The sequence below is a fragment of the Melanerpes formicivorus genome, unplaced genomic scaffold, assembly GCF_026170545.1.
Source record: "Melanerpes formicivorus ecotype bairdi unplaced genomic scaffold, bMelFor1.0.p_v2 SCAF_89, whole genome shotgun sequence".
Taxonomy (NCBI): domain Eukaryota; kingdom Metazoa; phylum Chordata; class Aves; order Piciformes; family Picidae; genus Melanerpes; species Melanerpes formicivorus.
In genome coordinates this window covers 512,154-581,463 of record NW_027142441.1, presented here as the reverse complement: position 1 = coordinate 581,463, position 69,310 = coordinate 512,154, and the positions used below count along the sequence as shown (strand labels likewise).

The 69,310-nt window shown below is 56.0% G+C and overlaps 2 protein-coding genes across 2 annotated transcripts in view; both read right to left on the bottom strand.

The window, feature by feature from the left end:
• Positions 1 to 13,982, bottom strand: part of NPC1 (NPC intracellular cholesterol transporter 1) — a 51,951-nt gene extending 37,969 nt beyond the window's left edge. The window contains exon 1 of the mRNA XM_068165470.1: positions 13,770 to 13,982. Coding sequence (XP_068021571.1) covers positions 13,770 to 13,853 — 84 coding nt within the window. The 5' untranslated portion in view covers positions 13,854 to 13,982. The remainder of the gene's footprint in view (positions 1 to 13,769) is intronic.
• A 12,290-nt stretch (positions 13,983 to 26,272) lies between these two features.
• ANKRD29 (ankyrin repeat domain 29) lies at positions 26,273 to 67,726 on the bottom strand. Its single transcript, XM_068165479.1, has 10 exons — positions 67,706 to 67,726; positions 59,003 to 59,113; positions 56,299 to 56,397; positions 52,311 to 52,409; positions 48,371 to 48,469; positions 44,693 to 44,791; positions 38,230 to 38,328; positions 35,373 to 35,468; positions 32,225 to 32,323; positions 26,273 to 27,998 (listed from the first exon to the last, which is right to left on the bottom strand). The coding sequence occupies exons 1-10, from the start codon at positions 67,724 to 67,726 to the stop codon at positions 27,915 to 27,917; spliced, it is 906 nt and encodes a 301-aa protein (XP_068021580.1). The 3' UTR covers positions 26,273 to 27,914.
• Positions 67,727 to 69,310: the final 1,584 nt, after the last annotated feature.

Below are 69,310 nucleotides of genomic sequence, written 5' to 3'. Positions count from 1 at the left end.
TCCAACCCCCCTGCCATGGGCAGGGACACCCCACACTAGATCAGCCTGGCCACAGCCTCATCCAGCCTGGGCTTAAACACCTCCAGGGACAGGGCCTCAACCACCTCCCTGGACAACCCATTCCAGGGCTTCACCACTCTCATGGGGAAGAACTTCCTCCCCACCTCCAGCTTCATTCCATTCCCCCTAGTCCTATCACTGCCTGAGATCCTGAGCAGTCCCTCCCCAGCCTTCCTGTAGGCCCCCTTCAGATCCTGGAAGGCCACAATGAGGTCACCTGGGAGCCTTCTCTTCTCCAGCCTGAACAGCCCCAACTCCTTCAGTCTGTCCTCACAGGAGAGGTGCTCCAGCCCTCTGCTCCTCCTCCTGGCCCTGCTCTGGACACCTTCCAGCCCCTCCAGATCCCTCTTGTCATAGGGGCTCCAGAACTGGAGGCAGGACTCCAGGTGGGGTCTCCCCAGAGCTGAGTAGAGGGGGAGAATCACCTCCCTTGCCCTGCTAGCCACACTTCTCCTGCTGCAGCCCTCAGCTGCTGTGGAAGGTGTGTGCCATCATTGCAGGAGGGATTTACAGCCCAGAATGGGTAGCTCCCTGCTAGCTTTGAACACCACTGTGCACTCCACCAAGCACCTGCTAACAGCAACACATTGGTTTGAGCCTGCATGTCACCACTGGCCCCCAGCTCAGCTCACCCTCCATGCCCAGCCTAGGAGGAGGAAGTGCACTGCCTGTACTTAACAGACTATTACTTAAGAACAGCCTAAATCAATACTTGAAAAGCATCTCCAAATATAAGGTGATGTAGAACAGGTGATCATGCAAGACAATGCACACAGGAGTGGCTGGAGAGCAGCCTGCAGGAAGAGAAGGCCTTGGGGGTGTCAGCTGGTGACAAACTCCCCAGGAGCCAGCACTGGTCCCTGGCAGCCCAGAGCCAGCTGAGTGCTGAGCTGCAGCCAGAGCAGGGAGAGCAGCAGCACAGGGAGGGGATTCTGCCCCTCTGCTCTGCTCTGCTCAGCCCCCACCTGCAGCACTGCCTCCAGCTCTGGGGCCCCCAGCACAAGAAGGACCTGGAGCTGCTGGAGAGGCTCCAGAGGAGGCCATGAAGATGCTCAGGCTGGAGAACCTCCCCTGTGGGGACAGGCTGGGAGGGTTGGGGTTGTTCAGCCTGGAGAAAAGAAGGCTCTGAGGAGACACACTGTGATACTGTGAGACCTCAGAGCAGCCTTCCAGTACCTGAAAGGCTCCAGGAGAGCTGGGGAGGAACTTGTGACAAGGGCTGGGAGTGACAGGATGAGGGGCAACAGATTGAAGGCGGAAGAGGGAAGACTGAGACTGGAGATGAGGAAGAAATTGTTTACAGTGATGGTGGTGAGACACTGGCACAGGTTGCCCAGGGAGGCTGTGGCTGCCTCCTCCCTGGAGGTGTTCAAGGCCAGGCTGGATGAGGCCTTGAGCAAGCTGTGCTGGTGGGAGGTGTCCCTGCCTATGGCAGGGGGTTGGCACTGGATGAGCTTTGAGATTCCCTTCCAACCCAACCCTTTCCATGACCAGTAGGTCAAGCTGTTACCTTACAGCACCCCAGGCCCTGTGCATGCCCAGCAGGGCACTGCTTCCAGGCACGATTTCAGTTCCTCCTGCCACCTTTTAATCCTCCTTACAAAGCTGGTGACAGATTGAAAGCAGCAGCATAAAGAGGATGCTGAAACAGCACTGCACAGCTCTGCACCTGCCACAGGACACCATGGATAGTCACAGCCCCAGAGGATGCTCTCCATCACCATTGTCAAGCCTAGCTGTGCTTAGGGTGCTGGGGAAAGAGGGAACCACCTTAAAGTCTCATTTTAAAGATATTCTGATTTCAGGCCTATGGAAAATTCAGAAACCAGTGCTTTATGTACAGAGAGGAACAGAGTAGAATTAACCAGCTTGGAAAAGACCTCTGAGATCATCCAGTCCAACCTATCACCCAGCACCATCTGATCAACTCAACCATGGCACCAAGTGCCTCAGCCAGGCTCTTCCTAAATACCTCCAGGGATGGGGACTCCACCACCTCCCTGGGCAGCACATCCCAATGGCCAACAGCTCTCTCAGGGAAGAACTTTCTCCTCACCTCCAGCCTAAACCTCCCCTGGCACAGCTTGAGACTGTGTCCTCTTGTTCTGGTGCTGCTTGCCTGGGAGAAGAGACCAACCCCCACCTGGCTCCAACCTCCCTTCAGGTAGCTGTAGAGAGCAATGAGGCCTCCCCTGAGCCTCCTCTTCTCCAGGCTAAGCAACCCCAGCTCCCTCAGCCTCTCCTCACAGGGCTGTGCTCCAGACCCCTCCCCAGCTTTCTTGCCCTTCTCTGGACACCTTCAAGTCTCTCAATGTCCTTCTTGAACTGAGGAGCCCAGAACTGGACACAGGACTCAAGGTGTGGCCTCAGCAGTGCTGAGCACAGGGCACAAGGACTTCCCTGCTCCTGCTGGCCACACTCTTCCTGATGCAGGCCAGGATGCCCTTGGCCTTATTGGCCCCCTGGGCACACTGCTGGCTCATGTTCAGCTGCTGTCACCCACTACCGCCAGGTTCCTCTCTGCCTGGCTGCTCTCAGCCACTCTGCCCCCAGCCTGTAGCTCTGCCTGGGGTTGCTGTGGCCAATGGGCAGAACCTGGCACTTGGATGTGTTCAATCTCCTGCCCCTGGCCTCTGCCCATCTGTCCAGCCTGGCAAGGTCCCTCTGCAGAGCTCTCCTAGCCTCTAACAGATCAACTGCTGCCCCCAGCTTGCTGTCATCTGCAAAACCTAGTTTGGCCTCCTATCAACCAGTACAAGGCAGGCAAGTGCAAAAGGCCAGTGGCACCTTGCAAGCCTGGTGGTTTTGTTCAGTGGCAGTGACTGAGCTATCTGAACTGCTCAACCAACATACTTGGCCTGCAAGATTGAAACCTTCCATGCAGTAAGTTACTCACAGCAAAAGCTTTGAGACAGCTCCAAGGTGAATTCCTCTGCAGCTGGCCTGCCAGCAGAGAGCAGGCTGCACAAACACTGCCTCCCCCCTCTGCCAGCTCTTTGTATGGTACAGTTAGGGAGATAACTGAGCCATGTTTATCTCCTCAGCAACCTTGACCTAGCCTCTGCAGGAACACCATATGCTTACCCTGCACAGACAAACTGCTGTGCTTTGTGCTTGCCCATGAATGATGTTGTTTACAGACCAGAGGGGCCCCTGAAAGGCTGCATTCAGAGTGCCCAAGAGCTGCCCAGAATGAGAATGCCTCCACAAGATCCATCCCTGTGCTGAACACCACGGAGAGGGCTTCAAAAGAGCATCAGCAATTGTTGTTTGTTCTTTAAACCAGGGGCAATAACCATTTTCCCCTCTTCCCTTCAACTCAACCCAGGGGACAGAGCCCAGGGCATTTCTGAGAAGGGCTTGGAGCGATAGGATGAAGGGCAATGGCTTTGAGCTGGAAGAAGGGAAATGGAGACTGGAGAGTAGGAAGAAATTGTTGACAGTGAGGGTGGTGAGGGCTGGAGAACAGCATTTGGGGTGGCAGTGCTTTGTCACAGCTACCTTCCTCTGAGCAGGCCACCTGAACCTGCACTCTAGAACCTACTTTACTGCTGGAGAGGGAACAGTGCTCAGCATAAAGTTTCTTTTAGAGAGGGTTATGACACAGCACAGGTGATCATGCAAGACAATGCACACAGGAGTGGCTGGAGAGCAGCCTGCAGGAGAAGGCCTTGGGGGTGTCAGTTGGTGACAAACTCCCCAGGAGCCAGCACTGGTCCCTGGCAGCCCAGAGCCAGCTGAGTGCTGAGCTGCAGCCAGAGCAGGGAGAGCAGCAGCACAGGGAGGGGATTCTGCCCCTCTGCTCTGCTCTGCTCAGACCCCACCTGCAGCACTGCCTCCAGCTCTGGGGCCCCCAGCACAAGAAGGACCTGGAGCTGCTGGAGAGGCTCCAGAGGAGGCCACAGAGATGATCAGAGAGCTGAGAACCTCCCCTGTGGGGCCAGGCTGGGAGAGGTCAGCCTGGAGAAGAGAAGGCTCTGGGAAGACCTTCGAGCAGCCTTGCAGTACCTTAAGGGGCTCCAGGAGAGCTGGGGAGGGACTTTTGGGCTTGTAGGGATAGGATGAGGGGCAACAGATTGAAGGTGGAAGAGGGGAGGTTGAGACTGGAGATTAGGAAGAAATTCTTTGCAGTGAGGGTGGTGAGACTCTGGCACAGGCTGCCCAGGGAGCCTGTGGCTGCCTCCTGCCTGGAGGTGTTCCAGGCCAGGCTGGATGAGGCCTTGAGCAAGCTGTGCTGGTGGGAGGTGTCCCTGCCCATGGCAGGGGGCTGGGATGATCCTTGAAGTCCCTTCCAACCCAATCTAGGCTCTGATTCTATGAAAGTCCCTCACTATACAGCAGGTCCTAAAGCCACTTGAAGCATCACTCACCCACCCAGCTCACCCTTTCCTTTCTCTGCTCCAGCCTTTCTTGCAGCCGAACCTACAGCCAGCTGCTAAGCACCAGCAGATTCTCACAGCCAAGCTGGAGAGCAGCCTTTGAGACTGCGCTGAGTGTCTGCCACCAGCACAAAGCAGTTTCCCACAGCTTGGGGACTAGTGACACAAACTCCACTGCAAGTTGGTTCCTGCATCAAATGGAGGCTGTGCAGCCCCCAGTTCTGAGAGCAAACACCCTGCTAGAGGGGAAAGAAGGCAGCTCCATGTCTGTGTCAGAGGTGACTTCAGCATCTCTTGAAGCAGCAGCACAGACTCACTGCCACCCTTGCCAAAGGGCAAAGAGCTGCTTGTGCTGCCTGGGAGAACAGGATTGAGGAGGTTTCACTTCCAGGCTGGTTCCATAGTCTAGAAGAGACTTCAGGGGGCTTCTCTTCCAGGCTGGCTTCCACACTTAGTCCAGATGAGACTTCAGGGGGGCTTCTCTTCCAGGCTGGCTTCCAAGCTTAGTCCAGACTAGACTTCAGGGGGTTCTCTCTTCCAGGCTGGCTTCCATGCTTAGTCCAGACTAGACTTCAGGGGGCTTCTCTTCCAGGCTGGCTTCCATGCTCAGTCCAGACTAGACTTCAGGGATTTCCACTTCCAGGCTGGCTTCCAAGCTTAGTCCAGACCAGACTTCAGGGGGCTTCTCTCCCAGGCTGGCTTCCACACTTAGTCCAGACTAGACTTCAGGGGGTTTCCACTTCCAGGCTGGCTTCCATGCTTAGTCCAGACTAGACTTCAGGGGGCTTCTCTCCCAGGCTGGCTTCCACACTTAGTCCAGACTAGACTTCAGGGGGTTTCACTTCCAGGCTGGCTTCCATGCTTAGTCCAGACTAGACTTCAGGGGTTTTCACTTCCAGGCTGGCTTCCATGCTTAGTCCAGACTAGACTTCAGGGGGTTTCCACTTCCAGGCTGGCTTCCATGCTTAGTCCAGACTAGACTTCAGGGGGTTTCACTTCCAGGCTGGCTTCCATGCTTAGTCCAGACTAGACTTCAGGGGGTTTCCCCTTCCAGGCTGGATTCCAAGCTTAGTCCAGACTGGTTTGCAATCACACTTTCTATGAACACCTTCTGTAAAGCACTTTTTGTGCCTCACTAAGCCTTAATTTTTAACCCCCACAAAATTATCAGCCTAACTCTTTCCAGAGAAGCTCAGCTCCTTCCAGACTGGAAAATGTGGTCACAAAACACTTGAAGACACTTCTTACATAGAACCCCCCCCCCCAAGCTCACTCAGTTGCCTGATAGTGCTCTTGTTTTAAGAGTGCTGTCTGTATCTGAAGGCAACACATCCCTGCTTATGCCCACAGACACAAAACACGAGCTGTATTGTGTCTATAAATTTACCTGCAAAGCCTTTTGCCTGGTCATGCATCAAAACCCCCCCCGACCACACAAGAACAGGCCAGATGAGGAGCTAGCTTACACTTCTATCTGGATAAAGAAGTCAGGACCCTATTACTGAAGTTCCACCCAACAAAAACCCCAGTGGAAAAAGCAACATAGCATCACAGAATCATTGAGGTTGCAAGAGACCTCCAAGATCATCAAGTCCAACCTTCTGCCAAACACTATGATCCAAAGTGCCACAGTTACTCAGTTTTTGAACACCTCCAGGGATGGGGACTCCACCACCTCCCTGGGCAGCCCCCTGACCACTCTTGCAGCAATGATATTTTCCCTTATCTCCAACCTAAACCTCCCTTGTGAAACTTGAGGCTATTTCCCCTTGTCTTGTCATTACTTGAGTGAAGAGGCCAACAAGAGCCTCACTGCAAACCTCCCCTCAGGTAGCTGTAGAAAGCAATGGAGGCCTCCTCCCAGCCTCCTCTTCAGGCTAAACAATCCCAGCTCACTCAGGCTCTCCTCACCAGCCCTGTTCTCCAAACCCCTCACCAACTTCACTGTCCCTGTTTACCCTCTTTAGAACAGCTGGACACAGCACTCGCCCTCAGCTCCCCTCCCAGGAGGGCACTTGGAGCTAGAACTTCAAGCCTAGAGTACTGCTTCAGTAGTAACACTGCACCTTCAGAGACAATGATGAGCAGAGGGCTGGAGCACCTCTCCTGTGAGGACAGACTGAAGGAGTTGGGGTTGTTCAGTCTGGAGAAGAGAAGGCTCCCAGGTGACCTCATTGTGGCCTTCCAGGATCTGAAGGGGGCTCCAAGGAGGCTGGGGAGGGACTGCTCAGGATCTCAGGCAGTGCTAGGACTAGGGGGAATGGAATGAAGCTGGAGGTGGGGAGATTCAGGCTGGATGTGAGGAGGAATTTCTTCCCCATGAGAGTGGTGAAGCCCTGGAATGGGTTGTCCAGGGAGGTGGTTGGGGCCCTGTCCCTGGAGGTGTTTAAGGCCAGGCTGGATGAGGCTGTGGCCAGGCTGATCTAGTGTGGGGTGTCCCTGCCCATGGCAGGGGGGTTGGAACTGGATGATCCCTGACTGATACTATGCTACAATCTAAGATTGGATGTTTATACCACAGCCTAGCAGGGTCTCAGCAACAGAAGCCTGCCTGTGTTCCCTGAACCTGATCCTTGATTTACAGTGGTTGAACCAAATCCACCAAGTTAGTTGAAGCCAGCAGGTAAAAGTCACCAGCACAGCTCTCAGCCATTAACAAGCCTACAGCATGCTCATCACTGAGTCAGCCACAAGCCATGGGAGGGGTGCTGGACTCCTCAGGTTCAGGCAGCATCCAGGGATACTACCAGTAACTGAGTAACTACTCCTTTACCACTGATAAGATCCAGCAGGAGGCTCTTCTCTAAACCCCCTTCCAGTAAAAGCTAGATTAAGTCAGGGCAAGATGAGTACTTTGCTCCTTCCATTCTTTAAGAGCATTCCTGCCCTGCTAGGAAGAGATAGGGATGAGTAAGTGTGGTTGCAAATAGGTCAGTGAACAAAGCCACTGCTTGAAGAGTCAGACTTTCAAGTCACCTGTGATCTGGGTGAGCAATCACCCTTCTCAGATGGGTGAAAGCCCTCCCAGCCCCACCTAGCAGAGACAAAGATATGCTGAACCCAACAAGGCAATGTGCCCCAGACCTCATGGGGTTGGGGCTTTGGTTGGGTTTAAAAACAAAACATGGAGCTCTCAGAAGTGATTTTAAAATGGGACTTTCCTGAAGAACTTTACAAAGCAACTGCAAGATCACCTTAGGTTAAGGCTGCTCCCTCCTGCCCCCACCTTGGTTTAGAAACCAACTGGAACTACCTAACAGCAACCTTCAGACCATGCCCAGAGTTCGGACCTGGAGGGGGAATCTCAGCTCAGGACTCCAGGAGCCCTTAGAGAACTTGAGTAAAGCCTTCAACACCTGAGCAAAGCCTTCCACCACATCCTGGTCTCCAGGCTGGTGACACATGGGTGTGATGGGTGACCACCAGATGGATACAGAACTGGCTTGCTGGCTGCACCCACAGAGTGGCTGTCCATGGCTCCATGTCCCAGGGGAGGCCAGGGACAAGCAGAGTCCCTCAGGGATCAGTCCTGGCACCAGGCTTGTTCAACATCCCTGTGGGTGCCATGGACAGTGGCACTGAGTGCACCCTCAGCAGGTTTGCTGATGACACCAAGCTGTGTGGTGCAGCAGACAGCTGGAGGGAAGGGATCCATCCAGAGGGACCTGGACAGGCTGCAGAGCTGGGCACAAGCCAACCTCAGGAGGTTCAACAAGACCAAGGGCAGGGTCCTGCAGCTGGGTGGAGGCAACCCCAGGCACAAATGCAGGCTGAGCAGGGACTGGCTGGAAAGCAGCCCTGAGGAGAGAGCCTTGGGGGTGCTGGGGGAGGAGAAGCTCAGCAGGAGCTCTCAGTGTGCACTTGCAGCCCAGAAAGCCAAGCAGATCCTGGGCTGCAGCAGGAGAAGAGTGGCCAGCAGGGCAAGGGAGGTGATTCTCCCCCTCTGCTCAGCTCTGGGGAGACCCCACCTGGAGTCCTGCCTCCAGTTCTGGAGCCCCTATGACAAGAGGGATCTGGAGGGGCTGGAAGGTGTCCAGAGCAGGGCCAGGAGGATGAGCAGAGGGCTGGAGCACCTCTCCTGTGAGGACAGACTGAAGGAGTTGGGGCTGTTCAGGCTGGAGAAGAGAAGGCTCCCAGGTGACCTCATTGTGGCCTTCCAGGATCTGCAGGGGGCTCCAAGAAGGCTGGGGAGGGACTGCTGAGGATCTCAGGCAGTGCTAGGACTAGGGGGAATGGAATGAAGCTGGAGGTGGGGAGATTGAGGCTGGAGGGGAGGAGGAAGTTCTTCCCCATGAGAGTGGTGAAGCCCTGGAATGGGTTGTCCAGGGAGGTGGTTGGGGCCCTGTCCCTGGAGGTGTTTAAGCCCAGGCTGGATGAGGCTGTGGGCAGCCTGATCTAGTGTGGGGTGTCCCTGCCCATGGCAGGGGGGTTGGAACTGGATGATCCTTGTGGTCCCTTCCACCCCTGACTGATACTATGATACCTTGCACATGATCAAGTAGGGACATTTCACTACCATTAACATGCTGCCAAGGCTCCCTTACAGCTTTCTGGCTCCCAGGCATCATCCCTTGGGATACAACTAACAATCCAGCAAACACCTCTACTGCAGCCTATGTTTCCCTACCAGCACATGGCAACAGACCAGCTCCCCTCAGTGCTTCCAGCAACGTCAGCCATCACCAACAATGAGCATGGAGCTGTGAAGCAAACAATGATGACACTGTGCACAGACACAGCAGCTGTTTGTAGCCTTGCAAATACCAGATGACAAGTGGGCATTGTTTGGCTCTCCAAATTAAGATTACCAACGCAGGGAAAAGGCATCAGACACAGCCACTTCCCCTTCCTCCATCGAGGATGGGACATCTGGGATCTTGCAGGGCAGGCAACCAGCACACACTTTGCCTCCCCTCCCTTCATGTGCAGCCCACCTGGCACTTCAGAGCTGCTGCTGCCCAGAAGGCTGAGAGATGGAGCTCTAGGGAATCCCATTGCCACCTTGCCCTCAGTAAATGGCAGGACTGGTTTGTGGGAACAGCTGACCAGGACAAGTTTGCAGAGCTGCACAGAAGTTGCACATCACCCCACAGCCCTCCCAGGGAGGGAGGGGAGGTCCATGAACTGAAGGTTTGATTCTCACTTTGCCTCTTCCAGTAACTCCTTTGGAGACAGTCAGTTCCGAGTCAAGCTGCCAAGGCCCTGTTGCTCATAGGTAAGGGACTGCTCCCTTTCAGGCAGAAAAATCATCAGCTACCCTGGGTGGGGCAAGCCAAGCCCCAGTCCTGGAGTTACCCAAGCACACTGTGTGTGTGACAGGGAAGTCAAGCTCAAGCAGCAGGAGAAAGTTGCCACGATGGTGATGGTTCAGTGTCTGAGGGTGCTAGCTGACAACCAGACACTTACTGCATGCTGTGCCAGGAAGGACAGGGCCCCAGCTGGCAGCTGGCTGCAGCTTAGGCCATCTGCACCCAAAGGCTTCTGATCACCTGCAAAGGGCTGGGAATAACACTGCACAGACTGCTTTGCCTACTGCCTAGTAAAGCACTGCTCAGTTCCACCAACCCTTCCCTTCACTCACCTCTCCCATCCTGACAGGGCTTCCTCCCTTTCCAGCCAGAAAGGCTATGAACAAGTCACTCCTGATTTTCCAGCAAGCAGCTTCAGTGGTTCCTGCCTTGTTCTGAAGCTATGCTGCCATCCTTGCCAAGCCAGCTGCTCCACAGGCATTTCAGAACCTGGTGCTCAAGGTCAGGTTGGCAGCTTGGCAGGTCTAAGGCTGAGCAGCTCCTGCCGTCAACACCTTCCCACAGGATCTCAGAAACCAAACATCCCACAGCCTGGGATCCCAGCTGCTGATAGGAACCCTCTGCCCAGCCTTGCTTAGCCACCAGTGTGACACCTTGTGTGCCCTTAAGCACACAAGATGCCATCCAAGAGATCAGGATGTTCACAAGAGAATAAAAAGTTCCAAGCCTTCACCTTCCTGTCAGGCCACATCCAGAAATGGGACTAAAGCAGCCATGTGGGTCTCAGATGGTGTTAATGGGTAGTTAATTATCATTAGTTAGCTGGCACAAGTCTCATACTATGCACCAGAGAGAAAGATACAACTTCTATGGGCTGAACTCTTCAAGTTTAATGTGCAAGTGTTACATAGGGGAAGGACTTCACCCTGGAAAGCCACTCCAGCCCACTGGCTTCTTGCCACAGGAGACAGACAAGATACAGCACTCTGGTTTATACACAGCACAGCCAGGAACACATCCCACTGCCAGTGTCCTTGAGGGGAAGAGCAGCCCCAGCTCCACAATGCTTCTCTTCCACAAACATCCAACGCTGCACAGGCTCAGCAGGACCAGCTCCTCTTTCAAAGCTAGCAGGGCTCACCTGGGGGAGTGTTGGGCTGCAGGGAGGCCTCAATGGCCAAAACAATCACATTTTGCCTGCTTACATTACAGAACTGAAACCTGCAGTTGGAGTCAGCTGTGCCCTGTTGACCATTCATGGACCACAAAGCCACTAAGTCTTAATCCCCTAAATCTTAAGGGAACTTGTTTCAAGCTCCTCTAGCTCAGTATCCTCCTGTCACCTAAAGGACAGCATCCTGTCTTTTCCTTGCCAGCCTAGGACATGCCTCCTTGCTACAAGAGAGTGTATCTCTCCACAAGCATTGCATAAAGGAGTGTTGGTAAGGTGTGACATCCACTACCTACCCACCTGGAGATCATGAGTCACTGCTAAGCCACCAGCTTCCCCAGGGGTAATAGAGGAATGAATTTCTAGCTCTCTTGAAGCTCTTTAAATGTTGTTTGAAGAGGACAGGAGGAGAACCACAGCACACAGACACACACACACTCATGACAAACTTGAGTTTAAAAAGGGCCAAGCATAGAACTTGACCTACAAAGTATGCTTCCAAGTCAGTTAGAAAGGGAAAGAGCCCCAGCACCAAGGCTTACAAAACACTTCTTGTTTCTCTGGAGGAATGTGGAATATCTCACTGCTATCTTAAAGGCTGGGAGACTGGGGCTGGTTTAGTCTGGAGGAGAGAAGTCTGAGAGGACATCTGATCAATGTTTAGAAATATCTGAAGGGTGGGGGGCAAGAAGGGGCCAGGCTCTGCTCAGAGGTGTCCTGTGGTCAGACACAGGGTAATGGGGACAAACTGGAACTCAGGAAGCTCCAGCTCAACACGAGGAGAAACTTCTCTGGTGTGAGGGTGCTGGAGCCCTGGAGCAGGCTGCCCAGAGAGGTTGTGGAGTCTCCTTCTCTGGAGACTTTCAAGCCCCATCTGGATGTGCTCCTGTGTGACCTGCCCTGGCTGATCTGGCAGGTGGTAGGACTAAACCCTTCAGAGGTCCCTTCCAAGCCCTACCACTCTGCGATCCCGGGCTCCAGCCCAAACCAAGCGGGACCCTGCGATCGCGGGCTCCAGCCCAAACCAAGCGGGACCCTGCGATCGCGGGCTCCAGCCCAAACCAAGCGGGACCCTGCGATCGCGGGCTCCAGCCCAAACCAAGCGGGACCCTGCGATCGCGGGCTCCAGCCCAAACCAAGCGGGACCCTGCGATCGCGGGCTCCAGCCCAAACCAAGCGGGACCCTGCGATCCCGGGCTCCAGCCCAAACCAAGCGGGACCCTGCGATCGCGGGCTCCAGCCCAAACCAAGCGGGACCCTGCGATCCCGGGCTGCAGCCCAAACCAAGCGGGACCCTGCGATCGCGGGCTCCAGCCCAAACCAAGCGGGACCCTGCGATCGCGGGCTCCAGCCCAAACCAAGCGGGACCCTGCGATCGCGGGCTCCAGCCCAAACCAAGCGGGACCCTGCGATCGCGGGCTCCAGCCCAAACCAAGCGGGACCCTGCGATCGCGGGCTCCAGCCCAAACCAAGCGGGACCCTGCGATCGCGGGCTCCAGCCCAAACCAAGCGGGACCCTGCGATCGCGGGCTCCAGCCCAAACCAAGCGGGACCCTGCGATCGCGGGCTCCAGCCCAAACCAAGCGGGACCCTGCGATCGCGGGCTCCAGCCCAAACCAAGCGGGACCCTGCGATCGCGGGCTGCAGCCCAAACCAAGCGGGACCCTGCGATCCCGGGCTGCAGCCCAAACCAAGCGGGACCCTGCGATCGCGGGCTCCAGCCCAAACCAAGCGGGACCCTGCGATCGCGGGCTCCAGCCCAAACCAAGCGGGACCCTGCGATCGCGGGCTCCAGCCCAAACCAAGCGGGACCCTGCGATCGCGGGCTCCAGCCCAAACCAAGCGGGACCCTGCGATCGCGGGCTCCAGCCCAAACCAAGCGGGACCCTGCGATCGCGGGCTCCAGCCCAAACCAAGCGGGACCCTGCGATCGCGGGCTCCAGCCCAAACCAAGCGGGACCCTGCGATCGCGGGCTCCAGCCCAAACCAAGCGGGACCCTGCGATCGCGGGCTCCAGCCCAAACCAAGCGGGACCCTGCGATCGCGGGCTCCAGCCCAAACCAAGCGGGACCCTGCGATCGCGGGCTCCAGCCCAAACCAAGCGGGACCCTGCGATCGCGGGCTCCAGCCCAAACCAAGCGGGACCCTGCGATCCCGGGCTGCAGCCCAAACCAACCAGAAGGTTATACTTCCTCCCCCCCGCCCCCACCGAAGTTTCACAGTATCACCAAGGTTGGAAGAGACCTCAAAGATCATCAAGTCCAAACAGTCCAACTTATTGTAGCCTTTAAAAAGAAAGCTGCACTCTTAACAGGGGCACATCGGTGAGCAGCAGACTTCACCACGCACACCACCGCCTCGGGCAGCTGTCACCCAGCACCAGCAGCAGAGACACAGAAGCCTCTGGCCGAGCATGTGACCGGGGGCCGCTCACATGCGAGGGGCATTGCATAACCGGGCACAGCACGGGACCGGGCAGAGGCTGCGGGCAGCTGACCCCAGCACGGCCGCAGGTGCTCGGGGCCGGGCTCGCTGTCTCCCAAGGGCTGTGCCGCACACCTGCCTCCCTCCGGCCCCCAGCCGTCCCGCCCGGCGCCTCCTCCAGGGCATGCGGGCACGGTTAGCGAGAGCCCCGCCGGGCACAAGGGGAGGACGGCGCGGGGCCCCGCTCGGGCTTCGCGCTGCCCCGAGCTCAGCGGCCTAAGCCGACCCGCCCCCGTCCCGCCAGACCCCGCCGGGAGACCACCGGCCCGGGCAGCGCCTCCCCAGCCGCGCCGAGCCCTGGGGCAGCACCTGCGACACCCCCTCCCCACGGCGGCCACCCGCCGCTCCCTCCCGTCCCGACGCGCCGGGGCTCGGTCTGCCCGGCGCGGCACAGCCACCGCGCAGCGCCCGCCGAGAGCGACTCACCCGCGCTGGCGACAGAAGCAGCAGCAGGAGGAGAACGAGCAGGCCGAGGCCGCCCTGCCCGGGGCTGCCTTGCAGGCTCCCCATGGCGGCACGGGCAGGGGCGCGGAGAGCGCTGAGCCCTCGGCCGCAGCACCGAGAGGCGGTGAAAGGACAGCAGCAGGAAGAGCAGACGAGAGGCGGCCGAGGAGCAGCGGCGGCCGCGCAGGTCCGGAAGAGACGCTCCGCCCAGCCGCTCCGCCGCCCGCCCCTTCCAGCAGCGGCGGGGGGGGGCCGCGCCCGTGCGCCGCCAGCCGCCACCGCCGCCCGCCCCCGGCACCGCCTCCCTCCGCAGCGGGGCGGGGCGGGGCCGCGCCTCACGCCGCGGGCGGGCCGCCGCTCGGGGGCGGCGGGCGTGGAGCCGGGGCGGCAGCGGGGACGGTGCGGGCGGGACGGTGCTGGAGCCAAATTGTGCCCCGGGCGGAGGCGCAGTCCCGGCGGCCGTGTGCCGCCTCGGCAGCGAGAAGAGCGCAGTTCACAAGTGTCAAAGTCACTGCTCGAATCCCGGCTTTGACCAAAGCGCCTTAGTTTTCCCTTCAGAGCTCCTAACTCGCTGTTCCCCAGCGTGACCCGGGCAATCCCGAGCGGCTGCAAGGAACCGCAGCCTGCGCTGGGCTGCCCGGCAGGAACGGCTCTCCCGGGGTCTCCGAGGAGCAGCCTGAGAGGGGATCTGATCAATGCTCAGCAAGAGGCAAAGGCAGGCATCTGGGGCCAGAGTCTTGGCAGCGGTGCCCGGTGACAGGACAAGGGGCAGCATGCACAGACTGGAGCCCAGCTGCCACCTGAACAGGAGGAGAAACTTCTTTGGTGTGAGAGTGCTGGAGTCCTGGAGCAGGCTGCCCAGAGAGGTTGTGGAGTCTCCTTGTCTGAAGGGGTTTCAAAGCCACCTGGACTTTGTGATCCTGGGCAAGCTGCTGTGGGTGATCTGCTTTGGCAGGGGCTGGACTGGAGGATCTGCAGGGGTTGGACTGGAGGATCTGCAGAGGGACATCTGGAGGTGTCCCTCTCGCAGCCCCACCGCGCCGGGATCCTGTGTGTTGGGGCAGGTGAGCTGTGCCAGCAGAGGTGCTCTTGCCAGGCTGGCACTGGATGGCCTGCCCCATGCTGCAATCGGCAGTTTGGGAAGTGCTGGTTGCACTCTGCCTCTCCAGCTGGGATCTGTCTGTTTGGGGTCAGTTCGTGTGGGAGCTGGCTGGGAGGAGGCACTCCAAGAGCAGGATGCGACTGGCTCCCATGCAGCCTCTCTGTTTCCCCACAGCTGCATTGCCTCGGCGGGAGAACAGCTCCCGTTGGGCACCGGGATGAAGTGTGCCGTTCAGCTGGCATTGCCATCTGCTGACAAACACGGGGGCTGGTCTTGCTGCCACTGCTCGGCCAGGCACCTCCAGAGGGGCACATCTGATGTTCTCCTGAAAGCAGAATCCGATGGATCAGGAGGGCTCAGAGAGCTCTCTGGTCCTGTTTCGAATAGCTTCAGAGATGGAGATGCCACAGCCTGTTTGGGCAAACTGTTCCACTCTGTCCACTTAGAGGAAAATGCTGTTTTAGAATAGAATATAGAATAGAATAAACCAGGTTGGAAGAGACCTTCAATATCATCACGTCCAACCTATCACCCAACACCACCTAATCAACTAACCCATGTAACCAAGCACCCTGTCAAGTCTCCTCCTGAACACCTCCAGTGATGGCGACTCCACCACCTCCCCGGGCAGCCCATTCCAATGGGCAATCGCTCTCTCTGTGTAAAACTTCCTCCTGACCTCCAGCCTGAACTTCCCCTGGCGCAGCCTGAGACTGTGTCCTCTTGTTCTGGTGCTGGCTGCCTGGGAGAAGAGACCAACCTCTGCCTGTTTACAACCCCCCTTCAGGTAGTTGTAGAGAGCAATAAGGTCGCCCCTGAGTCTCCTCCTCTCCAGGCTAAGCAGCCCCAGCTCCCTCAGCCTCTCCTCACAGGGCTGTGTTCCAAGCCCCTCACTAACTTCGTTGCCCTTCTCTGGACTCGTTCCAGCAAGTCAACCTCCTTCTTAAACTGAGGAGCCCAGAACTGGACACAGTACTCGAGGTGTGTCCTAACCAGTGCTGTGTACAGGGGCAGAATGACCTCCCTGCTCCTGCTGGCCACACTGTTCTTAATGCAGGCCAGGATGCCATTGGCCCTCTTGGTTGCCTGGGCACACTGCAGGCTCATGTTCATCCTACCATCAACCAGCACCCCCAGGTCCCTCTCTGCCTGGCTGCTCTCCAGCCACTCTGACCCCAGCCTGTAGCACTGCATGGGGTTGTTGTGGCCAATGTGCAGAACCCGGCACTTGGATGCATTTTCCTCTGTCTAGGGAGATTTCCCCATGCTCCAGCTTCAATCTGTTGCCTTTTGTGCTGTCATTGTATCTGACTGAGAAGAGTGTGACTCTCCCTTCTCCAAACCCCCTGCACTCCTTTGGTAGCTTGGAGAAGATGTGCCCAGGGCCAGCTTTCTGCTTCAGGCACAATAGTCTTTCATATCTTTACCAATGATTTGGATGCAGGGATCAATGCACCCTCGGTGAGTCTGCAGATGACACAAAGTTGGGTGGGGGTGTTGATCGGCTTGAAGGTAGGAGCACTACACAGGGACCTGCACAGCCTGGATTGGAGGCCTGGGGTCAGTGGTATGAGGCCAAGTGTTCTCCTGCTTGCCTGGGAGAAGAGACCAACCCCCACCTGGCTACAACCTCCCTTCAGGGAGTTGCAGAGAGCAAGAAGGTCTCCCCTGAGCCTCCTCTTCTCCAGGCTAAGCAACCCCAGCTCCCTCAGCCTCTCCTCACAGGGCTGTGCTCCAGACCCCTCCCCAGCTTTGTTGCCCTTCTCTGGACACCTTCCAGCAACTCAACACCTTTCTCAACTGAATGCTCCGGGCTTGGGACAGAGTGGCTGGAAACTGCCCAGTAGAAAAGGATCTGGGGATCCTGGCTGGAAGCAGTGCCCAGGTGGGCAAGAAGGCCACCAGCAGCCTGGCCTGGAGCAGCAATGGTGTGGGCAGCAGGAGCAGGGCAGGGATTATCCTCCTGTGCTGGGCACTGGGGAGGCCACAGCTTGAGTGCTGGGTTCAGTTTTGGTCCTTTCACTCCCAGAAGGACCTTGAGAGGCTGGAGCAGGTCCAGAGAAGGGCAACCAAGGTGGGGAAGGGTCTGGGGAAGAGGTCTGGGGAGGAGCAGCTGAGGGAGCTGGGGGTGTTGAGTGTGGAGAAGAGGAGGCTGAGGGAGACCTCATTGCTCTCTGCAGCTCCCTGAGAGGAGGCTGCAGTGAGGTGGGGGTTGGGCTCTGCTCCCAAGTGCTAGGACAAGAGGAAATGACCTCAAGTTACACCAGGGGAGGTTTAAGTTGGATATCAGAAGAAACTTCTTCCTTGAAAGGGTTCTCACACACAGGGATAGGCTCCCCATCCCTGGGGGTGTCTAAAGATGAATAGATGTGGTGCTGAGGGATATGGTTTAGCACCAGACTTGGTGGAGACCTGCTTTAGAATCCATGCTTGTAAGCACAGCTCATGTGCTCCAGCAGCCCCAGACACCGTGGTGGCAGCAAATTGTACTTGCACTGTGTGCCAGAGGCTGGCTTTTTGTTCTGGGGAGCCCAAACCTGGACACAGTACTCCAGATGCGGTCTTGCAAGTCCCAAAGAGGGTGGAGCAGCACCAACCCTTGACCTATTGGCTGCTGCCTTGCTGGTCCAGCCTGCTGACTCAAGGTTCAGCACCTTGCTCACCCAGCCACTCTCTCCTTTCCTGCCAAACTACTTTCCATCTACTTGCTGCCCAGCTGCTACTTTCCCATGGGATTGTTCCATCCCAGCTGCAGGACTTGGCATCTGGCAAGTGCTAGACAAAGCCAGAGCAGTTAACTTCACCCTGTGTTTTAATTGTCATGTCATAAGTAAACCTGTTCAGCACTCAGCAGTCATTTGAAAGCAGGGGACTGAGTTGCCACAGTTCCTAGGCACTCCACGTGGGCACAGGGTGCTGTGGGCATTGCTTCCATAGCTGCAGGCTAAAGGGATGCAAGGACCCTGTGCCTGTGTGTTCTGGCTGGACCAGAGCTGCTTCTGCTCACTGCTTCCCTTCCCAGCTCAGCCTCTGCTCAGGCCCAGCACTTTCTGCAGCTCAGGGCAGGTTTGCACAGCCAGGGGCTGCTGCCAGCAGGGAGAACATGCTGGGGAGAGTGAGCACCAAGGGCTGGGCTGCAGCCCAAGGGCACTGCCACAGCTGCAGGGAGTCAGAGGTGGCAGCTGTGGGGAGGAGCAGACAGGGCAGGTGACCCTAAACTGCCCACCAAGGGATTGCAGCCCATGGATGTCTTGTTCCTTACAAAGCTGAGGGACCCCCAGGGCCAGGCCTCTTCTTCAGTGGCTGCTGCCTGAGCAGGACTGTGTCCATGTTGCCTTTGTCCCCAGCCTGTGTGATGCTGAATGCAGCTCCAGAATGCAGCTGCTGAATTGGTTCCTGTCTGTTTCTGAGTCCCCTCTGGGCCTTTTGAGGCAGCACCAGTGGTGACAGTGACATCATTGCCACCAGGGTCTGGGTTCAGTGTGAGTTTTGTCTCCATTTGTGTCTGTTTCATTTTATTATCTCCATCCCAGCTGGTTCAGTTTCTGTCCCACCCCATCAGTCTCTCCCCCTCGTTCCCTTTGTCTTCCCTTTGGGAAGGCAGAGGCTTTCCTGGAGAGCCTCTGGCACTTGTTCAGTTGTCAGCCCAGCCCTGTCCCTTGCCCAAGTGCTTGTGAAAAAGGTGAAGGGCAGCAAACCTGGCTGCACAGAACTGGCATTTCCTTTCTGAATGAATTACACAGAGAAGTGCTGTAAGGATCACAGCTGAGAGAGAAACCATTTATAGTGCTGCATCCCTCCCCTGGCACAACTCCAGGCCATTCCCTCTCCTTCCATCACCTGAGACTAGGGAGCAGAGCCCAACCCCCACCTCCCTGCAGCCTCCTCTCAGGGAGCTGCAGAGAGCAATGAGGTCTCCCTCAGCCTCCTCTTCTCCACACTCAACACCCCCAGCTCCCTCAGCTGCTCCTCCCCAGCCCTCTTCCCCAGACCCTTCCCCATCTTGGTTGCCCTTCTCTGGACCTGCTCCAGCCTCTCAATATCCTTCATGGACTGAGAGGCCCCAACACTGAACCCAGGACTCAAGCTGTGGCCTCCCCAGTGCCCAGCACAGGAGGACAATCCCTGCCCTGCTCCTGCTGCCCACACCATTGCTGCTCCAGGCCAGGCTGCTGGTGGTCTTGGCCTCTTGAGCACACTGATGGTTCCTCAAGAGCTCCATGTATTTGGGACCTCTGAGGCTGCATCAGTACCATGCCACTGGTGGGGTGCCCCTTCTCTATACCTCAGAGGTGTTTGTGCTCATTCTCATCCTACAGTGGCTTGGTGCTAGCGTAGAGAGCAATGAGGTCTCCTTCAGCCTCCTCCACACTCAACACCCCCAGCTCCCTCAGTTGCTCCTCCCCTGCCCTGTTCTCCAGACTCTTCCCCAGCTTTGTTGCCCTTCTCTGAACACTCTCCTGCACCCCACTGTCTTCCCCAGACCTGAACCCAGTATTCGAGGTGCAAGCTGACCAGTGCTGAGTACAGGGCACAATCCCTGCCCTGCTCGTGTTGGACACACCATTGCTGCTCCAGGCCAGGCTGCTGGTTGCTGCTTGGCTATTTGAGCACACAGGGCTCAATTCCTTGCACACCCCAGTGGAATGCAGTCCGTGATCCCTTTGCAGCAACATCACCTCAGCTGCCTCTTGCTGTTTGTCCTCCCACATTTCTCACAGCCTTTGTTGTTTCCATTGCAGCAGCACCCAGAGGCACTTGGAAGAAGTGGGAGCAGTGTTAAGCCACACCCTTCACAAGCCCATGGTACATTGGGGTGTTCCTCTTGGGCACCTTGCAATCTGTGTAAGACAAGCTCCAACAGGTGAGGGAGAAGCTTCTCACACCTCTGTGGTTTGTTGTTTTGGGTTTGTTTTTGTAGAGCTCCCACAAACCACTCTTGCACCATTGCCCAGAGAGCCAAGCAGAGCCTGGGCTGCAGCAAGAGAAGTGTGGCCAGCAGGGCCAGGGAGGGGATTCTGCCCCTCTGCTCCACTCTGCTGAGACCACAGCTGCAGCTCTGGGGCCAGCTCTGGAGCCTCTGTGCCAGGAAGGATGTGGAGGGGCTGGAAGGTGTCCAGAGAAGGGCCAGGAGGAGGAGCAGAGGGCTGGAGCTGCTCTGCTCTGGAGACAGCCTGAGAGAGTTGGGGTTGTGCAGGCTGGAGAGGAGAAGGCTCCCAGGAGACCTCATTGTGGCCTTCCAGGATCTGCAGGGGGCTGCAAGAAAGCTGGGGAGGGACTTTTGAGGGTGTCAGGGAGGGATAGGACAGGGGGGAATGGAGCAAAACTAGAAGTGGGGAGATTGAGATTGGCTGTGAGGAAGAAGTTGTTGCCCATGAGGGTGGTGAGAGCCTGGCACAGGTTGCCCAGGGAGGTGGTGGAAGCCTCCTGCCTGGAGGTGTTTGCAGCCAGGCTGGATGTGGCTGTGAGCAACCTGCTGTGGTGTGAGGTGTCCCTGCCCATGGCAGGGGGTTGGGACTGGCTGAGCCTTGAGGCCCCTTCCAGCCCTGACAGCTCTGTGATTCTGTGATTCCCAGACTGTTTTTCCAGCTAAACCAGAGCACTCCTCCTCCTAACCAGAGGTGGTGTTCCCTGTTGGGTGGTGTAAGCAAATCCTGCTCCTCAGCTCCCATCTGCCAGCCTTCCTCCCCTGTGCAGGCCTGCTCACCTCTTAATTGAACCTTAGTTCTTTGGTCAGATGCTCTTGGCTTCAGGCTCAGAATGTGGGATCAGATCACAGCAAGGAGGCTTGCAGAGATAGGATGAGGGGGAGTGGATTGAAGCTGGAAGAGGGGAGATTGAGACTGGAGATTAGGAAGAAATTCTTTGCAGTGAGGGTGGTGAGACTCTGGCACAGGCTGCCCAGGGAGGCTGTGGCTGCCTCCTCCCTGGAGGTGTTCAAGGCCAGGCTGGATGAGGCCTTGAGCAAGCTGGGCTGGTGGGAGGTGTCCCTGCCCATGGCAGGGGGTTGGAACTGGATGAGCTTTAAGGTCCCTTCCAACCCAACCCATTCTAGGATGCTCTCATCTGGGCAGGTCCCAACCTTTCCAGTGCAATTTCTTCTTCCATCAGGTGGTGCCTATTTGATGGCAGTGTGTGACCCAAGAGCTGCACAGCCAGATGCCAATCAGTCTGCAGGCAAACACTGGAGAAATACAGCTTGTGGTTGCAGCAGGGCATGGAGACACCCTGCACTTGTGGCTGAAAGCAAATAGGTGCAGTCTGCATCCTGCCAGGCCCTGGGCAGGAGCACTGAATGCTAACAACTGTTCACTGCTAACACCAAGTTTAACTTCACCCCTCCTGGGGTGGGCATTGCAGGGCCTTTAACACTGGCACAGCTCAAAAGCTGTGATTCTGAATCTGCCAGGCTGTGCAGCCTAGAGGCTTGGAGCTTTCTACTGCCTGGAGTGACTGACAAGTCACAAGCTGGGGTCAGAGTGGCTGAGAGCAGCCAGGCAGAGAGGGACCTGGGGCTACTGGTTGATAGTAGGCTGAACATGAGCCAGCAGGAGGGCAAGAAGGCCAAGGGCATCCTGGCCTGCATCAGGAAGAGTGTGGCCAGCAGGAGCAGGGAAGTCATTGTGCCCTGTGCTGTTAAAGAGCACAGGGCCCAGCACTGCTCCCTGGGGCACACCACTGGGGCCTGGCTGCCAGCTGGCTGTGGCACCATTCACCACCACTCTCTGGGCTCAGCCTCCAGCCAGTTCCTAACCCAGCTCAGAGAGCTGCTGTCCCAGCCAGGGGCTGACAGCTTGGCCAGGAGTTTGCTGTGGGGGATGGTGTCAAAGGCCTTGCTGAGGCCCAGGTAGACTCCGTCCACAGCCTGCCCCACAGCCACCATTGCCTCCTCCTGGAAGGCATTTTGGAGCTTCCAAATGCCAGAGTGTGTGCAGAGCAAGGGGGAAGCCTTGCAGAGCAGGCACAGAGCTGTGCCAAGAGCTCCTGTCAGTGTTCAGTGACTCACTCCAGCCCCAGGGGAGAGCAAGCTTCCGGTCTGGAACACCAAACAAACCGCAGCAGTGTTTACCCAGCACGTTACAGACAGCAGCAGCTACATCAACACTGAGCCTTTGTTAAGGGTTCTTGGTGGAAAGGTTAAGTGCATGGGGAGAGATGGTACTGCGACTTTCCAACCCAGCCCCAGGCTGAGTAAGCACCTGCTGGGTGCATGGAACACACAACGAAGCCCTTGAGTCCTGTGTCCAGTTCTGGGCCCCACAGTTCAAGAAGGACATTGAGAGACTTGAAGGTGTCCAGAGAAGGGCAAGAAAGCTGGGGAGGGGTCTGGAGCACAGCCCTGTGAGGAGAGGCTGAGGGAGCTGGGGTTGCTTAGCCTGGAGAAGAGGAGGCTCAGGGGAGACCTTCTTGCTCTCTCCAACTCCCTGAAGGGAGGTTGTAGCCAGGTGGGGGTTGGTCTCTTCTCCCAGGCAAGCAGCAGCAGAACAAGAGGACACAGTCTCAATCTGTGCCAGGGGAGGTTTAGGCTGGATGTCGGGAAGAAATTCTTCCCAGACAGAGAGACTGGCCAGTGGGATGTGCTGCCCAGGGAGGTGGTGGAGTCCCCATCCCTGGAGGTGTTTAGGAAGAGCCTGGATGAGGCCCTTGGTGCCATGGTTGAGTTGATCAGATGGTGCTGGGTGATAGGTTGGACTGGATGATCTTGAAGTTCTTTTCCAACCTTGTTGATTCTATGATTCAGCCTTCCCTCCAGAGGCTCCAAGATCAAATGGATGTTCCCAATGGGAAGGTTTCCTTGCCTAAAATTCCCATGCTGGCTGAGCAGTGTCTTTGCTGAAGTTAGATTCAACTTCAGCCTGAATGACACAGAGAAAGGCCTCACTGCCAGCTCTCCACCACAGCCCTTCCACCACAGCCTGTGTGCTCCATCAGCACTGATGAGAGTGAGGAAGGAGATTATAGAATCATGGAAGGGACCTCTGGAGATTATGAAGTCCAAACCCCTGCTAAAGCAGCATCACCTAGGACAGGTCACACAGGAAGACATCCAGAAGGAGACTCCACCACCTCTCTGGGCAGCCTGCTCCAGGGCTCTGCCACCCTCACAGTAAAGAATTTTCTTGTCAAGTTGAGGTGGAACCTCCTGGGGTCCAGTTTGTATCCATTGCCCTTGTCCTATTCCAGGACACTACTGCAAAGAGCCTGGCCCCTTCTTCTTGACACTCACCCTTCAGATGTTCATGAACCTTGTCAAAGTCCCTCTCCAGCTCTCCTGGAGCCCCTTCAGGTACTGGAAGGCTGCTCTGAGGTCTTCCTGGAGCCTTCTCTTCTCCAGGCTGAACAGCCCCAGCTCCCTCAGTCTGTCCCCATAGAAGAGTTGCTCCAACCCTTGGGTCCTCTTCATGGCCCTCCTGGACACCTGCCTGCTGTTGTTGCAGCTTGCTCACTTTAGCTGTCATGGGGCCACTGCTGGCTGTCCCTGTCCTATCTCCTATGCTCTGGCAGCAGTTACCAACAGGAGACCCTCCCCATTTCCACATTTTTAAGGGAGCCTGACTAGCCATTATGGCCTGCCTGCTATTAAGAGATATTAAGATACAGAAGATATTGAATGACTACTGAAGGCCTTCTAAAGATTGCCCTCCTCTTCTACAACTGTGAAAGGCCTTTTGATCTTAAGAAACTTCAGGGAGAGAGATCCCCACTGAGGCTGGGCTGCCTAGAGTTCCTCTAGTGTTCTCAAAATGCTTCATCTTCATCTTCACTCCCCTGGGTTCTCCAAGCAAACCTATCCTCTCTAATGCTGCTTGGTGAGAAGTTAGACTCCAATCCCTTGTAGTGCCATGCAGCTGGAGTTCCCACTAAGGCTCTTGAGACTCCTGCAAGCTCTTTTGCAGAGCTTAACCATGGATGCAATCATCCTCTTAGCATCATGCAGAATGCTTTGTCTCTGTACCACCTGCAGGTTCTGTTAGGCACAGCATTATTTCACAAACACAGCAGCAGGAGTGACCTAAACAAGCAGATTCCTCTGGTTGTCTTCTTATCTTGTTGGAAAACTTAAAGTTGCTTTTTCTGATGCTGAATAGAAGTTGAAGAGCAATTCCACTTGCAAGCAGAGCAGTGCCCACTTCTGTTCTCTTCACCAGAATCCTGACTTCTTCCCCACCTTACCTAAAGAAGAATTTTCTGATGATAGAAGCACAGAGCTGTCAGGGTTGGAAGGGGCCTCAAGGCTCAGCCAGCTCCAAGCCCCCCTGCCATGGGCAAGGACACCTCACACCACAGCAGGTTGCTCACAGCCACATCCAGCCTGGCTGCAAACACCTCCAGGCAGGAGGCTTCCACCACCTCCCTGGGCAACCTGTGCCAGGCTCTCACCACCCTCCTGGGGAACAACTTCTTCCTCACAGCCAATCTCAATCTCCCCACTTCTAGTTTTGCTCCATCCCCCCCAGTCCTATCCCTCCCTGACACCCTCAAAAGTCCCTCCCCAGCTTTCTTGTAGCCCCTTCAGATCCTGGAAGGCCACAATGAGTTCTCCTCAGAGCCTTCTCTTCTCCAGACTGCACAACCCCAACTCCTTCAGTCTGTCCTCACAGTAGGGGTGCTCCAGCCCTCTGCTCATCCTCGTGGCCCTCATGTGGACAACAGAACTTCTGCTTTTGCTGTATAGTGAGTTTTAACTTGCTTGCTTCTATGTATTTCAGAAAGGTCAATCCAAAGTGGTGTTGTATTAGAAAACAGAAAGGGGAGGATGTGGGAAGAGGATGGTTCTGGATAGCTTTGGAAGGCAGTAGGGAAGATTTGCCTTTGCTCCAGTTAGAGCTATGTTTTGTCTTGGACCCTGAGGGGAATGTAAACACCTTGGAAGTGAAGGGGAGAAGCTGGGCAGAATTTGGTTGGATGTGTTAAGATATTGGGTTTGTTATTTTAACCTATTGTGTGCCTTAATTACACACATGCCAGTAGAAAATGACCAGCTGAGATGTATCACAGTGTCACAGTGTCACTGAGGTTGGAAGAGACCTCAAAGATCACCAAGTCCAACCTGGCACCACAGACCTCATGACTAAACCATGGCACCAAGTGCCACATCCAATCCCCTCTTGAACACCTCCAGGGATGGGGACTCCACCACCTCCCTGGGCAGCACATCCCAGTGGCTAACAACTCTCTCAGGGAAGAACTTTCTCCTCACCTCCAGCCTAAACCTCCCCTGGCACAGCTTGAGACTGTGTCCTCTTGTTCTGGTGCTGCTTGCCTGGGAGAAGAGACCAACCCCCACCTGGCTACAACCTCCCTTCAGGGAGTTGCAGAGAGCAAGAAGGTCTCCCCTGAGCCTCCTCTTCTCCAGGCTAAGCAACCCCAGCTCCCTCAGCCTCTCCTCACAGGGCTGTGCTCCAGACCCCTCCCCAGCTTTCTTGCCCTTCTCTGGACACCTTCAAGTCTCTCAATGTCCTTCTTAAACTGAGGAGCCCAGAACTGGACACAGGACTCAAGGTGTGGCCTCAGCAGTGCTGAGCACAGGGCACAAGGACTTCCCTGCTCCTGCTGGCCACACTCTTCCTGATGCAGGTCAGGATGCCCTTGGCCTTCGTGTGACACATGTGCCAGCTGCTAGACTGGAGAACCTTGCTGTGTAACATAATAAACATCTTTGCCTGCTTACCTCTGGTCCTGAAAGCATTGCTCTGGGTGAGTAGAACAGCTTCCAGCACCTCCAGATCCTTCCTGTAATAGTATGTTTCTTCCACTCTTTCCCAGTTAAACATATGTCAACCCTTGTGATCCACCAGTGACTCCCAGAATGGTTATAGGCTCTGACCATTGATAACTTGTGGCCAGCAGGGCAAGGGAGGTGATTCTCCCCCTCTGCTCAGCTCTGGGGAGACCCCACCTGGAGTCCTGCCTCCAGTTCTGGAGCCCCTATGACAAGAGGGATCTGGAGGGGCTGGAAGGTGTCCAGAGAAGGGCCAGGAGGATGAGCAGAGGGCTGGAGCACCTCTCCTGTGAGGACAGACTGAAGGAGTTGGGGCTTTTCAGTCTGGAGAAGAGAAGGCTCCCAGGTGACCTCCTTGTGGCCTTCCAGGATCTGAAGGGGGCTCCAGGAAGGCTGGGGAGGGACTGCTCAGGATCTCAGGCAGTGATAGGACTAGGGGGAATGGAATGAAGCTGGAGGTGGGGAGATTGAGGCTGGAGGGGAGGAGGAAGTTCTTCCCCAGGAGAGTGGTGAAGCCCTGGAATGGGTTGTCCAGGGAGGTGGTTGAGGCCCTGTCCCTGGAGGTGTTTAAGGCCAGGCTGGATGAGGCTCTGGGCAGGCTGATCTAGTGTGGGGTGTCCCTGCCCATGGCAGGGGGGTTGGGACTGGATGATCCTTGTGGTCCCTTCCAGCCCTGACTGATACTGTGATACTATGAACTTGACGGTGTTCTGGTGCACTGAGCTCCTGCAGAGGAGAGAAGCCCCCAGAACGTTCTGGTACAAGCAGCCTTGTGGCAGATATCTCTCCAGTGAAGCTGTTTAGAATGATCTTTGGTTGTCCTTCTCACACCCAGGACTGATTTATTGACATTCTTGTACTTTTCTGCTGGAAATCTGCGACAGAGTTTTAAAGGCAGAGCCTAAAGCTACCACAACACAGCCTTCAGAGGACCTCAGGATTGCTTTGGTTGGGAAAGCCCTGGAGGATCATCAAGTCCAACCATCAAGCTAAGACCACCATGGCCATTAAATCACGTCCTGAAGTGCCCTGGCCAGCTGTTGGCTGGGCTTTAAGGGGGTGTCCTGCAGCAGCATGGCTACAGCACAGCTCTTCACACACCATCTGCAGCTGGCACTGCCTTCCCCTCACAGACACCAGCAGCCTGCTCTAAGCATCTCAACCACAACCAAAGCCAAAATGAGGTCATTTTCCATGCCTGCATTAATGGGTGGGCCTGCTGGAGTGTGGCTCCATGTGACTCTCTCAGCAGCTGTTGAAACCCTTGGAGCACTTCTCCCTTGACCCCTGTTGCAGACCTGAGGAACAAGTGGGTTGCATAGTAGCTGTGGGTACCAAACCAGAACCGTGGTGTCCCAGGGGAGTGCAGAACAGACAGACAGCACCTGTGCAGCACCTCTGCTGTGGCACCCAGCAGCTAAATGTTGGATCTGCTTGCACCAGTGATTGATATGCCCTGGGTGGTTTGCTCAGCAGCTGGGCCTCCCCTGCCCACCACCATGCACGAGCGCAGACTGGAGGGGTGGAGGTGGATCCTCCTTTGCCGTTGTCAGCTGCTCTGCTCTCTTCCTGCTGCTGGGTAGATCCAAGGCCAAGATGCTCCAGCTGAGGAGGACCCCCTCCTTCCTTATGGTTTGGTTGGTAGCTTTTGGCACAATCTGTGATGCTTTGGATCAGTTTGATGGAGCTCCACGTAGCAGCCAAAACATTACCACAGCCCTGGGCTGGCAGGAGTTGGCCTGTTGGGATGTCACAGGTGGGATCTCACCTCTAGCCCCATGTGGCACTGGAGATGGAGAGGAATGGTCTGAGCTAGCAGTGCCAGCAAAGGGAGGGCAGTGGCAGGGCTGCTCCAGGACCAGCTCCATCCAAGCAGCTGTGAGGTCTGGGTGTCCTTTTGGCACGAGGGCCGAGCGCTCCTGACCCAGCCGTGCGCCACGGCAGCCGTCAGGGTGTGCAGCCATGCCAGCACGGGGACGCCTGTCTGAGGGGCAGGACCATGGGCAGGGGTACACTGCAGGCATGGAGGAGCAGCTGTGCTGCCTTGGGTGCTGGAGTGCAGGCCTGGGTGCTGGAGTGCAGGCCTGGCTGCAGTGCAGAGCAGCTCCCAGGCCAGCTCTGCTGTCCCAGTCCCGTGGCCGCCATGCCCCGTGGGGAGGGCCTGCTGCGTTCAGGGGGTACTGGAGGGGCTATCAGTTCTGCTAACTGGTCCAACCAGCCCTTGGTGGGCACCCAAGGCTTGCTGGCACACTACTGTGGGCAGGGTGCATCTCTGTCAAGCTGCAGTGGCTGCAGGGCTGCATTAACTTTTCCTTTGCTTCTCCTTCATGCGGAGGAGGCGCAGGATGCGTTCGTTTTTGGTTAGCTCCTCGGGCAGCTCGTTTGCCTGCAACAGAACACCCTGGAGGTTAGCAGGCACGAGCAAGCAAGTCCAGAGCATGGCTTACCAGCATGACACTGTAAGGGTGGGACTGGGCATGGTCATCACTACTGTTGGAGACACCTTAAGAAATCACCTTTCAGTGTGCAAGTCTCACTCAAGTCTTCACAATAAGCCCAGAGGGGACTGGATGTGGCACTTGGTGCCATGGGGTCTGTGGGGACAGGTTGGACTTGATGATCTTTGAGGTCTCTTCCAACCTTGGTGATTCTGTGATCTGAGAGGTCAGTTTGCTCTGGACTGACTGTCCAGGCCAGATGGAATCACCTGGGCTTTGGTCACAGAAGCATCAGAGAGTGTAGCTGCTGTGTTTTTGGGGGAGAGGAGGAAGGTCTTGAACCACAGGATCACAGAATTGTTTTGCTGGAAGAGCCCTTCAAGATCATTGAGTCCAACCCTTCTCTAGCTCTGCCAAGGCTGGGGCTAAGCCATGGCCCTCAGCACCACATCTCTGCCTCTCTGAAACACCTCCAGGGATGGGGATTCAACCACCTCCCTGGGCAGCCTCTGCCAGGCTTGGAGAACCCTTGCAGGGAAGAAGTTTCTTCTAATGTCCAATCTAAACTCCCCTGCTGCAAGCTGAAGTCGTTTCCTCTCATCCTGCCACTTGTACACAAGGAAGAAGAGACTGTCTCTGACCTCTTTCCAACCTCCTCTCAGGGAGCTGCAGAGAGCAATGAGGTCTCCCTCAGCCTCCTCTTCTCCACACTCAACACCCCCAGCTCCCTCAGCTGCTCCTCCCCAGCCCTCTTCCCCAGACCCTTCCCCAGCTTGGTTGTCCTTCTCTGGACCTGCTCCAGGCTCTCAGTATCCTTCTTGGAGTGAGAGGCCAAAACTGAACCCAGGACTGTGGCCTGTGGCCTCCCCAGTGCTAAGTCCAGAGGGACAATCCCTGCCCTGCTCCTGCTGCCCACACCATTGCTGCCCCAGGCCAGGCTGCTGGTGGCCTTCTTGCCCACCTGAGCACCCCCTGGCTCCTGTTTAGCTGGCAAAGCACCAAGCCCATAAAGATCCAAGGGAAGATTGTAATTGCTCTGAAGCACTCAGTGCTGTGCTGTGGGACTGGTGAGAGAACATCAATCAGAGTTTGGCCTTCTGTGCTTGTCTGAACACAAGTTTGGAGACATGAAGGATTTACAGTGAAGCTGCTTCTGGAGGTCAGTGATTCTGCCCAGCACATGCACCGTGGTGTGCTCAGCTGCAGGCTGTTTGAACACAATACTCATCAGCAGGAGAGGTTCCAGTCACAGGCTGTCCCACTGCTCCTCCTCCTGCTGCAGTCCCCACCAGAGGAGCCTGGGGGGGATGCTGTGCCACAGGCACTACCTCTGCTGCCATCATGTGGGGTGATGCGAAACTCACAGGGGCAGGGTTTGTGTGGGGATCAGGGAAAGAGTGGCCAGGCACTGGAGCTGCTGCCCAGGGTGCTGGTGGAGTCCCCAAGCCTGGAGGTGTTTCAAGGTGGTTTGGATGTGGTGCTTGGGGCTCTGGTTTGGGGTGAGCCTCGCAGAGCAGGGTTAATGGTTGGGCTTGGGGATCCTGAGGGTCTGTTCCAACCTGAATGTTTCTGTGATTCTGTGAATCATCAAGGTTGAAAAAGACCTCTGAGATCATCAAGCCCAACCATAACCCAACTGCCATGAGCACTAAACTGTATCATGAAGTGCCACAGCTACAGGCTCCTGGAGCACCACCAGGGATGGTGACTCCAGCACCTCACAGCCAGCCTGTCCCAAAGCTTAATCCCTCCGTCAATGAAGACATTTTTCCTCATGTTCAGCTTTAATCTCCCCTGGCACCACTTGAGGCTATTTCATCTCACCCTGTCACTTGTTACTAGGGAGGAGAGCCCAACCCCCACCTCCCTGCAGCCTCCTCTCAGGGAGCTGCAGAGAGCAATGAGGTCTCCCTTCAGCTTCCTCTTCTCCACCCTGAACAACCCCAGCTCCCTCAGCTGCTCCTCCCCAGCCCTCTTCCCCAGCTTGGTTGTCCTCCTCTGGACCTGCTCCAGCCTCTCAATGTCCTTCCACCAGTAAGTGCCAGGTGTGAGCTAGGGCAGAGCTGTCTCTGCTCAGTGCTTGCATAGCTACAGGCTAAAGAGATGCAAGGACCCTGTGCCTGTGTGTTCTGGCTGGACCAGAGCTGCTTCTGCTCACTGCTTCCCTTCCCAGCTCAGCCTCTGCTCAGGCCCAGCACTTTCTGCAGCTCAGGGCAGGTTTGCACAGCCAGGGGCTGCTGCCAGCAGGGAGAACATGCTGGGGAGAGTGAGCACCAAGGGCTGGGCTGCAGCCCAAGGGCACTGCCACAGCTGCAGGGAGTCAGAGGTGGCAGCTGTGGGGAGGAGCAGACAGGGCAGGTGACCCTAAACTGCCCACCAAGGGATTGCAGCCCATGGATGTCTTGTTCCTTATAAAGCTGAGGGATCCCCAGGGCCAGGCCTCTTCTTCAGTGGCTGCTGCCTGAGCAGGACTGTGTCCATGTTGCCTTTGTCCCCAGCCTGTGTGATGCTGAATGCAGCTCCAGAATGCAGCTGCTGAATTGGTTCCTGTCTGTTTCTGAGTCCCCTCTGGGCCTTTTGAGGCAGCACCAGTGGTGACAGTGACATCATTGCCACCAGGGGCTGGGTTCAGTGTGAGTTTTGTCTCCATTTGTGTCTGTTTCATTTTATTATCTCCATGCCAGCTGGTTGAGTTTCTCTCCCACCCCATCAGTCTCTCCCCTTCGTTCCCTTTCTCTTCCCTTTGGGAAGGCAGAGGCTTTCCTGGAGAGCCTCTGGCACTTGTTCAGTTGCCAGCCCAGCCCTGCCCCTTGACAGCCAGTTCTAGTTAACCCTTGCATCTGTCTTGCTTGAGCATGGTTTGGTTCTTCTCAGCCTGAAGTAACCTCCCAAGAAGCAGCAGCACCAGTGGCACTGCCTAGCACCCTAGAGATGCTTACACCCAGAAACACATGGACCAAGCTGTGGTGTTTGAGGAGCATCAAGAGGCAGCACTGGACCAACACAGGGATGTGGTCTGCCTGGACTTCATCAAGGCCTTTGACACCATCCCCCACAGCAAACTGCTGGCCAAGCTGTCAGCCTCTGCCTTGGACAGCAGCTCTCTGAGCTGGGTTAGGAACTGGCTGGAGGCTGAGCCCAGAGAGTGGTGGTGAATGGTGCCACAGCCAGCTGGCAGCCAGGCACCAGTGGTGTGCCCCAGGGAGCAGTGCTGGGCCCTGTGCTCTTTAACATCTTCATTGATGATCTGGATGAGGGCATTGAGTCAGTCATCAGCAAATGTGCAGATGACACCAAGCTGGGGGCAGGAGTTGGTCAGTTAGAGGGCAGAAGGTCTCTGCAGAGGGACCTTGCCAGGCTGGACAGATGGGCAGAGGCCAACAGGATGGCATTCAACAAGTCCAAGTGCCAGGGGATGCACTTTGGCCACAGCAACCCCAGGCAGAGCTACAGGCTGGGGGCAGAGTGGCTGAGAGCTGCCAAACAGAGAGGGACCTGGGGGTGCTGATTGACAGCTGCCTGAACATGAGCCAGCAGTGTGCCCAGGGGGCCAAGAAGGCCAATGGCATCCTGGCCTGCCTCAGGAAGAGTGTGGCCAGCAGGAGCAGGGAAGTCCTTGTGCCCTGTGCTCAGCACTGCTGAGGCCACACCTTGAGTCCTGTGTCCAGTTCTGGGCTCCTCAGTTTCAGAAGGACATTGAGAGACTTGAAGGTGTCCAGAGAAGGGCAACAAGGCTGGGGAGGGGTCTGGAGCACAGCCCTGTGAGGAGAGGCTGAGGGAGCTGGGGTTGCTTAGCCTGCAGAAGAGGAGGCTCAGGGGAGACCTTCTTGCTCTCTTCAACTCCCTGAAGGGAGGTTGGAGCCAGGTGGGGGTTGGGCTCTTCTTCTCAGGCAAGCAGCAGCAGAACAAGAGGACACAGTCTCAAGCTGTGCCAGGGGAGGTTTAGGCTGGAGGTGAGGAGAAAGTTCTTCCCTGAGAGAGTTGTTAGCCATTGGGATGTGCTGCCCAGGGAGGTGGTGGAGTCCCCATGCCTGGAGGTGTTCCAGAGGGGATTGGATGTGGCACTTGGTGCCATGGTTTAGTCATGAGGTCTGTGGTGCCAGGTTGGACTTGGTGATCTTTGAGGTCTCTTCCAACCTTAGTGATACTGTGATCCTGTGAGACTGTGACATACCTTGTTCCTCAGGCAGGGGTCTGCTCCTGCTTCCAGGAGCAGTGCCACGGTCCGGGCGTTGCCGCTGAGGACAGCCGCGTGCAGAGCCGAGGTCCCGTTCTGGAAAACACCAGGGCAGAGCTTTGTAGCATGCAGAAGAAGGCAGCCAAAGGCACTGAGACACAAACATCTGCAAAGGGAAAACCTCTCAAGAAAGATGAGCTTCAACCAGGCCAAGTGCCAGGTCCTGCACTTGGGGCACAACAACCCCAAGCAAGGCTCCAGGCCTGGGGCAGTGTGGCTGGAAAGCTGCTGGCAGGAAGGGACCTGGGGGTGCTGAAGGACAAGCAGCTGAACAGGAGGCAGCAGTGTGCCCAGGTGGCCAAGAGAGCCAAAGGCCTCCTGGCTGGGATCAGCAATGCTGTGTCCAGCAGCAGCAGGGAGGGGATTGTCCCCTGGCACTCAGCTCTGGGCTGCCCACACCTGCAGTGCTGTGTCCAGGTCTGGGCACCTCAATCCAAGAGAGATGTGGAGGTGCTGGAGCCAGGGCAGAGCAGGGCAAGGAAGCTGGGAAGGGCCTGGGGAAGGAATCTGCTGGAGAGCAACTGAAGGAGCTGGGGAGGGTTAGTGTGAAAGAGAGGAGGCTGAGGGGAGACCTCCTGGCTCTCTGCAGCTCCCTGAGAGGAGGCTGTGCAGAGGTTGGTGCTGGTCTCTTCTCACAGGCAATTAGCCACAGGACAAGAGGGAAGGGCCTCAAGCTGCACCAGGGCAGGGTCAGGCTGGACACAGGAAACATTTTTCCCATCAAGAGTGGTCAGGCACTGGAGCTGCTGCCCAGGGAGGTGGTGGAGTCCCAAACCTGGAGGTGTTTCAAGGTGGTTTGGATGTGGTGCTTGGGGCTGTGGTTCAGGGGTGACCCTTGCAGAGCAGGGTTAATGGTTGGACTTGGTGATCCTGAGAGGCTTTTCCAACCTGAATGTTTCTGTGATTCTGTGATTCATAGATTCATGGAATCACAGAATGGGCTGGGTTGGAAGGGACCTCAAAGCTCATCCAGTTCCAACCCCCTGCCATGGGCAGGGACACCTCCCACCAGTGCAGCTTGCTCAAGGCCTCATCCAGCCTGGCCTTGAACACCTCCAGGGAAGGGAACAGCCACAGCCTCCCTGGGCAACCTTGTGCCAGTGTCTCACCACCCTCACTGTGAGGAGTTTCTTCCTCATCTCCAGTCTCAATCTCCCCTACTGGTTACAGGACCACCTGTCCTGTGTCCTGCAGGCAGACAAACACCTCACAGCAGTAGAACAAGAGGGAAGGGCCTCAAGCTGCACCAGGGCAGGGTCAGACTGGACAGTAGGAAACATTTTTCCCATCAAGAGTGGTCAGGCATTGGAAGTGCTGCCCAGGGAGGGAGGTGGTGGAGTCCCCAACCCTGGAAGTGTTTGAAGGTGTTTTGGATGTGGTGCTTAATGCTCTGGTGACCCTTGCAGAGTAGGGCTCTGGGTTGGACTTGGTGATCCTGAGAGGCTTTTCCAACCTGAATGTCTCTGTGACTCTGTGAGTAACAGGGAGGAGATTAGGCCCTCAGAGGTACAGGGTGTGCTTTGGACAGGGTGCTGCAGGCTGGTGGGTGATGAATGAAGGAGGGGATTTCAACTGCTTTGCCAGCAGAGAGAGCCAGGCTCACTCCAGCACAGCAGCTACTCCTCCTAACAATCGCCCTTGTCCATAGATTGGAGGTGAAAAGAGCACTTCTCATGTTGCCTGGCAGAAGCAGCCATGAGCAAGAGAACCAGAAGCTCAAGCAGGAATGGGAACCATCTGTGCATTTTATCTTCTCCCTCTGATGATTAATGCTCTCAGTGGCAGGCAGCTGAATGGTGACTTTTTCATGGCTGACCTTCTGTTTGTGGCTGAGGTAAGTGTGGACACCATGTCATACCTGTACTTAACAGCTGAGTTAATACCCCCTGGACTCCACAGAATCACAGAATGTGGTTGGGAGGGACCTCCAAAGCTCATCCAGTCCAACCCCCCCTGCCACAGCAGGAGCACCTGGAGCAGGTCAGACAGGTCTTTTAAGTAGCTCAGTATTGCCAGCTGCTTGCATGCACAGAGGCTGTCCAAGTGGGGGATTCATGGGCATGCAAACTCAGAGCAGCTGGTAAAAAGCAGCTGCCAAGGATCTGTTAGTTTTCAAGTCACTTTCTGAATTCAGAGGAAACCAAAAGCAAGCAGAGAATCTGCTCACAGCAGGTCACAGAGTCACAGAATGGGTTGGGCTGGGAGGGACTCTCAAAGCTCATCCAGATCCAACCCCCTGCCATGGGCAGGGACACCTCCCACCAGCACAGCTTGCTCAAGGCCTCATCCAGCCTGGCCTTGAACACCTCCAGGGAGCAGCCACAGCCTCCCTGGGCAGCCTGTGCCAGAGTCTCACCACCCTCACTGCAAAGAATTTCATTCTCATCACCAGTCTCAGTCTCCTCTCTTCCAGCTCAAAGCCATTGTCCCTCATCCTGTCACTCCCAGCCCCTGTCACAAGTCCCTCCCCAGCTCTCCTGGAGCCCTTCAGGTACTGGAAGGCTGCTCTAAGGTCTTCCCAGAGCCTTCTCTTCTCCAGGCTGAACAGCCCCAACTCTCCCAGCCTGTCCCCATGGGGGAGTTTCTCCAGCCTCTGATCATCTTTGTGTCCTCCTCTGAATCTGCTCCAGCAGCTCCAGGTCCTTCTTGTGCTGGGGGCCCCAGAGCTGGAGGCAGTGCTGCAGGTGGGGGCTGAGCAGAGCAGAGCAGAGGGGCAGAATCCCCTCCCTGTGCTGCTGCTTTGCTAACTAAGTGCAAGAGAGGGCCAGGGCAGAATGGCAGACACTGCACTGCTGAGGGCAATCCACTGCCAGTGGAAATAAAATCAGCTTCTGCAAAGCAGCAGAATGCCTTCAGGGACACCATGTGCTTCCTCCTGCCAAACACCAATCCCTGCTTTCCTCTGCAAAGATTGATTAGGGTGTGCTGTCAAAGCCTAAATGGGGCAATTTCACTCTGCTCTTGATTTTTGGGGGCTTCAGCTCCTCATCCTCTTCCACTGGCATGGTCATAAACCTCAGGCCTCTCATCAGCCCCTTTGCTTTCCTGAGTGTCTGCCCCCAGACCTGAGTGTTCTGCTACTCACCTTCAGCAGGCCGAGCGTGGGAGAGAATTTCAGCAGCTCTTCTATCACATTGTTGTAGCCTTTGATGGCAGCCTTCAGCAAGGCAGTGGTCCCATCCTTCAGAAGAGAGCAAGGTCAGGGCCCTTCTGAGCAGTGCCCTGCCTGCAGGCCCCTTGGCTGCAGGGCCACACCAGCTCTACCCCACACCTCTGAGAGGAGGCTCTCCTCTGCTCATAGTATCACAGTATCACAGCATCATTCAGGGTTGGAAAGGACCACAAGGATCATCCAGTTCCAACCCCCCTGCCATGGGCAGGGACACCCCACACTAGATCAGCCTGGCCAGAGCCTCATCCAGCCTGGCCTTAAACACCTCCAGGGACAGGGCCCCAACCACCTCCCTGGACAACCCGTTCCAGGGCTTCACCACTCTCATGGGGAAGAACTGCCACCTCCCCCCCAGCCTGAATCTCCCCACCTCCAGCTTCATTCCATTCCCCCTAGTCCTATCACTGCCTGAGATCCTGAGCAGTCCCTCCCCAGCCTTCTTGGAGCCCCCTTCAGATCCTGGAAGGCCACAATGAGGTCACCTGGGAGCCTTCTCTTCTCCAGACTGAACAGCTCATTGTCTTGGAGGAGGCAGCTCCACAGCATATCACAGAATCACAGCATGGTAAGGGGCTGGAGGGGACCTCTGGAGCTCATGGAGTCCAACCCCTGCCAAAGCAAGGTCACCTGGAGAAGGGTTTGGCATGACTCCAGAGATGGAGACCAATTTTAGGGCCTCTGGAGGATTGTTCCCTGGCAGGTGAACACTTGAGGGTAAAATACACACCATCTGTAACCTTTGTTTCTCATTTACATGGACATTTCCATCCCCTAATTCACATAGAATCACAGGATCACAGAGCCATGGAATCACCTGGGTTGGAAGTGACCTCCAAAGCTCATCCAGTCCAACCCCAATGCAGTGAGCAGGGACATCCTCAACCACATCAGGTCACCCACAGCCCTACTGATACCTCCAGGGTTGGGGCCTCAGCCACCTCCCTGGGCAGCCTGTTGCAGTGTTCCACCAGCCTCCTGGTGCATAACTTGTTCCTCACATCCAATCTCAATCTGCTCAAAGCTCTGCCCCTTGTCCTGTCCCTGCAGGCCTTTGCCGACAGTCCCTCTGCAGCCCTCTCGCAGGCCCCCTTCAAGCTGGTCCCTCCAGGAAGCTGTCCCAGATACAAGAGGATCTGGATGGGATCCATCCTAGGGAGCTGAGAGAGCTGGCAGATGAGCTGCCAAGCTGCTCTCCATCATTTTCCTCCAGTCCTGGCTCACAGGTGAGGTCCCAGGTGACTGAAACTGGCCAAGGTGGTCCCCATCCACAAGAAAGGTTGGAAGGAGGAACCTGGAAACTCCAGGCCTGGCAGCCTGAGCTCAGTGCCAGGGAAAGTGATGGAGCAGATCATCCTGGGGGCAATAACTGCACCTGAAGGATGGCCAAGGGCTCAGGTCCAGCCAGCATGGATTTAGGAAGGGCAGGTCCTGCCTCTCCAACCTGATCTCCTTCCATGCCCAGGAGACTGCCTGGTGGCTGTGGGGCAGGCTGGGGATGTGGTCTGCCTGGACTGCAGCAAGGCCTTTGACACCATCCCCCACAGCAAACTGCTGGCCAAGCTGTCAGACCCTGGCTGGGACAGCAGCTCTCTGAGCTGGGTTAGGAACTGGCTGGAGGCTGAGCCCAGAGAGTGGTGGTGAATGGTGCCACAGCCAGCTGGCAGCCAGGCACCAGTGGTGTGCCCCAGGGATCAGTGCTGGGCCCTGTGCTCTTTAACATCTTCATTGATGATCTGGATGAGGGGATTGAGTCCATCAGCAAGTTTGCAGATGACAGCAAGCTGGGAGCAGATGTTGGTCAGTTAGAGGACAGAAGGGCTCTGCAGAGGGACCTGGACAGGCTGGGCAGATGGGCAGAGGCCAACAGGATGGCATTCAACAAGTCCAAGTGCCAGGGGCTGCACTTTGGCCACAGCAACCCCAGGCAGAGCTACAGGCTGGGGGCAGAGTGGCTGAGAGCTGCCAAACAGAGAGGGGCCTGGGGGTGCTGATTGACAGCTGGCTGAACATGAGCCAGCAGTGTGCCCAGGGGGCCAAGAAGGCCAAGGGCATCCTGGCCTGCATCAGGAAGAGTGTGGCCAGCAGGAGCAGGGAAGTCCTTGTGCCCTGTGCTCAGCACTGCTGAGGCCACACCTTGAGTCCTGTGTCCAGTTCTGGGCTCCTCAGGTTAGGAAAGATGTTGAGCTGCTGGAAGGTGTCCAGAGAAGGGCAAGAAAGCTGGGGAGGGGTCTGGAGCACAGCCCTGTGAGGAGAGGCTGAGGGAGCTGGGGTTGCTTAGCCTGGAGAAGAGGAGGCTCAGGGGTGACCGCATTGCCCTCTCCAAGTCCCTGAAGGGAGGTTGTAGCCAGGTGGGGGTTGGTCTCTTCTCCCAGGCAAGCAGCAGCAGAACAAGAGGACACGATCTCAAGCTGTGCCAGGGGAGGTTTAGGCTGGAGGTGAGGAGAAAGTTCTTCCCTGAGAGAGTTGTTAGTCATTGGGATGTGCTGCCCAGGGAGGTGGTGGAGTCCCCATCCCTGGAGGCGTTCCAGAGGGGATTGGATGTGGCATTTGGTGCCATGGTCTAGTCATGAGGTCTGTGTTGATAGGTTGGACTTGATGATCCTCAAGGTCCTTTCCAACCTTAGTTATACTGTGATACTGCGACTTTACCTCTACCCCATCAAAGAGGACAGACTCTGGGGGAACAGGGCTCCATCTGAGCAGAGCTTCAGGGGCAGAGCAGGCAGCAGGCAGGGAGCTGCAGGCAGGCAGGGGAGGAAGGGCTACTCACGTCACGGGCGGCGTCGCGCTCCGCTCCCCGCAGCAGCATCACTCGAACCACCTCGCTGTGGCCCATCTGGGAGGCAATCCACAGGGGAGCTGTCCCATCCTGCAGGCAGAGGAACACTGCTGATGGTGATTGGGAACAGTCAGCATGGCTTTGCCAAGGGCAAATCCTGCCTGACCAATCTGGTTGCCCTCTATGAGCAGGTGACAAAATTAATAGATGAGGGGAGAGCAACTGATGTCGTTTGGCTGGGCCTGAGCAAAGCCTTCAACACTGTCCCACCACAGCCTGGTCTCCAGGCTGGTGACACATGGGTGTGATGGGTGACCACTAGATGGCTAAGGAACTGGCTTGATGGCTGCACCCACAGAGTGGCTGTCCATGGGTCCTTGTCCCAGGGGAGGCCAGGGACAAGCAGAGTCCCTCAGGGATCAGTCCTGGCACCAGGCTTGTTCAACATCCCTGTGGGTGCCATGGACAGTGGCACTGAGTGCACCCTCAGCAGGTTTGCTGCTGACACCAAGCTGTGTGGTGCAGCAGACAGCTGGAGGGAAGGGATCCATCCAGAGGGACCTGGACAGGCTGCAGAGCTGGGCACAAGCCAACCTCAGGAGGTTCAACAAGACCAAGGGCAGGGTCCTGCAGCTGGGTGGAGACAACCCCAGGCACAAATGCAGGCTGGGCAGGGAGTGGCTGGAAAGCAGCCCTGAGGAGAGAGCCTTGGGGGTGCTGGGGGAGGAGAAGCTCAGCAGGAGCTCTCAGTGTGCACTTGCAGCCCAGAAAGCCAAGCAGAGCCTGGGCTGCAGCAGGAGAAGTGTGGCCAGCAGGGCAAGGGAGGTGATTCTCCCCCTCTGCTCAGCTCTGGGGAGACCCCACCTGGAGTCCTGCCTCCAGTTCTGGAGCCCCTATGCCAAGAGGGATGTGGAGGTGCTGGAAGGTGTCCAGAGCAGGGCCAGGAGGATGAGCAGAGGGCTGGAGCACCTCTCCTGTGAGGACAGACTGAAGGAGTTGGGGCTGTTCAGGCTGGAGAAGAGAAGGCTCCCAGGTGACCTCATTGTGGCCTTGCAGGATCTGAAGGGGGCTCCAAGAAGGCTGGGGAGGGACTGCTCAGGATCTCAGGCAGTGCTAGGACTAGGGGGAATGGAATGAAGCTGGAGGTGGGGAGATTGAGGCTGGAGGGGAGGAGGAAGTTCTTCCCCAGGAGAGTGGTGAAGCCCTGGAATGGGTTGTCCAGGGAGGTGGTTGGGGCCCTGTCCCTGGAGGTGTTTAAGCCCAGGCTGGCTGAGGCTCTGGCCAGGCTGATCTAGTGTGGGGTGTCCCTGCCCATGGCAGGGGGGTTGGAACTGGATGATCCTTGTGGTCCCTTCCAACCCTGAACTGATTCTATGATACTGTGAGGGCCTGTGCTCCCTGCTGTCTTACCACCCAACCACTGCCACAGACACTCTGCAATGCCCCAGTTAAAAACGGCATTGCAGACAGAGGTATTTATGGCATCTAGGGGCAGTGGTCAGAGACTGGAGCAGGGCAGAGTCAGGTTGGACACCAGGAGGAAGTTCTGCACAATGAGGGTGGTGAAATACTGGAACAGGTTGAGGCTCCATCCCTGGAGGCACTCAAGCTCAGAGTTGATGTGTCCCTGGGCAGCCTGCTCTGGCTGGAGGTGTCCCTGCTGAGTGCAGGGGGGTTGGACAAGATCCTCTTGGAGGGTCCCTTCCAACCCAATGCAAGCTGTGACTCTGAGAATATGGAAAGGTGCTTCCAAAAGCATGTTGAAACTTGGTGTGTCCAGTTAGAACCACTCCAGCTGTGAAAGCAGAGCCATAGAATTTGGAGATGACACCAAGCTGGGAGCAGATGTTGGTCAGTCAGAGGGCAGAAGGGCTCTGCAGAGCAACCTTGCCAGGCTGGACAGATGGGCAGAGGCCAACAGGATGGCATTCAACAAGTGTGGCAATGCCAGCGACGAGCAGTGTGAGCAATCTGGCAGTGCAGGCCTAGAGCCTGACATGATGGCAGGCCATGCTCAGCATAAATGCAGAGTTAGCTAGCAGTGTAGCAAAACAGTGCTGTGCCTGCAGCATGTAACTAAAACAAGACACTGGTAGCTATAAACATGGACAGTTATCTTGGGACAACAGGACATGCACCTGCATCAACAACCTCGTTGTGTCATTAGTAGTTGGACCAATAATCTGTAACAGTGCAATGTGTGGTCACTCATAGGGAGCCAATGGAGCTGTGCCAACGAGGCTCTCCGAGTTTATATAAGTTGTAGCAGTTGCCTTGCTATGCACTTCTGCCTTTCCTGTCTCCTGTTTCTTCTACACTTTACAGTGCTATACTTGCACTACAGGCCTGCTCCATAGGCCTGCACCTCAGGCCTGCAACACTGAAACAATAAAGGAACAATACTCGGTCACATTGGTCAGCCGTATTGATTCCTATCTCCGTCGCCCCATTCAACAAGTCCAAGTGCCAGGGGCTGCACTTTGGCCACAGCAACCCCAGGCAGTGCAACAGGCTGGGGTCAGAGTGGGTGGAGAGCAGCCAATCAGAAAGGGACCTGGGGGTGCTGATTGACAGCCACCTAAACATGAGCCAGCAATGTGCCCAGGGGGCCAAGAAGGAGATGAGGAAGAAATTCTTTGCAGTGAGGGTGGTGAGACACTGGCATAGGCTGCTCAGGGAGGCTGTGGATTTCTCCCTGGAGGTGTTCAAGGCCAGGCTGGATGAGGCCTTGAGCAAGCTGGGCTGGTGTGAGGTGTCCCTGTCCATGGCAGGGGGTTGGGACTGGGTGAGTTTTGAGGTCCCTTCCAACCCAGCCCATTCCATGATGTGTGATGGATTTCCATCCCAAAGACAGAGGTGAAGCACTGCAGCTATTTCTCACTCCAGTCTGAAGTTAGTTCTGTGTCTTTTATCCTTTCTGCTCCTAACCTGCCTGGCTCTGCAGACTGCAGAGGACTCCAGCAGCTGTGTGGTGCCAAACTGCTTCTTGTGGACCTTGAAGGAAAGGCTCTGCCTGGATGGGCTTTAACACAGCAGTGAGAGCTCACCTAGCAGGGTGCCTGCAGTGCTTGTCAGCTCCCCTCCCCATCCTCAGCAGCATGAGGAGCTGGCAGGACAAAGGGACACAAAATATGCTGGGGCTTCCAAAAGAGCCTTAATGAGGAGTTCCAGGAGCAAACTACTTCTAACTCTACATAAGACATTTCCACCTTGATCACAGCAGCAGCCTCCCTCCCTGCTGCCAGCTGCAGACTCATGACCTGCTGATGCAATCCAGAAAGCCACTGAAGAAGCTGTTCTCTGCTTCCTCTGGGCCACTGCCTTAACCCTTCAGAAGACACAGAGAAGTTCCTTCTGGCCTTTGAGATAATGTCCTGGGCTTCCCTTTTTCTGACTCTGAGAAAGGCACATCCTGAGACCTTCAGTCTCACAGGGTGAGGAGCAGGGACTGGCCTCACTCCATGTGTGTCCGGCTAATAAACTGAGTGCTCTTGGTGCTTTGAAACAAACCCAGGCTCTCCTGCATGCAGGCAGAAAGGGGCCTGGGGGTGCTGGTTGATAGTAGGCTGAACATGAGCCAGCAGTGTGCCCAGGGGGCCAAGAAGGTCAACGGCATCCTGGTCTGCATCAGGAAGAGTGTGGCCAGCAGGAGCAGGGAAGTCCTTGTGCCCTGTGCTCAGCACTGCTGAGGCCACACCTTGAGTCCTGTGTCCAGTTCTGGGCTCCTCAGGTTAGGAAAGATGTTGAGCTGCTGGAAGGTGTCCAGAGAAGGGCAAGAAAGCTGGGGAGGGGTCTGGAGCACAGCCCTGTGAGGAGAGGCTGAGGGAGCTGGGGTTGCTTAGCCTGGAGAAGAGGAGGCTCAGGGGAGACCTTGCTCTCTCCAACTCCCTGAAGGGAGGTTGTAGCCAGGTGGGGGTTGGTCTCTTCTCCCAGGCAAGCAGCAGCAGAACAAGAGGACACAGTCTCAAGCTGTGCCAGGGGAGGTTTAGGTTGGATGTTAGAAAGAAATTCTTCTCAGCAAGAGTGATTGTCCATTGGGATGTGCTGCCCAGGAAGGTGGTGGAGTCCAAATCCCTGGAGGTGTTTAAGAAGGGCCTGGATGAGGCCCTTGGTGCCATGGTTGAGTTGATCAGATGGTGCTGGGTGAGAGGTTGGACTTGATGATCTCAAAGGTCTTTTCCAACCTGGTTAATTCTATTCCATTCCATTCCATCCCATCCCATTCCATCCCATCCCATCCCATTCCATTCCATTCCATTCCATTCCATTCCATTCCATTCCATTCCATTCCATTCCATTCCATTCCATCCCATCCCATTCCATTCCATTCCATTCCATTCCATCCCATTCCATTCCATACAGTGTTTGTGATGGCAAAGCCTGTGCCACTCCTGCCTGTGCTACTCCTGCCTGTGCTGCTTTCCCTCCTAGGAAGCTGACACTCCATCTTTATCTGATTTTCTTCCCACTAGAGGGCTCTAGGAGACAGCAGCAGGGCAGCTGAAGGACTCTGTACAGCTCGAGAAAGCTGAGAGCTGCCCACAGCATGGAATATGCAGCAAGCTCCCGAGCTGTGCACGTCCATGCTTCTGTTTCCACCAGAAACGTGAGCACAGCACAGGGAGAACAGCACAGGGCAGCTAAGGGAGCACAGCACAGGGAGTACAGCACAGGGAGAACAGCACAGGGAGAACAGCACAGGGAGCAGAGCCAGGGCCAATGGCTTTAAGATGGAGAAGAGTAGACTGAGACTGGATGTGAGGAACAAGTTCTGCACCAGGAGGCTGGTGGAACACTGGAAGAGGTTGCCCAGGGAGGTGGTTGAGGCTCCATCCCTGGAGCTATTCCAGGTGAGGCTGGACAGGGCTCTGGGCAACCTGATCCAGTGGGGGATGTCCCTGCTGGCTGTGGGGAGGTCAGACTGGCTGAGCTTTGGAGCTCCCTTCTGTGACTGCCAGCCACCTTCCACTCCAGCCCTGCCTTTTGGTTGTGTGCTGCTGCTGCTTCGTGCTGCTGGTGTGGGAGAGCTGCTTGGACAGCCTGATCCAGTTGGGGATGTCCCTGCTGACTGCAGGGGGTTGGACTGGATGACTTTTGGGGGTCCCTTCCAACCCAGAGCATTCTCTGGTTCTCTGACTCTGTGGACAGCCAGCAGCATCTGAGATGCTGTGTGGTGTGAGAGGCACTCCAGTGGGACTGGCAGGTGGGGCCTGAGACCAGAGGGGAAGCAGCACTCACTGCAGCAGCAGGAGGAGGCATACAGGGTGGGGTCCATGTGCTTAAGCCCCCAAATTCACCAGGCAGAGAGGGAAACCTGGACACCAAGAGGAAGGAGAAGCATGAACTCAACAGCTGGCACTCTGCAGCCCTGCACTCCCTGTGGTGCTGCTTAGAGAAGCTGCCTGCAGCAGTGAGGGCAGTGTGGTGTGAGACAGTCCCCTGGCATGGACACTGCCCTCATTCCTCATGACCAGCACACTGCCTTGGAGCAAAGTCCAGAGTGGTTTGTTAGCAGGGAAGGGACTGAAGTCCACCCAACCATTCCTGTGCCAATTAATCAGTGGAAATGTTCCATTTGTTAAGGGAATGTCTCAGGTTGCAGGGGGCCCAAACACAAATGCCACAGGCTCAGCCAGGCAGGGGCTTAGCAGGGATCAGAGGTGCCCTGCAGCAAAGGGAGCCCCCTCCTGCTGGAGGTGAAGCAGAGCCAGGAGGAGCAGTCACACAGTCAGGCCTTTGCCTCAGCACAGATCAAAAGCTGTCCCCTGGAACATTGTGTTGTGGGCACTGGATCCAAGAGCTACAAAACCACTGCCAGCAACAATTAGCTGGGGTGCTGTGAGGAAGGCTTGCAGGATGCACCGAGGGGCAGCTGAACCCAAGGCTTCCTAACTTCACCTGGACTGGCTCAAGAGGCAGCAGTGCACACCCTGCCCTGCCCTGCCCCACTCATCTCTCAGACTCTGATGATTTACAGCTTTTGGTATTTCTTATAGAGCCATAGAATTGGTTGGGTTGGAGAAGCCCTCTGAGATCACCCAGCCCAGCATCAACCCAGCCCCACCATGGCCACCAAACCCTGGCCAACATGAGGAGGAACTACTTCACTGGGAGGATGACAGAGCCCTGGAGCAGGCTGCCCAGAGAGGTTGTGGAGTCTCCTTCTCTGGAGACTTTCCAGCCCTGTCTGGATGTGTTCCTGTGCAGCCTTTTCCCCCTTGGCCCCCCTGGGCACACTGCTGGCTCATGTTCAGCTGCTGTCACCCAGTACCCCCAGGTCCCTTTCTGCCTGGCTGCTCTCAGCCACTCTGTCCCCAGCCTGTAGTGCAGAGCCACAACCTGCCCTCCAGAGAAACATCTGCATGGGAATGTGATGCCCAGGGAGAATGCCAGAGCTGCCTTCAGAGAGCTGTGAGAAGCTGGAGGCAGCTGTGCCCTGCAGGGCTGAGCTTACCTGCCGGGGCTGGTTGACCTTGGCTCCCGAGGACAGCAGCAGGCGGATCACGTCCAGGTAGCCTCCTTGTGCTGCCAGGAAGATTGCAGAGGCTCCATCCTGGGAACAAACACACCCAGCTCACACCCTCTGCCAGTCAGGCCAGTTTCCACAGTATCACAGAATCACCAAGGTTGGAAGAGACCTCAAAGATCATCGAGTCCAACCTGGCACCACAGACCTCATGACGAGCAAGAAGGTCTCCCCTGAGCCTCCTCTTCTCCAGGCTAAGCAACCCCAGCTCCCTCAGCCTCTCCTCAAAGGGCTGTGCTCCAGACCCCTCCCCAGCTTTCTTGCCCTTCTCTGGACACCTGCCAGCAGCTCAACATCTTTCCTAACCTGAGGAGCCCAGAACTGGACACAGGACTCAAGGTGTGGCCTCAGCAGTGCTGAGCACAGGGCACAAGGACTTCCCTGCTCCTGCTGGCCACACTCTTCCTGATGCAGGCCAGGATGCCCTTGGCCTTCTTGGCCACCTGGGCACACTTCTGGCTCATGTTCAGGCAGCTGTCAATCAGCACCCCCAGGTCCCTCTCTGTTTGGCAGCTCTCAGCCACTCTGCCCCCAGCCTGTAGCTCTGCCTGGGGTTGCTGTGGCCAAAGTGCAGCCCCTGGCACTTGGACTTGTTGAATGCCATCCTGTTGGCCTCTGCCCATCTGTCCAGCCTGGCAAGGTTCCTCTGCAGAGCTCTCCTGCCCTCTAACAGATCAACTCCTGCCCCCAGCTTGGTGTCATCTGCAAATTTGCTGATGACTGACTCAATCCCCTCCTCCAGATCATCAATGAAGATATAAAGAGGATGGGACCCAGCACTGATCCCTGAACCAAACCCAACTGAAGGAGGTTCTGCTGCTGGAGCCATTTATGCAGTGTGACAGCAGCTACCCAGCCCTGCTCCAGGCAGAATTCCCCACATCCAAAGTCTGCTTCCTACAGAGGATGGGAAGGGTTCTCTCTCAGCAGGGACAGCCACTGGCCTCATCACACATCACAGCAAGCACTTGAGCCTGGCTCTGCACTGCTGAGGGGCTGGGTTTGTGAAGCTCTGATCTGCATCACCAGGAATTCACTCCTGAACAGCAGTCTGGGGTCATTTAGCTTTTAGCCCCTGTGCTCAGCATTGGTTAGGCCACACCTTGAGTCCTGTGCCCAGTTCTGGGCTCCTCAGTTTAGGAAGGAGGTTGAGCTGCTGGAAGGTGTCCAGAGAAGGGCAAGAAAGCTGGGGAGGGGTCTGGAGCACAGCCCTGTGAGGAGAGGCTGAGGGAGCTGGGGTTGCTTAGCCTGGAGAAGAGGAGGCTCAGGGGAGACCTTCTTGCTCTCTCCAACTCCCTGAGGGGAGGTTGTAGCCAGGTGGGGGTTGGGCTCTTCTCCCAGGCACCCAGCACCAGAACAAGAGGACACAGTCTCAAGCTGTGCCAGGGGAGGTTTAGGCTGGAGGTGAGGAGAAAGTTCTTCCCATCAAGAGAGATTGGCCCTTGGGATGTGCTGCCCAGGGAGGTGGTGGAGTCCAAATCCCTGGAGGTGTTCAAGGGGGGATTGGATGTGGCACTTGGAGCCATGGTTTAGCTGTCAAGAGGTGGTGGGTGACAGGTTGGACTTGATGATCTGAGGTCTTTTCCAACCTTATTGGTTCTGTGATTTCTCCAGTGCCACTCAGCACTTCCCATTCTCTTTCCATTCAGCACTTGCTGCTGGCTACCTTTGCTTTCTGGCTGTCAGCAAGAAAAGTGCTTCTCCAAATCCCACTGCAAACATGGCTCATTTCCAGGGGACACAACAGGGAAGTGCTTGTGCTGCCTTCAACTGCAGGTGGATGCCTGCAGGTGTGCTGCAAGGCTGTTTTTAAAGCCTGCTAAGCCCTGGGATGACCCTGCAGAGGGATGAGTCACTGCCTGCAGGTCAGAGAGCCAGGGTGGGACACCCTGCCAGATAACTGCAGGCTGAGGACAGCACTGAGGTGGGGACCTCCATAAACCATAGAACTGTTTTGTTGGGAAAGCTCTCTGAGATCCTCCAGTCCAACCAGCAACCCAACCCCACCATGGCCACCAAACCCTGGCCCCAAGGGCCATGGCCACAGCTCTCTGGAACACCTCCAGGGATGGGGACTCCACCACCTCCCTGGGCAGCCTCTGCCAAGCCCTGACCACTCTTGCAGCAAAGAAACTTTTCCTCCTCTCCAACCTAAGCCTCCCCTGGCACAACTCCAGGCCATTTCCTCTCCTTCTACCACCTGAGACTAGGGAGCAGAGCCCAACACCAATGTTGCTGTAGAGAGCAATGAGGTTTCTCCTCAGCCTCCTCTTCTCCACACTCACCACCCCCAGCTCCCTCAGCTGCTCCTCCCCAACCCTCTTCTCCAGACCCTTCCCCAGCTTGGTTGCCCTTCTCTGGACCTGTGCCAGCCTCTCAATGTCCTTCTTGCAGTGAGAGACCCAAAGCTGACCCCAGCACTCAAGCTGTGGCCTCCCCAGTGCACAACCCCCAGCGCTGCTGGCTTCTGCAGTCACCAGCCCTCGGTCCCCATGCGTGATGAGGGTGCAGCAGCATCCTGCAGAGCCAAAGTCCTTGGAGATGGCTGAAAAAACTCCTAAATCCCTGGGGAACAACCTCCACTTTGTCAGTGTTAAGCTCTCTGGTGTGGGAAGAGAGTGGTGGGGCCTGGAGGGAAAATCTGTCTCCCATTCCTGGTGAGTGCTGAACAGTTCAGCTGATTTGTGTCCCTGCTGAAGGAAATGAGAACCAGTGCTGCAGTGGCTGGGGCCAGCTTTCTGAAGAGTCAGCTAAACACCAGCAGCTCCTCAGCCTTTTTAACCATCCCCTGCCCAAAACACTGACAAGTTCAGATGCACCAATGCCAAGCAACAGCATTTGAACTGGCAGTAAAAAAGAACAACCAACAAACAAAAGGATGTTTAAAGCTCCACTCTAACCCTGCTCTGCCTCAGCTTCAATCCATTCCCCCTTGGCCTGGCTCCAGACACCCTCAGGAGAAGTCTCTCTGCAGCCTTCCTGCAGGATCCCTTCAGGTCCTGGCAGGCAGCTCTGAGGTCCCCCTGGAGCCTTCTCCTCTGCAGGCTGCACAGCCCCAGCTCCCTCAGCCTGTGCTCACAGCAGAGCTGCTCCAGCCCTTGGAGCATCCTTGTGGCCTCCTCTGCACTCTCTCCAGCAGCTCTGTGTCCTTCTCCTGCTGGGGACACCAGAACTGGAGGCAGGATTGGAGGTGAGGTCTGAGCAGAGCAGAGCCCAGGGGCAGAATCCCCTCTGCTGCCCTGCTGCCCACACTGCTCTGGCTGCAGCCCAGCACCCAGCTGCCTGCAGGAGGGCACTGCTGGCTCCTGGGGAGCTGCTCAGCCATGAGAGCTGGCAGTATTCTCTGGTTGCAGGCTGATGGGTAGCACAAATCTGGCCCAGATTTGGTCCATATCCTTCACACAGGGCCAAAAGGCAGCCAAAACATCTCTGATTTTTGCTACTCCTCCCAACAAGCAGAGGGTTAACAAAGCTCTCCTCTCAGAAAGCAGAGTGCTCCCAAGCCAGGGGGCCTGGCAGATGCCTGTGTGCTGCAGCCCCAGCCAGGCAGCAGCACACTTGTGCCAGCAGCAGCGCTGGCAGTGTGCTCTGTGTCAGAGGACTCACGTAGAGCTGGTCGTGGATGTTGGCACCATGCTTCAGGAGGGTCTCCACCACCTTGGCATGCCCATACTGGCAGGCAGCCAGCAGAGCAGTGCCTCCATCCTGTGGAAGAGCAAAGGCAGGTGAGAGGGCAGGGGCTGCACTGAACAGCACCAGTACAGAGCAAGCAGCTCTGTAGTGACTGCCTGCTGAAGCCTCCATGGCTTTGGTGCCAGGTCTTGAGCCTTGGCTCTGTCACTACAGACATTTTCCTCCTGAGTGTTTCTCACTGAGGGACAGGAACAGAGTGCAGTCTGCTTTTTGGTCCTCATCTTCTGCATCCCCAGGAGAAGCTTTGTGCCTTTCACAACTCCAAGCTCCTCCATGGCTCTTCCCTTCAGAGCCAAACCCCTGTCCCTGACAAGCTCTTCCATCTGCTGAAGGACCTCTCCCCTCTCCCCTGACCATCTGATCTGATCATCTACTCTTCTCTGGCCAGAACCTCATGGCCTGCTGCACTCTGCCTCTGCCCTGTTGATTGCTGTCTAAGGAAGGGTAGGGAGAATGCACTTCCAAAGCTGTTAGGTAGCTGTGGAAGTGTGAATCAGACCAAACCCATGCCCATCACTGACAGACCCATGGCCATCACTGACAGGCCATGGCTTCTGCTGAAGAAGTGAGCCCTGCAGGCAGGAGCAACCCCAGGCAGCTTACACCAACACCCCAGCCAGCTGCAGGGCTCCCTGGGCATTCAGCTGTGTGGCTCCCACCAGCTCAGAGGCTCACTCAGCAGCTGCAGCTGCTGCAAGCTGTGAGCATGGCTGCTGCAGAGCTACAACAGAGCTTCCAGCTCCAATTCTTCCAGAGACAACCAAGTTCATGTGCAAGCAGAAGTGACTGCTGGAGTGCTGGCTTCTAACCAAAGTACCAATCACAGAATCAGCCAGGCTGGAAGGGACCTCCAAGATCACCAAGTCCAACCAATCACCCAGCCCAAACTAATCAACCAGACCATGGCACCAAGTGCCTCATCCAGGCTCTTCTTAAACACCTCCAGGGATGGGGACTCCACCACCTCCCTAGGCAGCACATCCCTACGGCCAACAACTCTGCCTGGGAAGAACTTTCTCCTCACCTCCAGCCTAAACCTCCCCTGGCACAGCTTGAGACTGTGTCCTCTTGTTCTGATGCTGCTTGCCTGGCAGAAGAGACCAACCTCCACCTGGCTACAACCTCCCTTCAGGGAGTTGGAGAGAGCAAGAAGGTCTCCCCTGAGCCTCCTCTTCTCCAGGCTAAGCAACCCCAGCTCCCTCATTTGCTCTTCTCTGGCCAGAACCTCATGGCCTGCAGCACTCTGCCTCTGCCCTGTTGGTTGCTGTCTAAGGAAGGGTAGGGAGAATGCACTTCCAAAGCTGTTAGGTAGCTGTGGAAGTGTGAATCAGACCAAACCCATGCCCATCACTGACAGACCCATGGCCATCACTGACAGACCCACGGCCATCACTGACAGGCCACGGCTTCTGCTGAAGAAGTGTGCCCTGCAGGCAGGAGCAGCCCCAGGCAGCTATAGTTGCTGCATGTCACCACTGAAGGGAGACCTAGGCACATGCATCAGCCCCTGCTTGTGGAGGTGCTCCCTTGGCAGCCACCTGAGCAGGGAAACACCTCAGTGTCGCTGCCAGCTGACTTTGGAGTCAGCTGAAACAAGGGAGATAGCAACTGTGGGTGTTGCCAGCTGGAGTGCACTGTGCCCCACTCACAGTTTCCACTATTTCTGCCCCTGATAAGCAGGGGAAGTCCTCCTCTGCTGCCCGGGGCGGCACCCTGCGGGCATGAAACCAGGTCAGCCACACCACAGCTCTTCTCTCCTTTGCTGACGTCTCCCACTCTCAAGCCCAACCTCCACAAGAGAAGAGGTCAGGTAGGGGGTTTCTAGAGCTGGCATTAACATGGGCAGAGAGCTGTGTGTGCCCCCAGCCTTGCTCTCTGAAGCAGCTCCAAAGCTGGGTGTGAAACGCTGCAGGCAGCCAGCCCCCCCGAGAGCAGCTGTGGCAGGAAGGGGCACCTGGCTCTTGGGGGAGCTGCTGTCATTAGCACCAGCACCTCAGCAGCACTCAGGCTCTGGCATGGCTGAGCTAACCCACACAGATCCTCTGCAGCCGCTCCCAAGAGGTCATAGCCTGCAGCCTGCCTCCCTGTGACACTGCAATGCAAGCCTGGCTGGATTCAGAGATCCAGGGATCCACATTCAGAGATCCAGACTCAGAGATTCAGAGACTTAGAGATTCAGAGATCCGTGGATCCAGAGATTCATAGATCCATAGACTCATAGATCCAGAGATACATAGATACATAGATCCAGAGATCCACAGATCCACAGATCCAGAGATCTATAGATCCAGAGATTCATAGATCCATAGACTCATAGATTCATAGATCCATAGATCCAGAGATTCAGAGATCCAGAGATTCATAGATCCATAGACTCATAGATTCATAGATCCATAGATCCAGAGATACACAGATCCAGAGATTCAGAGATCCAGAGGTTCACAGATTCAGAGATCTATAGATCCAGAGATTCATAGATCCATAGAATCATAGATTCAGAGATCCATAGATCCAGAGATTCACAGATCCAGAGATTCATCGATCCAGAGATCCAGAGATTCGTAGATCTATAGATCCATAGACTCATAGATCCATAGACTCATAGATTCATAGATCCAGAGATTCATAGATCCATAGATCTGGAGATTCATAGATCCAGAAATTCATAGATCCAGAGGTCCAGAGATCCATAGATCCAGAGATTCATAGATCTATAGATCCAGAGATTCATAGATCCATAGACTCATAGATTCAGAGATTCAGAGATCCAGAGATCCAGAGATCCATAGATCCAGAGATTCACAGATTCATAGATCCAGAGATCCAGAGATTCATAGATCCAGATGCCTAGATCCAGAGATCCATAGATCCAGAGATTCACAGATCCATAGACTCATAGATTCATAGATCCATAGATTCATAGATCCATGGAATGGTTTAGGTTGGAAAGCAGCTTGAAGCTCAGCTGGTTCCAACCCTCCTGCCATGGGCAGGGGCAGCTCCCACCAGCCCAGGCTGTGTCAGCAGAGGTGAAGCTGTTGGGTGACAGCCTAGGAGCTGGCTGCTAGTCCTGGGTTATTTGTGTCAGTGCAGTGGGTAATCAGGGCAAGGGAATTCAGCTCCTCTATAGCTACAGTGAGTCATGAGACCTTCCTCTGCAATTAGCCTCCCCTAATTTAGTAGGAATGCTGGAACAGGACCCAAAGGCAATCACAAACACCACCTTACACACCCTTCACAGACAATGGCAAAAGCTAACAGCAGCAAACCTGTTTCCTGCTTCCAACCAGCTGGCAGCCCTCCTGCTCCAGGAGTGAGCTACCTGCTCAAAGGGCTACAGACAGCAAGCAGACAGCTTCAAAGACTGGAGGTGGCTCTGAGCATAGAAGCATAGAATCACAGAGCTGTCAGGGCTGGAAGGGACCTCAAGGCTCAGCCATTCCCAGCCCCCCTGCCATGGGCAGGGACACCTCACACCACAGCAGGTTGCTCACAGCCACATCCAGCCTGGCTGCAAACACCTCCAGGGATGAGGCTTCCACCACCTCCCTGGGCAACCTGTGCCAGGCTCTCAGCCTGCTGTAGTGTGAGGTGTCCCTGCCCACGGCAGGGGGGTTGGAATGGGATGATCCTTGGGGACCCATCCAACCTTGACAGTTCTATGATTCCACCTCTGATCAACTTCTGTCACTGAGCCTGGGCAGGGACAGCTAGGCCCAAGTTAATGTTTTCACAGGGAAGGTTCAAGTGAGGCAATCCTCACATCCCCCTCCTGCTGCCATGGGAGCAGAATCAAGAGCCAGGATCCCCAGAGCTTCTCAGCATGCAAATCCAGAGCCATCCTCTTACTTACTTTGTTCTTATACTCAGTGGAGGCTCCAAACTGAAAGAGAAACTTCACCACATCGTTGTGGCCTTGCTGTGCAGCAAAGAAGAGAGGAGTTGCACCTGACTGGAAGGAAAAAAACAAACAGGTTAAACCTTCACCCCCCCAAACCACACCAGACACTTGACAGAGGCTTACACAGCTCCCATCATGATCAGCTGGGAGGACAGGCTGTGAGGCCTCCAGAGGACACCAGCTGTGTCAGACAGAATAGAATAGAATAGAATAGAATAGAATAGAATAGAATAGAATAGAATAGAATAGAATAGAATAGAATAGAAAAGAATAGACCAGACCAGATTGGAAGAGACCTTCAAGATCATCGTGTCCAACCTATCATCCAACACCACCTAATCAAGTAAACCATGGCACCAAGCACCCCATCAAGTCTCCTCCTGAACACCTCCAGGGATGGTGACTCCACCACCTCCCCAGGCAGCCCATTCCAATGGGCAATCACTCTCTCTGTGTAGAACTTCTTCCTAACCTCCAGCCTGAACCTCCCCTGGCACAGCTTGAGACTGTGTCCTCTTGTTCTGGTGCTGCTTGCCTGGAAGAAGAGACCCCCACCTGGCTACAACCTCCCTTCAAGGAGTTGGAGAGAGCAATAAGGTCACCTCTGAGTCTCTTCCTCTCCAGGCTAAGCAACCCCAGCTCCCTCAGCCTCTCCTCACAGGGCTGTGCTCCAGACCCCTCCCCAGCCTTGTTGCCCTTCTCTGGACACCTTCAAGTCTCTCAATGTCCTTCTGAAACTGAGGAGCCCAGAACTGGACACAGGACTCAAGGTGTGGCCTCAGCAGTGCTGAGCACAGGGCACAAGGACTTCCCTGCTCCTGCTGGCCACACTCTTCCTGATGCAGGCCAGGATGCCCTTGGCCTTCTTGGCCCCCTGGGCACACTGCTGGCTCATGTTCAACCTACCATTGACCAGCACCCCCAGGTCCCTCTCTGCCTGGCTGCTCTCAGCCACTCTGACCCCAGCTTGATCCCTGGGGCACACCACTGGTGCCTGGCTGCCAGCTGGCTGTGGCACCATTCACCACCACTCTCTGGGCTCAGCCTCCAGCCAGTTCCTAACCCAGCTCACAGAGCTGCTGTCCCAGCCAGGGGCTGACAGCTTGGCCAGGAGTTTGCTGTGGGGACAGTGTCAAAGGCCTTGCTGCAGTCCAGGCAGACCACATCCACAGCCTGCCCCACAGCCACCAGGCAGTCACCTGGGCATGGAAGGAGATCAGGTTGGTCAGGCAGGACCTGCCCTTCCTAAATCCATGCTGGCTATGCTATGCTATGCTGGCATGACACTTGGTGCCATGGTTGAGTTGATCAGATGGTGCTGGGTGATAAGTTGGGCTCCATGATCTCAAAGGTCTTTTCCAACCTGGTTAATTCTGCATTCTGACTGGGATTAACTTCTCTGCTTCTGCCTCTTCTCCCTTTTGCACAGAAGGGGCAGGGGGAGGCAAGGAGGGAGAAGCTAAGTAGCTTCCCCTGGTCTTTGACCAAAGGGGGGTACTTGTGCTGCTTGTTAACTGTAAATCCCTGTACACATTGGAACCCCTGGGTATTTCGTACCTCTGCATTGCAGATTGTAGTTGTTGCTGGTAAATGCAGCTTCCATTTGCTGCCAGTTGAGCTGGCCTGGCAATGTTGATGCTGGGGGAGTGGTGGTGGTGAATTTCAACCCACCAAAGTTACTACAGACCTCCAGGAGGTGGACTGGGAAGTGCATTTCATTCCCATGAGTCCTGCAGCCCTATGAAACTGGCTGCAGTTTCACTTTGCTTCCCTTCTCCCTCCCTCCTCTCCTCCCAGGAGGATGCACAGCCTCTTCTCTCTTGTGGGGAAAACCTGGTGTCAGCCTTGGCAATGCTGCCAATTAGGCCTGGAGCTGCCTAATTGGGACCTGGAGCTGCCTAATGGGGTCCTGGAGCTGTCTAATTGGGGCCAGGAGCTGCCTAATTGGGTCCTGGAGCTGGCAAATGGGGACTTGGACCTACCAAATTGGGACCTGGAGCTGACTAATGGGAACCTGGAGCTGCCTAATTGGGACTGGAGTTGACTATTTGGGGCCTGGAGCTGCCTAATTGGGGCCTGGAGATGCCTAATGGGAACCTGGAGCTGCCTAATGGGGGCCTGGAGCTGCCTAATTAGGGCCTGGAACTGCCTAATGGGGGCCTGGAGCTGCCTAATTGGGTCCTGGAGCTGCCTAATTGGGGCCTGGAGCTGTCTAATTGGGACCCGGAGCTGCCTCATTAGGTCCTGGAGCTGCCTAATTGGGGCCTGGAGCTGTCTAATTGGGACCCGGAGCTGCCTCATTAGGGCCTGGAGCTGCCTCATTGGGGCCTGGAGCTGCCTAATGGGGGCCTGGAGCTGCCTGATGGGGGCCTGGAGCTGCCTAATTGCGGCCTGGAACTTGCAAATGGGGACCTGGAGCTGCCTAATTGGGGCCTGGAGCTGCCTAATTGGGCCTGGAGCTTCCTAACTGGGACTGGAGCTGCCTAATGGGGACCTGGAGCTGTCTAATTGGGACCTGGAGCTGCCTCATTGGGACCTGGAACTGGCAAATGGGGACTTGGACCTGCCTAATTGGGACCTGGAGCTGTCTAATGGGGACCTGGAGCTGCCTAATTGGGACCTGAAGCTGCCTAATTGGGACTGGAGCTGCCTAATGGGGGCCTGGAGCTGCCTAATTGGGACCTGGAGCTGCCTCATTGGGACCTGGAGCTGCCTAACTGGGACTGGAGCTGCCTAATTGGGGCCTGGAGCTGTCTAATTGGGACCTGGAGCTGCCTAATGGGGACATGGAGCTGCCCAATGAGGACCTGGAGCTGCCTAAATGGGACATGGAGCTGCCAAATTGGGACCTGGAGCTGCCTAATTAGGGCCTGGAGCTGCCTAATGGGGACCTGGAACTGTCTAATGGGGATCTGGAGCTGCCTCATTGGGACCTGGAGCTATCTAATTGGGGCCTGGAGCTGTCTAATGGGGACCTGGAGCTGACTAATTGGGGCCTGGAACTGCCTAATGGGGACCTGGAGCTGACTAATGGGGACCTGGAGCTGCCTAATTGGGACTGGAGCTGCCTAACTGGGGCCTGGAGCTGCCAAGCTGAGTTTTAGCTGCATCACAGTGGTGTGGTGTGGAGGGTCAGGAGGCTTGGTGGGAGGCTTGGCTTTGTTGGCCTGGTTTAGAGGGAGGTCTGTGAAAGCTTTGGCTCAGAGGGGCTCTGTGTAAGCCCAGGCTGTGGGTTTTTGGTGTGTTTTATCTGCTTTGTGTCGTTGTGAGCAGCATTTCCATTCCAACTTTCCAATCCTGTCCTGCCCTTTGTGGGAGAGTTTTTCTTTTGCCCCTTTTGCAAGAGGTGAAAGAGCAAATCTGTTCCACTCTGAGACACCCCAAAACCAGGCACTGCTTTCTCTTCCACCAGCCAGGGTGTCAGGGTGCAAGGGATGGCCTGAATGCAAAGCAGGGATGCAGGAAGGGTGGAGGGGATTGGTGGGGATGAGTTGGCTCAGACTAAGAGGCAGCAACTCCAAAGCTTCTCCAGTCAGAACAACCTGCAGGCTGGCCATGGCATCCATTCCAGGGGGTTTTAATGACCAGGCTCTGCAAAGCAAAAGGTGAATTCCTTCCCCTTAGCACTGCTCCCACCCAGGGAGCTGTAAACCACAGATGCATAAATGCTGCCACCTTAGGAGCTGCATCCCAGCCATGACTGCCCCTCACCCAGCAGGTGTGCTGGCAGTGGTGGATGCAGTGTTTTTAATGCCCCCCTGGCATCTGTGACCAGCTCCAGCCATCTGACTCCCTGGCTCAGGAGAGCAGACCCTGTGTGTACACACACACACTGCACAGCAAAGGAGCAGCTGGCAACAAGCAACAGCCAGCCCCTGTCAGAGGTGAGAAACCCACAGACACTGCCCCAATGCCTGGGTGAAGGCAGAGCCTCTCCTACCTCTCTCTGCAGGTTGATGTCTGCTCCTTGCAAGACCAGCTCCCGTACACAGTCTGTGTGGCCATAGTAAGAGGCTACCATCAGAGCTGTTGTGCCAAGCTGGGAGGAAGGAGAAACAGGTCAGTACCTTCAGCAGACAGCTCCAGCTGCCTGGGAGAGACAGCAGCCCTCCTGAAAAGCTGAAAGGAAGCCTGAGGTCATAGGAAAACTTATCAGCATTTCAAGCTTACTGCCCAGGATCCTTGGGTCCTCCAAAGCTCAGCCAGTCCAACCCCAATGCAGGCAGCAGGGACATCCTCCACTGGATCAGGTTGCCCAGAGCCCTGTCCAGCCTCTCCTTGAATATCTGCAGGGATGGAGCCTCAACCACCTCCCTGGGCAACCTGCTGCAGTGTTCCAGCAGCCTCCTGGTGCAGAACTTGTTCCTCACAGCCAATCTCAATCTGCTCTGCTCTACTTTGAAGCCATTGCCCCTGGGCCTGTCCCTGCAGGCCTTTGCAAACAGTCTCTCTCCATCCTTCCTGTAGCCCCTTCAGGTCCTGGCAGGCTGCTGTTAGGTCTCCCCAGAGCCTTCTCCTCTCCAGGCTGAACACCCCCAGCTCCCTCAGCCTGGCCTCACAGCAGAGCTCTTCCAACCCCCTGACAACTTTTGTGGCCTCCTCTGGATCTTCTCCATCATGTCCATGTCCTTCCTATATTGAGGGCTCTAGGCCTGGACACAGTACTCCAGGTGAGGTCTCACCAGAGCAGAGCAAAGCAGCAGAATCACTTCTCAGCCTTGTTTGCCCCTCCTCTGTGCCATAACCTGGTGCACTCAAGCATCTCTCCATAAGCTGTGGGCAGAACAGCAAGATACATCCTGTCTGTGCTTTCAGCCCGTGTCTGAACCCACACCTGACTTCCCCCATGTCTGAACCCACACTTGACTTCCCCCATGTATAGACCCACACCTGACTTCCCCCATGTCTGAACCCACACCTGACTTCCCCCATGTCTGAACCCACACTTGACTTCCCCCATGTATAGACCCACACCTGACTTCCCCCATGTCTGAACCCACACCTGACTTCCCTCATGTCTAAACCCACACCTGACTTCTCCCATGTCTGAACCCACACCTGACTTCCCCCATGTCTGAACCCACACCTGACTTCCCTCATGTCTAAACCCACACCTGACTTCCCCCATGTCTAAACCCACACCTGACTTCCCCCATGTCTGAACCCACACCTGACTTCTCCCATGTCTGAACCCACACCTGACTTCTCCCATGTCTAAACTCCCACCTGACTTCTCCCATGTCTGAACCCACACCTGACTTCTCCCATGTCTGAACCCACACCTGACTTCTCCCATGTCTAAACTCCCACCTGACTTCTCCCATGTCTAAACCCACACCTGACTTCCCCCATGTCTGAACCCACACCTGACTTCTCCCATGTCTGAACCCACACCTGACTTCTCCCATGTCTAAACTCCCACCTGACTTCTCCCATGTCTGAACCCACACCTGACTTCCCCCATGTCTAAACCCACACCTGACTTCCCCCATGTCTAAACCCACACCTGACTTCCCTCATGTCTGAACCCACACCTGACTTCCCCCATGTCTGAACCCACACCTGACCTCCCCCATGTCTAAACCCACACCTGACTTCCCCCCATGTCTGAACCCACACCTGACTTCCCCCATGTCTGAACCCACACCTGACTTCCCTCATGTCTAAACCCACACCTGACTTCCCCCATGTCTAAACTCACACCTAACTCTCCCCTTGTCAGCTGCAGTGAGGAAATGCCCATGGGATCCATCTGCCACACCTCTGGGCTTCTCTTTGCTTGGCATTCTGACTGAACCTCCCTGTGTGTGCCAAGGGCAGGAGGTACTGGGCTGGGGGAGGCAGAGTTGGGAGGCTAGCAGCTCTGATTATGAGGAGGTCTGCTGACAGACTCATTGCTACCTGGCTTTGGCTGAGTTGGCTCTTCCCCATCATCTATTGCTGCAGTGCCATGTGCAGGAGGTACTGGGCTGGGGGAGGCAGAGTTGGGGGGCTAGCAGCTCGCTCTCTCTCAGGAGGTCTGCTTGCTGACAGACTCATTGCTACCTGGCCTTGGCTGAGTTGGCTCTTCCCCATCATCTATTGCTACAGTGCCATGTGCAGGAGGTACTGGGCTGATGGAGGCTGAGTTGGGAGGCTAGCAGCTCTGATTATGAGGAGGTCTGCTTGCTGACAGACTCATTGCTACCTGGCCTTGGCTGAGCTGGCTCTTCCCCATCACCTATTGCTGCAGTGCCATGTGCAGGAGGTACTGGGCTTGGGGAGGCAGAGTTGGGAGGCTAGCAGCTCGCTCTCTCTCAGGAGGTCTGCTAGCTGACAGACTCATTGCTACCTGGTCTTGGCTCTTCCCCATGATCTATTACTACATTGACACTGCCTTGCAAAGAGAAGCCTGAGGGGCTGGGATCTGTGTTGCTGATGTCAGAGCCAGCAGCACCTCTCTCAGACAGCCTTTAGAGCGCCGGCGAGTTCCTATCCCCTTGCCGCCGACCTGAACGATTCTGTCTCGGGTTCCCAACTTGCTTCCTGACAGGAGGAGGTTTGAAATCAGCCCTAAGTGCCATAAGACTCTCAGCTGCCAGGTGCCAGGCACCCCCATGGTGAGCAGGCTGAGGGGAGGGGTGCAGAGGCAGGGCTGTGCATACGCTGTCCTTGCAGTCCACGTCCACTCGCCCGCTGTTCAGCAGCAGCTGCAGGAGAGCCAGGTTTCCTTTCCTTGCAGCCCAAAAGGCAGCGTTGGCCAGAGGGGTTTCCTTCTGGGGAGCACAAAAAACAAGAGCACAAATCAGACACTTCCTCAGGCACACTGCACAGGCACACACAGAGCCCCTGGGGACAGGCTGCTCCCAGGCTGCAGGTTGGACTCCGTGGTCGTGGAGGTCTCTTCCAGCTGAAATGATTCTGCAGTCAGGCCAGGCAGGTTTCAGCCTAGGCTGCTGCTCTTTCCAAACCAGAGCAGGGAAAGGGAGCTAAAAAACCTCTTTGTGCAGTTAAGGAGTCCAGTCTGCCCCTGCTGCCTCCTGACAGGCTGGAGGGGTGAGCCCAGGCCAACCTCATGAAGTTGATCAAGGCTAAGGGCAAGATCCTGCACCTGGGTCAGGGCAATCCCAAGCACAGATCCAGGCTGGGTATGGAGTGGCTCAAGAGCAATTTGGCAGAGAAGGCCTTGGGGGTGTCAGCTGGTGACAAACTCCCCAGGAGCCAGCACTGGTCCCTGGCAGCCCAGTGCCAGCTGAGTGCTGAGCTGCAGCCAGAGCAGGGAGAGCAGCAGCACAGGGAGGGGATTCTGCCCCTCTGCTCTGCTCTGCTCAGCCCCCACCTGCAGCACTGCCTCCAGCTCTGGGGCCCCCAGCACAAGAAGGGCCTGGAGCTGCTGGAGAGGCTCTACAGGAGGCCACCAAGATGATCAGAGGCTGCAGAACCTCCCCTGTGGGGCCAGGCTGGGAGAGTTGGGGCTGTTCAGCCTGGAGAAGAGAAGGTTCTGGGGAGACTTCATAGCAGCCTTCCAGTACGTGAAGGGCTCCAGGAGAGCTGGGGAGGGACTTGTGACAAGGGCTGGGAGTGATAGGATGAGGGAGAATGGCTTTGAGCTGGGAGAGGAGAGACTGAGAATGGAGATGAGAATGAAATTGTTTGCAGTGAGGGTGGTGAGACTCTGGCACAGGCTGCCCAGGGAGCCTGTGGCTGCCTCCTCCCTGGAGGTGTTCCAGGCCAGGCTGGATGAGGCCTTGAGCAAGCTGTGCTGCTGGGTAGGGGGTTGGAACTTACAATCTCTAAGGTCCCTTCCAACCCAAACCATTCTATGATACTATGAACTCTGATTCTGTGCCACAGGCAGGATTTACTGGAAAGCAAACCCCCTGGCTTCATGGGGTCAGCTGGGGCCCCCCTCTGCAGCCTGTCCACGTCCATCTGGATGGATCCCTTCCCTCCAGTGTGTCAGCTGGGACACACAGCTTGGTGCCATCTGCAGGCATGTGAGGGTGCCTGGATCCCACTGTCCAGGTCACCTACAAAGATATTGAACAGCACTGGTGCCACTACCTGGCCTGCATCAGGAAGAGTGTGGCCAGCAGGAGCAGGGAAGTCCTTGTGCCCTGTGCTCAGCACTGCTGAGGCCACACCTTGAGTCCTGTGTCCAGTTCTGGGCTCCTCAGGTTAGGGAAAGATGTTGAGCTGCTGGAAGGTGTCCAGAGAAGGGCAAGAAAGCTGGGGAGGGGTCTGGAGCAGAGCCCTGTGAGGAGAGGCTGAGGGAGCTGGGGTTGCTTAGCCTGGAGAAGAGGAGGCTCAGGGGAGACCTTCTTGCTCTCTGCAACTCCCTGAAGGGAGGTTGTAGCCATGGTGGCAGTGTGTCTGCTTTGGTGGTCCCATGGGTGGTTTCCAGCTGCAGTTACAGCCCTGGTGTGGCAGGGAGCAGGGTGCCTTTGCTCACAGCACAGCTCAGCCTTACACAGGGTAGTGAAATCTCTGTGCTCATCCTCCTTTTGGTCCTGCACCAGTCTCACATCTGCTCTTTTTATCTTACTCTTGTCTCTACTGTCCCTCCATTCTCTCTCTGAGGTTTTTCCCACCTTCATTTCCCACAAGCACCCACCCTAAGTGATGCTAGTCCCATAGTATCATAGTATCAGTCAGGGTTGGAAGGGACCACAAGGATCATCCAGTTCCAACCCCCCTGCCATGGGCAGGGACACCCCACACTAGATCAGCCTGGCCACAGCCTCATCCAGCCTGGCCTTAAACACCTCCAGGGACAGGGCCCCAACCACCTCCCTGCACAACCCATTCCAGGGCTTCACCACTCTCATGGGGAAGAACTTCCTCCTCCACTCCAGCATCAATCTCCCCACCTCCAGCTTCATTCCATTCCCCCTAGTCCTAGCACTGCCTGAGATCCTGAGCAGTCCCTCCCCAGCCTTCTTGGAGCCCCCTTCAGATCCTGGAAGGCCACAATGAGGTCACCTGGGAGCCTTCTCTTCTCCAGACTGAACTCCTTCAGTCTGTCCTCACAGGAGAGGTGCTCCAGCCCTCTGCTCCTCCTCCTGGCCCTGCTCTGGACACCTTCCAGCCCCTCCAGATCCCTCTTGTCATAGGGGCTCCAGAACTGGAGGCAGGACTCCAGGTGGGGTCTCCCCAGAGCTGAGCAGAGGGGGAGAATCACCTCCCTTGCCCTGCTGGCCACACTTCTCCTGCTGCAGCCCAGGATCTGATTGGATTTCTGGGCTGCAAACCTGACCTTAGGAAGTTCCATCTAATCATGAGGAGGAACTTCTTGACTGTGAGGGTGACACAACCCTGGAGCAGGCTGCCCAGAGAGGTTGTGGAGTCTCCTCCTCTGGAGATTTCAAGGCCCACCTGGATGTGTTCCTGTGTGACCTGCCCTGGGTGACCCTGCTCTGGCAGGGGGGTTGGACTTGATGATCTTCAGAGGTCCCTTCCAGCCCCTCCCATGCTGTGGTTGTGAGATTGTGTGACATGGAGTCAAATTTTCCCCAGCAGTGCTTTTGACCCAGTTTGGAATGACTGCTGTCAGTACTTCCCCTCACGTGCTGGGGATTCCTTGTACCCAAGCTTACAGCACACTCAGCCCATCAGCCAGGAGCTGATTAGATACCAGCAGCAAGCACAGATCTGAATTGTTTTGTCTCAGATTAATGAAATGTGCAGAGTCATCCTTACAATGTCCCTACAAGGGCAGCCTCACTGAGGCCATGTGGGCAATTCCTCTCCTGCTTTCAAACCAAGGCATTATACAAACTCTTTGTTCTCAGGGGATAGAACAGAAGAGAAGAGAAGAGAAGAGAAGAGAAGAGAAGAGAAGAGAAGAGAAGAGAAGAGAAGAGAAGAGAAGAGAAGAGGAAGAGAAGAGAGAAGAGAAGAGAAGAGAAGAGAAGAGAAGAGAAGAGAAGAGAAGAGAAGAGAAGAGAAGAGAAGAGAAGAGAAGAGAAGAGAAGAGAAGAGAAGAGAAGAGAAGAGAAGAGAAGAGACCAGACCAGGTTGGAAGAGATCTTCAAGATCATTTTTTCCAACCTATCATCCAATACCACCCTAATCAACTAACCCATGGCTACCAAGCACCCTGTCAAGTCTTCTCCTGATCACCTCCAATGATGGGGGACTTCACCACCTCCCTGGGCAGCACATCCCAATGGCTAACAACTCTCTCAGGGAGGAACTTTCTCCTCACCTCCAGCCTAAACCTCCCCTGGCACAGCTTCAGACTGTGTCCTCTTGTTCTGGTGCTGCTTGCCTGGGAGAAGAGACCAACCCCCCACCTGGCTACAACCTCCCTTCAGGGAGTTGGAGAGAGCAAGAAGGTCTCCCCTGAGCCTCCTCTTCTCCAGGCTAAGCAACCCCAGCTCCCTCAGCCTCTCCTCACAGGGCTGTGCTCCAGACCCCTCCCCCAGCTTTCTTGCCCTTCTCTGGACACCTTCCAGCAGCTCAACCTCTTTCCTAGCCTGAGGAGCCCAGAACTGGACACAGGACTCAAGGTGTGGCCTAACCAGTGCAGTGTACAGGGGCAGAATGACCTCCCTGCTCCTGCTGGCCACACTCTTCCTGATGCAGGCCAGGATGCCCTTAGCCCTCTTGGCTGCCTGGGCACACTGCAGGCTCATGTTCATCCTACCATCGACCAGCACCCCCCAGGTCCCTCTCTGCCTGGCTGCTCTCAGCCACTCTGACCCCAGCCTGTAGCACTGCCTGGGGTTGCTGTGGCCAATGTGCAGCCCCTGGCACTTGGATGTGTTCAATCTCCTGCCCTTGGCCTCTGCCCATCTGCCCAGCCTGGCAAGGTCCCTCTGCAGAGCCTCTCTACCCTCCAGCAGATCAACTCCTGCCCCCAGCTTGCTGTCATCTGTAGATTTACTGCTGATGGACTCAGTCCTCTCCTCCAAATCATCAATAAGGATATTGAACAGGCTGGGGCCCAGCACTGCTCCCTGGGGCACACCACTGGTGCCTGGCTGCCAGGCTGGCTGTGGGCACCATTCACCACCACTCTCTGGGCTCAGCCTCCAGCCAGTTCCTAACCCAGCACAGTGTGCCAGCAGTGCTGACATCACTGCTAAGGGAGATGTAAGACACTACTTTGGGATTCATAATATGGCCAATTGAATTATTTTGTGAGCAAGAAATGGGTTTTAAACTGCAGGATGTGACATAAGCCTTGCCTGCTCTTGTTGTGAATCCAGTCCTGGCTCATCAGATGCTTCTTGAAGTTGAAGAGATTAATAGGATACCATCTCCAGGCAATTCTCATTCTAAAGCTGCTCTGCCCCTAAAGCCTCCTTGAGCTAAACAGCTGATCCTCAGCACTGGCAGTCTGGGAACAGGACAGAATCACTGCTTGGAAGAGTGATTAGCTAATGGCTTTGCTGGAGATGGGACATTTCGCTCTGCCATTTGCTCCAGCATCAGCAACTGGCAGGATGCAATTTCCTCCACTTGATCCAGAGCTCTGAAGCATTGTTTCACATCCTGGCTGTGCTGTTCATTTCAGCTGGTGATTTGCTTTTACAGGAGAGCCCCAAAGATGAACAGCTGATGTTGTATTTCAAGCTGTACGGCTGTCATGTGAAATCACTGCCCTTCAAAGTGGCCCAGAGAAGGAGAGCTGTTCTGAACACAGTGTGGCCGCTCCTCTGCAGGGACACAGGAGAAAAGAAAAGCTGATCAGCTGCCTGAGTGTGTCATCTGAGAAATATCCAGGGGTAAAGTGCCCTCTGAATGCTGTGATCAGCAGCTCTCGCTGCTTGCCCTACCTTTGACTTCTCATCTGCAGGGGAGAGGCAGGGCACAGCTGGGTAACCACTAAAGAGGAAGAGTGAGGCTCTTACCCAGGCATCTTGAGCACCACTGCAGCTGGTTGTCCATAGAATGCTTTGGGGTTGGAAGAGACCTCCAAAGCTCAGCCAGCCCAACCCCTCTGCACTCAGCAGGGACACCCCCCAACTAGATCAGGTTGCCCAGAGCCCTGTCTAGCCTCACTCTGAATATATCCAGGGATGTGGCCCCAACCACCTCCCTGAGCAGCCTGTTCCAGTGTTCCATTTGTAGATGTCCCCTTCCTGGAGGTGTTCCAGGCCAGGCTGGATGAGGCCTTGATCAAGCTGTGCTGGTGGGAGGTGTCCCTGCCCATGGCAGGGGGTTGGAACTGGATGAGCTTTGAGGTCCTTCCAACCCAACCCATTCTATGAATCTATGATTCTATGATAAGATGAAAGGAAAAAGGCAATAGGCAAAAGGAAAGAGGGGGAGAAAGAGCCCACTGGCCTGGTGGCTTGTTCCTTGCCCTGTTAAACCCCAGGCAAATACATTTCTCTTTCTCAGGTTCCCAAACCAGGCCTAAGGGAAAGGGGGAAAGGATTCAAAAGGCTAAGAACTGGAAATCAGGATGAAGCACAACAGAGAATGTTAGTGGGACCTGGGAGGGGAGTGAGAGGACTTCATTAGAGAGCAACACATCCTTCATAAAGGATCTTGACTGAAGAAGAAAGGGTAGTTCAAGATAGAAGTGCAAGTTTAGACAGGCAGAAGAAGAGAGGATATTCATGGGCAGTGAGAAAGGGAAACAATAGCCCATGGGTAGGTGGGACAAGAAGATGGAAAACATGAAGACACACAGCAAAGAGAGACAACTGCAGGCCAGGGTAAGTCCACAGACTGCAGAGAGAGAGAGAGAAATTGCCAAGTGAAAAAAGACACAGAGAGAAAGCAGGGGGGAGGCAGGGGCTGCAGGACCTGGGGAAAGTGAGAAACAGGGCACAGCAAAGGAGCTGGTAGTGCCAGAAGAGAAAACAAGAGCTGAAGGACAAGGCAAAACACAAAGGAGGCCTAAAAAGAGGGAGGTGGCAAGAAGTGGTTGGCACAGCCATGAGACCTAGTTGTGGCCTTCCAGGATCTGAAGGGGGCTCCAAGAAGGCTGGGGAGGGAACTGCTCAGGATCTCAGGCAGTGATAGGACTAGGGGGAATGGAATGAAGCTGGAGGTGGGGAGATTGAGGCTGGAGGGGAGGAGGAAGTTCTTCCCCATGAGAGTGGTGGAGCCCTGGAATGGGTTGTCCAGGGAGGTGGTTGGGGCCCTGTCCCTGGAGGGGTTTAAGCCCAGGCTGGATGAGGCTCTGGGCAGCCTGATCTAGTGTGGGGTGTCCCTGCCCATGGCAGGGGGGTTGGAACTGGATGATCCTTGTGGTCCCTTCCAACTCTGACTGATACTATGACACTATGATACTATGGGACTAGCATCACTTAGGGTGGGTGCTTGTGGGAAATGAAGGTGGGAAAAACCTCAGAGAGAGAATGGAGGGACAGTAGAGACCAAGAGTAAGATAAAAAGAGCAGATGTGAGACTGGTGCAGGACCAAAAGGAGGATGAGCACAGAGATTTCACTACCCTGTGTAAGGCTGAGCTGTGCTGTGAGCAAAGGCGCCCTGCTCCCTGCCACACCAGGGCTGTAACTGCAGCTGGAAACCAGCCATGGGACCACCAAAGCAGACACCCACTGCCACCATGGCACCCACAGTGCTGGTGGAGAGACACACAAGCAGGAGTGAGAGGCAAGGACAGGAAACAAACATCCAACAAAGCCAGGCAACACAAACAGGATGAATCATGGAACTGAATCACAGAATTGTTTCAGTAGGAAAAGCCTCTGAGATCCTCCAGTCCAACATCCACCCAGCCCCACCATGGCCACCAAACCATGGCCCCAGGGGCCATGGCCACAGCTCTCTGGAACACCTCCAGGATGGGGACTCCACCACCTCCCTGGGCAGCCTCTGCCAAGCCCTGACCACTCTGGCAGCAAAGACATTTTGCCTCCTCTCCAACTTAAACCTCCCCTGGCACAACTCCAGGCCATTTCCTCTCCTTCTATCACCTGAGCCTAGGGAGCAGAGCTCAACCCCCAGCTCCCTGCAGCCTCCTCTCAGGGAGCTGCAGAGAGCAATGAGGTCTCCCTCAGCCTCCTCTTCTCCACACTCAACACCCCCAGCTCCCTCAGCTACTCCTCCCCAGCCCTCTTCCCCAGACCCTTCCCCAGCTTGGTTGCCCTTCTCTGGACCTGCTCCAGACTCTCAATGTCCTTCTGGGAGTGAGGAGCCCAAAACTGACCCCAGCACTCAAGCTGTGGCCTCCCCAGTGCCCAGCACAGGAGGACAATCCCTGCCCTGCTCCTGCTGCCCCACACCATTGCTGCTCCAGGCCAGGCTGCTGGTGGCCTTCTTGCCCCACCTGGGCACCCCCTGGCTCCTCTTCAGCTGCTGTCACCCAGCACCCCCAGCTCCTTCTCTGCTGGGCATTCTGCAGCCACTCTGCCCCCAAGCCTGGGGTGTTCATGAGGTTGCTGTGACCCAAGTGCAGGACTCAGCACTTGGCCTGGTTAGGTCTCATACAGCTGACATCAGCCTTGGATCCAGCCTGGCCAGGTCACTCTGCAGAGCAAAGAACTGGCACAGGGCTGGTGGTCAATAAGAGAAAGGGAAGCACAGCACCCAGCAAGTGCCTAACCAAGGGGCAGATGTCCATCTGGTACAAACATTGGCTGTGAGCATCAAGCAATTGCTGCTTGCTCCCCTTTGTGCAAGGTGCTCTTAGAATCACAGAATCATTTTGGATGGAAAAGACCTTTCAGATCACGGAGCCCAGCCATCATTACTTTGTTTTGTCCTGTGTTTGCTCTGTGGCTTTGATTACCCTCACCACAAAAGCTCTCCTCTCCTCCAGCTCACCATCGATACGCGACTGTGAATAACGATGAGCAGCGACAACAACAACAGTTATTAACCCTGTCTCAGCCTGCTCAGAGATGCATTGCAGGGGATCTCGCATGCTTTGGGGTGAATAAGTAGAAAAAGTGACAGGAATGCCATGCAGCTAAAGGGAGGAAGCAGCCTGGCTCCAGCGGCCACCACAGCCTGAGGAGCAGGCAGGGACAAGCAGCTCTGCTTCCTAATCATTACACAACCAGCGCTGGCAGAGAGGCCATCAGGAAAGTGAAGAGGAGGCTCCCGACTGCATCATCCCCCCCGGCTCTGAGCCTGGGGCCACCCAAAGGCCACCACAAAGCTTCCTGGAGCCCAGCGGTTTATGTAACGCTGAGAGCGGCATCCTGCGGGCTGCCGGCTGGGGAGAGCAGCAGCAGCAGCTCCAGCCGCTCCATCTCAGCTGCCGCTGAAGCACCCCCGGGACACCCCCAGCCCGGGAAGGCCGAATCTGTTCCCTCCCCGCTCCCCCAGAATCCCTTCGTTTAGCCTTAAAAATAACCCCAAAAAAACCCCAAAACCCCAAACCAATAAAAACTCAGGCAGTCCCCAAATCCGTCCGAGCGGAGCATCCCCGCGCCTCACCTTGAACGACATCCTGCACATCGCAGCGCTCCGCCCCCGCGCCGCTGCCCGCCGCTCCGCTCCGCGCCGGGGGCTGCGCAGCTCCGCGCCCGGGGGCTGAGCGGGGCCGGGGCCGGCGCCGGAGACGGAGCCGGAGCCGGGGCTGGGGCTGGGGCGGGGCGCGGGACCGGCACCTCCCCCCCGCCCGGCTCTGCGCTCAGTGGGGTCTGGGCAGCTCTGAAAGCCTAGGGGGCAGCTGGGGGGTTGCGGAGTAGAAGAGCATCGGTAAGGTGCGGTAGGTACAGTGCGGAGGTGCTGGAGGTGGCCAAAAAAGGTCGCCAGCAGCCTGGGCTGGAGCAGCAATGGTGTGGGCAGCAGGAGCAGGGCAGGGTTTGTCTCTCTTGACTCTATCCTCACTTCCCATCTGATGGTATAAAAGCAAACAACAAGGTGGCATGGCATTTCAGCTGGAGCAGTCTTTAAGGCTCTGGAGGCATGGAGGGGAGGGTTTGGGTGCAGAATCCATCAAGTTTCCATGGATCAGGCTGGTTGCACATTCTCCTGCGGTCCATAGTAGTCACAACCACCCCGTGGATGCTCCGGGGTTGGGGCAGAGTGGCTGCAGACTGCCCAGCAGGGAAGGAGCTTGGGGACGCTGGTAGGGCAGCAGCTCAAGAGGAGCCACGGGGGTGCCCAGGTAGGCAAGAAGGCCACCAGCAGCCTGGCCTGGAGCAGCAATGGTGTGGGCAGCAGGAGCAGGGCAGGGATTGTCCTCCTGTACCCAGCACTGGGGAGGCCACAGCTTGAGTGCTGGGTTCAGTTTTGGGTCCCTTGCTCCCAGAAGGACATTGAGAGGCTGGAGCAGGTCCAGAGAAGGGCAACCAAGGTGGGGAAGGGTCTGGAGAAGAGGGCTGGGGAGGAGCAGCTGAGGGAGCTGGGGGGTGTTGAGTGTGGAGAAGAGGAGGCTGAGGGAGACCTCATTGCTCTCTGCAGGCTCCCTGAGAGGAGGCTGCAGGGAGGTGGGGGTTGGGCTCTACTCCCCAGTCTCAGGTGATGGAAGGAGAGGAAATGGCCTGGAGTTGTGCCAGGGGAGGGATGGGTTGGAGATGAGGCAAAATGTCTTTGCTGCCAGAGTGGTCAGGGGCTTGGCAGAGGCTGCCCAGGGAGGTGGTGGAGTCCCATGCCTGGAGGTGTTCCATTGAGCTGTGGCCATGGCCCTTGGGGCCATGGTTTGGTGGCCATGGTGGGATTGGGTTGATGTTGGACTGGGTGATCTCAGAGGGCTTTTTCAACTCAAACAATTCCATGATTCTATGATGGGTTTTGTTGCTGTAATTATGTGGACACAGCTCCTCCACAGCCACCCCCAGCTCCAGCAGCAGCAGCCTGAGGGAGCAAGAAAGCACAGCAGGGACCCACACCTCTCAGTCACTGCTTCAGACCTATAAATCAGGCTTCCCCCTGCTCAGAAACAGCACTGAAAGAGCCCAAAGTCCAGACACCTGCACCCTGAGCTCTCATCACAGTGCTGCTGCTTCCTCCATGGCATCTCTTTTGTATTTCACAGTTTTCCCTTCATATCTAGGAACAACCTGTCATAAGGACCTGCCACCAGCTCAAGGGACA

Excerpts from the sequence above, each read along its gene's own strand:
- ANKRD29 (XM_068165479.1), bottom strand. The coding sequence starts at position 67,726 with ATGTGCAGGATGTCGTTCAAG. Across the intron at positions 44,792-48,370 it reads ACATCCACGACCAGCTCTAC|GATGGAGCCTCTGCAATCTT; the intron begins GTGAGTCCTCTG and ends GTTTGTTCCCAG. Across the intron at positions 27,999-32,224 it reads ACCCCTGCCTGAGGAACAAG|GCAAACGAGCTGCCCGAGGA; the intron begins GTATGTCACAGT and ends GTTCTGTTGCAG.